This window comes from Ochotona curzoniae, unplaced genomic scaffold (assembly GCF_017591425.1).
Source record: "Ochotona curzoniae isolate NIBS_2020 unplaced genomic scaffold, NIBS_Ocur_1.0 contig_2861, whole genome shotgun sequence".
Classification (NCBI taxonomy): Eukaryota; Metazoa; Chordata; class Mammalia; order Lagomorpha; family Ochotonidae; genus Ochotona; species Ochotona curzoniae.
Window position 1 is genome coordinate 3,298,417 of NW_024465620.1, and position 63,456 is coordinate 3,361,872.

Sequence of the window (63,456 nt, forward strand, 5' to 3'; positions counted from 1 at the left end):
GGCCGGGCGGGAGGGCGTCCTCGGGACCCTTGGGCTGCTGGCTGAGGCGGCGGGAGGGCGCATGCGCAGCCTGACCCTCTGCTCGCGGGCGCGGGCTAAGCCACTGCGCATGCGTACAACAAGCTGGTCGGTCAGGCCAGCGTGGTCGGACTGCGCATGTGCAGGGCCGCAGGCTAGGCCGCCTCTAGGGGGAGCCGTGGTCCACCATCTGGCCAGTGGGGGAAGCAGGGGACGAGGCCCGGTTAGGGGGACCCCAATGCTGCCCCCATCAACTTGACCCCCATGCCTACTGTGTGCACACTGCATGGTTCTCACTTCTGCCTCTCCCATCCACCCCTCACAGCTGGAGCAGATTCAGAAACATCCTTGGTACCTGTGAGTATGTGGGGGACCAGCGCCCGGGTGCCTTGGGGAGGAAGGGGGGGATCAAAGCAGGAGGGCAGACTGGGGGTATGGCCTGGGGTCTCCATGGTGAGTGAGAGAACTTGTACTTGACTGAAGGAATGTGGGGGTCAGAGGGAGGTGGGGCTTGGGCTTGGACGGCTGGTCTGAGGGTGGAGGGCCTGAGGTCTGGACTCCTGGATTCCTAAGACTGGAGCATGGTGTGGCCCTGGAACTCTGACACATGAATAAGCATACTTGTTATACTTTCCTATTTCTCTTCTCCCCACGTCCTAGGGGCGGGAAACATGAGCCGGACCCATGCCTGGAGCCGGCCCCAGGCCGCCGGGTAGCCATGCGGAGTCTGCCTTCCAACGGAGAACTGGACCCTGATGTGCTGGAGAGCATGGCTTCCCTGGGATGCTTTAGGGACCGCGAGCGGCTGCACCGCGAGCTGCGCAGCGAAGAGTAAGACCCCAAGCTGCCCGCACCTGCCCTGTGCCTGCAGTGGGCGAGCCGGCAGGGGTGCACTGTTGGGGGCTTCACTGCAGCTGGGACCCGCCGGGAAGAGGCTGACACACGGCGAAAAGCACGAATAAATGCAGAGACAAAGCCAGACAGCGCCTTATGTAGTGTTTACAAACGGGACGCGCTCTCATGCCAAGTGGTAGCATGGCGCACGCTGATCTGGAAGAACTCAGCCACACACATAGCTCAGGATCATGTCACAGCAGACAACCCAGCTAGGAGGGGCTCGGGCGCCTCTTGGCGCTGACCTCTGACCTCCACCCCCTCCACGTACCCCAAACCCCTCCTTCAGGGAGAACCAGGAAAAGATGATCTACTATCTGCTTCTGGATCGGAAGGAGCGGTATCCCAGCTGTGAGGACCAGGACCTGCCTCCCCGGAATGACATTGGTGAGAAGGCGGGGCCGGGAAGGCGTGGAGGCTGGCAGGCAGGTGTTCCCGGAGAGAAGGGGCTGGGAGTCCAGACCCCAGGACTCCCAAGGGAGGAAAGGGGCTGTTCTGTGACCCTCGTCAAAGCCCCCTACGCTCGGGGCTGGCTCCCCATCTATGTGATTGTAAGGCTGTTCTGTGAATACCTGGGACCACCGGGCTCACTTGCCTGTTGCTCACACGGACCCTCTTGTTCCTCAGACCCACCCCGGAAGCGTGTGGACTCTCCCATGCTGAGCCGGCATGGGAAACGACGGCCAGAACGCAAGTCCATGGAGGTCCTGAGCATCACGGACGCCGGGGGCGGTGGCTCCCCAGTGCCCACCCGGCGGGCCTTGGAGATGGCCCAGCACAGCCAGAGGTGGGCCCCCAGGAGGATGTACCGTTCCCTGCTTCTCCAGCCGCGGGTCCAGCCCCGGCTCCGCCATGTCTGCATGTGGATGGGCCGTGCGGCCACTGTGAGGTCTGCTGAGTCCTTTGAGTCCCTCCCTCCTGACTTGCTCTGCCCCTGGAAACAGATCCCGGAGCGTCAGCGGTGCGTCCACTGGCCTGTCCTCCAGCCCTCTCAGCAGCCCAAGGGTAAGGCCCCTTGTGCAATCGCGGGGGGTCAGGGGTGAAGTCTGCCCTACAAAGTGAGCCACTCAGAGTGCAGCTCCCATAATGCCATTTTGTTTGTGGATGGCCAAAAGCCCAGGGCTTGAACTGTTCCAACCCATTGACCAATGCGTCCCTCTGAAAGCGGGTTCATGCATCCGTTTAGTTAATCGAGCACTTACCACCTCTGAGCTTGGCCAGAGGTGTACCTATGTGCACCCCCAGTAGCTGCTGGGCTCTGAGCATGGTATTAGAGTTTGAGACTGGCACCAGTTGTAATACTACGGCTAGCATGCCTCAGGAGCAGGCACGGTGGGGGTCTCCCAGGACCACCTGGGAGAGGTAGTCCTCACCTGTCTGCATTTGTTCACAGAGTCCTGTCTTTTCCTTCTCGCCGGAGCCTGGGACTGGAGATGAGGCCCGAGGTGGGGGCTCCCCGACTTCCAAAACACAGACGCTACCTTCTCGGGGTCCCAGGGGTGGGGGCGCTGGGGAGCAGCCCCCGCCCCCAAGCGCCCGCTCCACACCCCTGCCCGGCCCTCCAGGCTCCCCGCGCTCCTCAGGGGGCACCCCCTTGCACTCGCCTCTGCACACGCCCCGAGCCAGTCCGACCGGCACACCTGGGACAACCCCGCCGCCCAGCCCAGGCGGCGGCGTCGGGGGAGCCGCCTGGCGGAGTCGTCTCAACTCCATCCGAAACAGCTTCCTGGGCTCCCCTCGCTTTCACCGGCGCAAGATGCAGGGTACGGGGTCCCTGGAGGGTACAGGCTTTCCAGGGTGGCAGGGCCCAGAGGGGTTTCAGAGGCAGGCATTGGGGAGGGAGGAGGAGCTACTGCCAGGACACGCCCTGTCCTGTGAGCTGCCACACGTCCCGGTAGGTCCAAGGGTTTGCGAGCCCCACCTCCGGGGCCATGGCCTAACCAGGTGGCCCTCCCTAGAAGAAGCAGGCAGGAGGTGGTAAAGTGGGTGCCAGCCGCTGGGGGGTGAAGAGCACCCAGGAAGGACCCCCTGCTGGCCACCAGGAGGAGGGCTGACCGCTGGCCGCCTTCTTCCCCTCTCCCCCATCCAGTCCCCACCGCGGAGGAGATGTCCAGCTTGACGCCAGAGTCCTCTCCGGAGTGAGTCTAAGCAAGGGAAGGGCGGGGACGGTGGAGAGGAGGCCACCTCCCCCTCCGTGGCGTCTTCCTGACCCTTTTGCGTCCGACTCCTCGCACTCAGGCTGGCCAAGCGGTCCTGGTTTGGGAACTTCATCTCGCTGGACAAAGAAGAGCAGATCTTCCTCGTGCTCAAGGACAAGCCTCTCAGCAGCATCAAAGCGGACATTGTCCATGCCTTCCTGTCGGTGAGGACTTGCATTGTCTGGCCAGCGCAGAGTGCAGGGCCCGCAGCCCCTGGGGTGCATGACCTCGCCACAGCCTCGTGTCCCCCAGGACTCACAGCACTTGTAGACTTGTAGCCAGCATGTGTGGAGGCAGCAGGAGAACAGGGAAGGTTTATTGTCACATGTGGGATTCATCCCAAAAGCCTGCGTGTAGGGCACAGGATACTACAAATCCCAGCAGGCAGTGGGGCCTGCCCAAGACTTCTTTGTGACACTTCCCTCTAGGTGGTTGGTGGGACTTCTAGTTCCCTGGGCAGGCAGCTTGCCACTCCCTGGTCTTACCCTGTCTGTGTCCCAACCTCCGCTCAGATCCCCAGCCTGAGTCACAGCGTGCTCTCACAGACCAGCTTCAGGGCCGAGTACAAGGCCAGCGGCGGCCCCTCCGTCTTCCAGAAACCCGTCCGCTTCCAGGTGGACATCAGTTCCTCCGAGGGCCCAGAGCCCTCCCCGCGGCGGGACAGCAGCAGTGGTGGAGGTGGCGGCATCTACTCGGTCACATTTACACTCATCTCTGGTGAGTCTGGACTAGGACGGTGGCCCGGGAGGGCCATGAGAAGAAGGCGGGGACAGCTTGGCCCGTGTTGACCCAATGAATGACCCCTCACATGAGAAGAGAGCAGCTCCCATCTTTTCACCCTGTAGAGCGGAAGGGCAGAGCTGTGGCACCCTGCACCCAGGGCAGACAGCCCCTCCTCTGAGCCCAGTGCAGCCTAACTCTAGACAATCAGGAATTTGGCTTAGCACTTCAAAAATGCCCACAGGCTGTCCACGAGTGTCCTGGTTTGGGTCCTGGTTTCAGCTCTCTGCCAACACAAGCCCTTGGGGCAGAGGTGAGGGGTAAAGGGTGGGTTCCTGCTACCCACGTTGGAGACCCGGACTGAGTGTCCCTGCTCCTGGCATCAGCCTAGCGCAGTCCTGGCGTGTACAGCTGTATGGAGTGTGAAGCAGCAGATGGAAGATCTATGCCTTTCAAATTCAAACTCAATTTCAAGTTGCAAATTCAAAGCGAAAAAATGGATAAAAACTGCAGAAGGCCTTGCTTCCAGCTGGTGTGGTCCCAAGTCCTGGCAACCTGGGCTCATCCCTGCACCTCGTCCACCACGCCCAGCAGACGAGCCTGCGTGGAGGGGCTCTGACCCAAGCTGCCCTGGGCCAACCCAGTCCCAGAGCAGATCTGGCTTCCTGTTTTCTCCACCCCAGGACGCAGACCCCCCTGCGGTTTCAGTTTTAGCACACCCTGGGGGGCCGCAGTGATGGCTCAATGCTTGAGTCCCGAGTGGGAGGCCCCGTTGAGGGGCTGGTTGCTGTGGGCCTCTGGGGAGTGAGCCAGATTCTACAAATCAGTCTTCTATATGAGACAGACTGCATGTGGGTGCTGGTCCCCCCCTATGCAGGAAATGGACGAAGGCCTGGGCATCTGGCCCTGCCCAAGCCTGACCCTCTGTCTCTCCAGGCCCCAGCCGCCGGTTCAAGCGTGTGGTGGAGACCATCCAGGCCCAGCTGCTGAGCACGCATGACCAGCCCTCCGTGCAGGCCCTGGCAGGTGGGTGTGGGAAGCCCTGATGTGCACAGCTGGGAGCATGTGCCCCTGGAGCCTGGAACTTACTCCCTAGCCCCCTGCAGGACAGCCAGCCAATCCCCAGAGATCCCCAGGGGGTCAAGTTTGTGTTGGGGGCAGTGGGCTTCCTGCTGACCAGATGGGGAGCCCTAGCCATACCTGGCCTCCCTGAAATTGAGAGGGAGTGCTGGTATGCCCCAGACCACCCTCCCTGCAGGACTCCCACTATATCAGCTTCCAAGCCTCCCCAACTCTATAGTGAGGCCCCATGGTCCTTAGCAACCAGGGCGGGAAGCTTGGTTGTCGGGAAGGACAAGGTCTGTGCTTCCAGGATCCCGCTTCCCTAAAGCTTGGTGCCACTGGTTGCCAAGGAGCGGGATTCCTTTGAAACCAGGACCAGAGCTGAGGTGACACTGCAGCCTGGGTGTGTTGCTGAGGCGTCCCAGCCCATCTGGCATCAGGCAGCGACCACCAACCTCCGTAGGCTGGGCGGCTTACAGATAATGGGGTAACTCGGATTCAGTGCTGGGTCTGGAGCTAATAAGGCCCGTGACAAAGGCCCCAGCAGATCCTGGACTTGGCTAGGGCTTCTGTCCCAGCCCTAAGTGTGTTAGCAACCTGCTCCCTGGAGACTCCTCTGCCTTCCCTGGGGAGGAGGCAGCAGCCAGGGTGGCCTTGAGTCCCAGGGTCAGAGGCCCCTGCCTGGGACCAGTCTGGGCCGTGTTGGTCTCGGACAATGGCCGCTGCTTACCAGTGACATGCCTGGGTGCCAGGACAGTGCCTGGCTCTCATTGAGGGAACATCACTGGGTCCCCAGGGAGGGCTCTTCTCCCATCCACAGCACTTCCTCGGGAGGGGCTGTTTCTCCATCTCTGGCAACAGGTGGAGGTACTGGGGGGAAGGCCCAGGAATGCCACTCATGCCTTGTGTGTGTAGTGGGGGCAGGCTTAGAGGAGCAGTTATCTGGACCCCCTCCATTTCCTCTATGTGGAAAAAGCAGTTTCTCTCCTGGTTGCCCCAGCAACCAGAAGCTGGACCGGTTACCAGGGAAAGCTGACCTTAGCAACCAGGGGCCCAACCACCCCGGCAGGACCATCAAGAGCCCCCAGGCCTCAGCCACCAGTCTGACCAAGAGGGAGGCCCAGCCTCAGAATCAGGTGGGCGTTGCTATGGCGACAAGGTCCCTCTGCATCCCCACCCCCACCTGCAGAAACCTCTCTGCAGCTGATGGTGAAGAAGTGGCTTCATTCTAAGGGCGCCAGACTGACACGAGAGTGGCCCCCAGCTCACACACATGCAGGAAGCCCCTCTCCCTTAGTCTGACCAGAACCAAGTCACAAAGTCAACCACCATGGACAGAGCTCGGCCCAGCTCCCAAAGCCACAAAGGCTACAGGGGGAGCCTGAGGTGCCGCCCCAGCGGCTGCGGATGTTGTGGGGGGGAGAACTCCCGAGAGACCCTGGGATAAGGAGCCTCCACCTCTTCCTCCCTCACAGATGAGAAGAATGGGGCTCAGACTCGGCCTGCCGGCACCCCACCCCGAAGCCTGCAGCCCCCACCCAGCCGCCCAGACCCAGAGCTGAGCAGCTCCCCCCGCCGAGGGCCCCCCAAGGACAAGAAGCTCCTGGCCACCAATGGGACCCCTTTGCCCTGACCCCAGGGGGCTGGGGAAGGAGGGGAGCTCCCTCCACCCCCTTCCCTGCCCCCCAACTGTGAATCTGTAAATAAGGCCCAAGGAGTTAAGACGGGAGGGTGGGGACACACACTGTCCGACCTTGCCCTGCCGGGATGAGCTCCAGGGCGGGGCCGTGCCCAGTGGGGGGAGGCTTGGGGGAACGGGCGGGGGAGTTGTTTCTATTTTATTTATTGATTAATTTATTATTTTATTTATTGATCTCTCAGTGGGGTGGGGTGGGGGAGGGACGGGAGCTGGTTGGGGCGGCTTAGCAGATCCGGACAGGGCCCTCTGTCCCTGTCATCCCCAACTCTCCCCTCCCTGGGCCCCTCGCCTCCCTTCCCCCACCCCGACAACCTTCTGTACGGATTTGCTTTTCCGGAAGGAATTCTGGTTTCGCGTGATCCTGCCTGCGTCCGTGTCTCTGATTCCACCGGCGACAAAAAAACAATAATAATAATAATAAATAGCCTTGATCAGGGACAGCCGCTGGCCTTGGCCTCTCGCTTGCTGGGCGCCTCTGACGGCAGGGGCAGGGCCAGTGGCAGGGCCAGGCGCTGCTGGCTCTGGCTGATCAGCTCAAGTGCCCTCCACACACTGGCTCCGGGCGGAGCAATCAGCAGTCAGTGGTGCCCACTGCCCCCCCCGGCCAGCCAGGTGGCTGACCAGAGGGGGCCCCACAGTTCCTCTCAGAGGGTGCCCACACTGGCCCCTCCTTGCTCCGGCATCACCAGTGAGACCAAGCCTCGGTCAGAGCGCCTGTGACAGCTGGACCTGCAGGGCGGCGGGCGGCGGGCTGAGGCCGGGCCCGGGGTGTAGACACAGGCTGCAGCCCTCCAGGCACGAGAAGTCCACCGCAAAGAGGCCGAACTGCAGGAAGAGCAACATGGCAGCTGCCCACTCGCAGATGGCAGAGGCGGAGCGCAGCGTCCAGGCATGGAGGATGATCACTGCGCGTGGGGGTTAAGGGTCACAGCCAAGGACGGGGGCTTCCCCGCACACTCTGCCCGGCTCACTCCCATCCTCCACCTCGGCCGGCAGGCCACAGCAGCCCTGACCTAGCTGCTGACCCCTGTCTCCCACTGTCCCTCCCCTCCCCCATCCCGCTCGGCCCAGCCAGGCAGCCCTGCCTCCTCCCTGTGTCACCCAGGCCAGCCTCTCACTGCCCCTCTCAGGTCTGCCCACGGCTGTTCAATCCACCCAAGTAGGTGTCAGCTCTCGCCTCCTCCTGCGTAGCCAGCCACCTGAGCTCTGTCCCTGTGGCCTCCCATCAGACCACCAGGCTCAGGCGTGGGCTGCGGGTGGGGCAGCTGGATCTTGCCACTCAATAGGTACCAGCCAAGAACAGAATCAGCTCCCACCTACTCTGAGTACCTGGTCTGGGCATCCATCTCCATGTCGGCGGAGAGGAAGCTGACCCCCCAACAGGGCCAGCTCTCCCGGAACACTGGTGCCCGCTCAGACTCCCATCCCCCCTCCAGGCCACAGTCCGCAGCCCTCCCACCTCTGAACACTCCACAGCACCCATCAGAGCCAATCAATATGACAGGCAACTTCAAAGACCCGGAAACCCAGGCTCACCCACAGGCCACTCTCCATCCAGTGGGTGCAGGTGAATGTTTAACCACAGCCTCTGGTTGGTGGCACTGGCCAGTGAAAGGGGGGTCACGCCCTTCCCTGGTGGCCAGGGCAGAGCTAGGACTCATCCTGTCTGAAGCCAGTGTGGGTGATGCCCCAAGCTAACTGCTGTCCATAGACCACAGCTAGGTGAGGACCTGCCAGTAAAACCCAAGGTGTACCTAGCTGCCTTAGGGGCCCTAAGCCTGCGTGGAGGCCTGTGCCAGGGGAACCGAAGGCACCACGATCTCTCGGACAAAGGATACTGGCCACGATGAGGGCAGTGCAGAGACTGCAAAGGGCCAGGCGCAGCTGCCGGATCCAAGGCGCTCCAGGTTGGGGCAGGCCCTTGACCCACCATGAGAGGAGCAGCTGCAGCCAGAAGTAGACGTTGCCCACGATGAAGGCCAGGAAGGCCCCCGCCAGGTGGGTGGGCAGCTGGTTCTTCTCCTGGGGAGGAGTCAAGTGGGAAACCGTGTGAGGGAGTCACCCCACATCCCCCCCTACCCCGCACCCAGCGCCCCAGGCTCTCCTCACCTAGTAAATGCAGCCTTGCCCCATCCGAAGCCTGGGGCTAAGCCTGTAGCACTAGCATAGCCCATAAAGCCGCCTGTAGCACCCCAACCAGTAAGGGCCCTCTGTCCTCTTTTCTTTTTTGTTTGTTTATTGGAAAGGCAGATAGAGAAAAGGAAATACAGACAGAAAAAGATTTTCCAGCCGTTGGTTCTGTCCCCAAGTGGCCGCAACAACCAGGGCAGAGCTGATCCAAAGCCAAGAGCCACTTCCAGGTCTCCCACATGGGTGCAGAGTCCCAAAGGATGCACAAGTAGGGAGCTGGATGGGAAGTGGAGCAAGTGGGACACAAACCAACAAAAAGAGATCCTGGTGCATAAAATAAATAAATAATAATTTTAAAAAATCCTGGTGTATTCAAAGCAAGGATTTAGCCACTAGGCTACCACGCCGAGCCGTCTGCTCATGTACCAGAGAACAGTCCAAGACCTTGGGCCTCCTGCCCTCCTCCACCTTGGCAGGCTTAGAATCTGCTTCCCAGGAGGCCATGCGGCTGAGCCCCCTCCAAAGACCCCAGGTCCCAGAGCCACCAACAGCTAGCTACCCACCTGGAAATTGGCCACCATGGAGGTGCCCAGGGTGCACAGGAGGCCAGTCCACAGGACGATCTGGTTAAGCCATGTCCGCACACCCCAGTCCCGGAGCTGATGGTAACGCAGGATACAGGTCCAGGCAGCTGGCAGGAGACAGCAGGGGGTGGGGGACCACGGGCTGGGGTCCCAGGGCTCCCCTGGGTGGGCCTGGCACTGGGGTCTGAGGGAGGAGGGACTGCGTTGGCACATACCCATGGCAGCACCCATGTTGAGGAACTGGCTGAAGATGCAGCTCTGAGGAGGGTAGGATCCGCAAAAGCTTGGGGAGGGAAGGCGGAAGGTGTCGCACGTGGGCCGCCCCCTCTGCCCCCAAGCCGATGTCCCCACATCTCTACCCCAGTCCCCGAGCTACCTGATGTAGGGAAAGCCCTCTGAGAGGTCCACTGTCCTATTGATCACAGCAATTCCGAACCTGGGGTTGAGGGACGAGAAGACACGTGCTGTCAGCTCTTTCTTGTCTTCTGGCCACAGCCGGGTTCCTAGACCCTACTGCGGCCCTCCCCCACCGGCCTGGGCAACTCACACGATCCAGATGCCAGCAGTAGCCCACAGGGCCAGGAAGATAGGCAATAGAGACAGATAGCCCCACATGCTGGGTTCTGCACGGACGGAGAAGCTCCGGGAACCTCTCTCGGTGTCTGTCTCTGTCTCTCTTTCTCTCTGTATCTTTTCCCTGTCTCTGCTACTCTGTCTGTGTCTCTTACGCTCTCTGCCCTTTCCCACTTCTGCTCTGACTCCCCACTCAGTAGCTCTCAGGTGCAGGACCAGCCCCGAGGGTGGGCCCAGGTGTAGCCGATCTGAAGCCCCATTGGCTCCGGGCAGCAGTGAAGAGCAGACCTCTGATAGGATCGACCTTGCTAGCTGCGGGCATTTTTCCTGCCTTCCCCACTCCTAATCTCTTCCTCCTTCCCATCCCCACATTTGTCCCTGGGAGCCTGCTCAGCCAACCCAAACTCCTGGGCACGCGTATCTGTCCTAAGTGAGCCAGGACAGGAGAGTGTTTGTGTATATTTGTGTGACAGCTTTAAGGGGAAGAGTTGCGGTTAGGCTGGGGATATGGTGGTGGCGGCCATGACTTACAGAAGCAAAGTCCAGGCTGCGTGACCGGGAGTGGCCTTGGGGCTGACGCCATGGAACTCACCCCTTGCCCTCCTGCAGACTGCCACTTCCTGGCTCCTCCAGCTTGTGGGGGCAATGTCCAGATGCATAGTTGCTGATCCTCCAGGGCTCAGCTTGCTCGCCCACCCTCCCTCCAGCCCCCAGGACCCCGGAAGCCCGAGCTTTTCTATAATACTTGTTTCTGGAGTCAGGTCTCTCCCAACTCTGGTCTACCACGAGACCTAGCACCCAGGCCCTGCCCGTCCCAGGGGTCTTCTGGGTGTGGCTCCTGGCCCTAAGTTGCTATGTGGAGTCCTTGGGACCCGGCCTGCCTTCTCCTTTATTCTCTGCCCTTCAAGACACGTTGATGAAGAAATCTTCCATCTCCTGGCTCACCTCCCACATGACTGTAAAGCCAGGCACCTGGGGCTCCAGCCAGGTGTCCCACAAATGTGTAGGGCTCCTGTGCTGTCTTCAGCTGTCTTCCCAGCGACATTCACAAGGAGCTGGATGGGAAGTCGGGCAGCTGTAACTCAACTGGAGTCGTAAGCAGTGGCTTCCTGCTATGTCACAGTGCCGACCGGCAGTGACATTTATAACACATTCATAATGTCAGGCTGCCATCCGATGTTCTCCCAACCCCAGGAGGCCTTAAGCCCATGACGCAGTCACTCCCAGCCCCTGGCGACCACTGAGGTGCTGTGTCCCTGGCCTTGCCTGGGGTCCTTGTGTAGGTGGATTCCTGTAGGATGCTGCGGTCCTTGCGTCTGGATGATTGTGACATTCTCGGCTCCAGCCCATGATGGTGGTTAGAGGGGCTTGTCCCCTCTGCTGCGTATGGAAACGTCACTGGCATTTTGAGAATTTTTTTTTTTTTGAGAAGATGTATTTATTTGAAATACAGAGTTACAGAGGGCAAAAGAGGAAGAGACAGAGAGAGAGATCTTTTATCTGCTACTTTGCCCCCAAATGGCATCCACAGCAAAGCTGGGCCAGTCTGCAGCCAGGAGCAGGGAGCTCCATCTGGGTCTCCTGGTTTGTTCCCTTGCACCAACAGGGATGGGTCCACCCGGCCAGGGTCAGGCCCAAAAAAGGCCCCCAGCCAATAAGACTTCCTAAAACCGAGAGAACTGGGGATTCCTGGCCACTGTCAGCAACTCTCCTGTTCACACCAACAGTATCATTTTCTGTCACTCTTGCTTGCTCAAAAATCTTCCAGGCCAGGCTGGCCTCCTGGCACCACTGTGATGCTAATTCCTGTCCCGGCTCCCTGTTAATGGACATAGGAAAGCAGTCGAGGACAGTCCAAAGCCTTGGGACCTTGCACCCATGTGGGAGACACAGAAGAGGCTCCTGGTTCCTGACTTTGGATCAGCTCAGCTCAGGTTCAACCGTTGTAGCCACTTGGAGTGTGAACTAGCAGATGGAAGATCTTTCTCTCTTTCTATCTGTAAATCTGACTTTCCAATAAAAATAAATAAATCTAAAAAAGAAAAAAAAAGATGGGCTGATGTGGTAGCAAATGGCTAAAGTCCTCTTTTTTTTTTTTTTTTGAAAGATTTATTTATTTTTATTGGAAAGACAGAAGAGAGAGAAAGATCTTCCGTTAGATGATTAACTCCCCAAGTGGCCACAATGGCTAGAGCTGAGCCAATCCGAAGCCAAAAGCCAGGAGGTTTTTCTGGGTCTCCCACACGGGTGCAGGATCCTAAGGCTTTGGGCTGTCCTCTATTGCTTCCCCAGGCCACAAGCAAGGAGCAGGATGGGAAGCAGGGTTGCCAAGATTAGAGCAGGCACCAGTATGGGATCCTGGCACGTGCAAGGTGAGGACTTTAGCCACTAGCTTACGGTGCCAGGCCCACAAATATATGTTTAAAAACAAACAAACGAAACACAAACAAACCATGCACAAACCAGCTAACTGCTGAAGCAGGTGTGCGGTGCATGGCTAAGGACTTCTCCAAGGATCTTCACAGAGGCACTTACTGTTTTAAAATGGCAGGGCTTCAGCAGCAGGTAGCGCTTCAGCAGTTCGTCCTACCTACTCCAAGAACACCTTTCTTAGCAATGGAGCAATTGCAAGGCCTGCTTGGACCATAAACCCCAGAATGCCCCTCTGAGCGCGGCCAGCACTAGGTCGCCTGTGGCTGCAGCTTGCTACACAGGCACGCCTTGTCCTGGAAGCCCGTGCCTAAGGGGTTTAAAAACGCTAGACATGTCAGGCAATAGGATATGGTAATGCAAGATAAGCCCCAAGCCTTAGCTTTTGCATGGACTGGTGTTCAGTGCTCAGCTTTGTCTCTCCCTGTCAGGCCTGGTGAGGGTGTGCAGGGGGGTGTCTCCTCGTCGGGGGCCGATGCTGTGATGCTGTGGTACCACAGACTGAGAAGCTACTGTAAAGCCAGCATCGCGTATTGGGGTGCTGGTTTAAGACCGGGTTGCTCCACACTTTGGATCTGGCTCCCTGAGAAAGCAACGGAAGGTGGCCCAGGCACTTAGGGTCCTGCCTTCCATGTGCAGACCAGATGGAGCTCCTGGCTCTGGCCGGTCCTGGCCGTTGTGGGCATCTGGGAGGTAAACAGCAGATGGCTGGTCTCTATTTCAAAGCACAGTGATAGGAGGAGGAGGGGCACGGATCAACTGGTCACTTGCTTGCAATGGCCAAATCCAGCACCAGGAATTCCAGCCTGGTCTCCCACACAGGTGCAGGGTCATCTTCCACTGCTTTCCCGGGTGCCTCAGCGGGAAGCTGGATGGGAAATGGAGTGGCTGGAACACGAACCATCATCTATACGGGATCCTGGCACGTGCAAGGCGAGAATCTAGCCACTAGGCTATCACGCTGGGTCCCTCTCCCCAAATTTTAATACCATTCTCCACCTGATCATCTCACTCTCCTTTAGCATTTTAAAACCCATAACTGCGGATTTCTTAGGGCTATTTCAAGCCCTATTTCTTCGTATTTTCATTTTGCACTTTTTCTGTATCCCATTTGGAAACAGGTTCGTGTCCCAGCTGCTCTACTTCTTAGCCAGCTTCCTGCTAATGTCCCTGGGAAAGCAGCAGAGCGTGGTCACAGTGCTTGGGCCCCCGTTACACATACGGGAGCCCCGAGGAAGCTCCTGGTTCCTGGCTTCAGCTTGGCGCAGCCCTGGCCATAGCTGCCATCTCTAAGCAGATGGAGCATGTCTGTGTGTGGCTCACACACAGCAGCCCAAAGCTGGTTATCTTGCCTTCAAACGTGGCCTTCTCTTGGTGTCTGGAACCTGGTTGGTCACTGATAAGCGGGGTGGGTTCTGTGTGCCTGCCTGTTCATGCAGACAATGTGGTGGGCCCATTGCTAGGGTTCCAACCCTGTGGTAGGGGCTGGACAGGGAGTGCCTGCACTGTGAGCTCCCCGCAGATGCCCTGGGTGCTAGGTGTCTGACACGCTCCGCTGGCTTATGATCTAAAAGATGAAATGACAGAGAGGGAGAGAGAGGAGGAAAGACAAAGAGAGGAGAGAAAGAAGAGCAGTTTTGAAAGGATTGTTTGGGGGGCAGCATGGTGGCTTAGCGGGAGTGGAATGTTATACCGACATGCGGTCGGAACCCTGATCCCAGTCCCAGCTGCTCCACTTGCACCCCATCCTTGCTAACGCACCTGGGAGAGCAGCGGAAGATGGCGCTCCTACTTATCCTGCCCATGCACGTGAAAGACCCAGAAGAAGCTCCTGGCTTTGGCCTGGCCCACCTCGGCTAGTGTGGCCATTTGGGGAGTGAGCCAGTGGCTAGGAGAACTCACCATCTCATTCTGTAACTCTGCCTTCCAAATAAACAAAAATTTTAAAGTAATTTTATTTTGGGGGCCTGGCACATTAGCCTAGTGGCTGAAGTCCCCACCTTGCATGCGCCAGGATTCTATATGGGTGCCAGTTCTAATCCCGGCAGCCCTGCTTCCCATCCAGCTCCCTGCCTGTGGCCTGGGAAAGCAGTTGAGGACAGCCCAAAGTCTTGTGAGCCTGCACCTCTGTGGGAGACCCGGAAAAGTCTCCTGGCTCTTGGCTTTGGATCAGTGCAGCTCTGGCCATTCTGGCCACTTGGTGAACTAGCAGATAGAAGATCTTTCTGTCTCTCCTGCTCTGTGTATATCTGACTTTCCAATAAACGTCTGCCCATGAGCACCGTTGATCAGGGTGGGGAGGGTTGTAGCATGGAGAGAAAAGGGTGGGACAAACGCTTCCAACATCCCTTTGTCCGCTCTTCTGTGTCTGGGTTGGAGGTGGGGAGAGGGACAGGGCTGCTCCCAGACACCAAACTACACCAGAACCTGGGAATGGGGAATACCCGCTTACCTCACCTTAGAAATCTCGATGTGGAAAAGAATGTTCTGAAGGTACTGCTGCAGTGGCTTTGCTAGTCTGAGTAGCTGTTGGTTTGCTGCTCCAAGGCTGAGCAAATCCAAGGTCCAGTGGCTGACAATCCGGCCCAGTGTGTCCACTTCTCTGAGGTCACTGGCTGCCAAAGCTTCACCAGAAAAGCTGTCCTGTTCTGTGCTGCAGCATTGTTTGTTGTTGTTGAAGATGTATTTATTTTTATTGGAAAGTCAGATAAACAGAAAGGAGGAGAAAAAGTGGATTAGATCTGTTTGGTGATTTACTCCCCAAGCAGCTGCTGCTGCGCCAATCCAAAGCCAGGAGCCAGGAGCTTCATCTCAGGTTTCCCATGTGGTTGCAGGGTCCCAAAGCTTTAGGCCGCCCTCTGCTGCTTTCCCTGGCCACAGGCAGGGAGCTGGACGGGAAGCGGGGCCACCGCGATTAGAATTGGTGCCCATATGGGATTCCGGTGTGTGCTAGGCCAGGACTTCAGCCTCTAGGCTATTACTCCGGGCCCATGTGCTCCATCTTCAGACATGGCACTTGACATCCTCTGTAGGCCTAAATGAACTGGCCATCTTGTTCCACATATGCGTCTGGGCATTCTGTCCATTGTACAGGTATTAGCAGTCGAGGAAGCTAAATAAAAATTTTTAAAGGATTACTCCACTCCTGGATTAAGCTCCACCTGAAAGCCCATCCCAGATTGACTATGAGACTTTCCAGTTACATAAGCCAATCGATCCCCGGTTTTATGATCTGGTCTCCCTCCCAGTCTGAGCCGCAGGGTGACAGCCACCACGCCCACAGTGTCCTCTGCACATGTGCGGTATTTACAAAGAGGTTCACTTCCCAAGTGGCCACAATGACCAAAGCTGAGCCAATCTGAAGCCAGGAGCCTTTCCAGGTCTCCCAGTGCATCCTCCACTGCTTTCCCAGGCCACCGGCAGGGAGCTGGATGGGAAGTGGAGCCGCTGAGACATGAGGTAGCACCCATATGTGATCTTGGCACTTGGAGGGGTAGGATTAGCCTATGGAGCCATTGTGCCAGCCCCTCCCTCAATGTTTCTGACTCAGAGCCCAGGACTCTGCATCCTTACCAAGTTCCATGTGATCCTGATGTGGCCGGCCCAGGAGCCACACTTGATGTTTGTTAAGATAATGTGAATAATTAATCACTCTATCTTTTTTTTTTTAATCATATTATCCTAATAAGGTACAACAAGTGTGGCTCCTGGTGACTCTGTCCTGGAATCTTTCTGTTAACCAAATTCCTTGAGGTCTCTTTTCCAGAGATGTTATTTTTATTTGAAAGTCCAAGTTACAGAGAGATGAGAGAGATTTTCTACCCTCTGGTTCCCTCCCCAAATAGACATAACTAACAAGTGAAGCTGAGCACATCCAAAGCCAGGAGCCACTTTCTGGTCTCCTACGCGGGTGCAGGGTCCCAAGGCTTTGGGCCGTCCTCCGCTGCTTTCCCAGACCACCGACAGGGAGCTGGATGGGAAGTGGAGCAGCTGGGACTTGATCCAGTGCCCATATGGACTGCTGGTGCTGTGGCTGCTGGTTGCTTTTCCAGTAGCTGGTTCTGGCTGGGAGGTTGAGACTGCCAGCTCTCACGTCCCGTGCCTTGGATGTCCACTCCAGGAGCCTCGCTTGGCTTATCCGCACAATGGCCCTATGCCCACCCCTCCCCTGCAGGGTCATCTGCACCAGCTCTCCCTCTGCCAGGAGCAGTGAGAAGGGAGCCCAGCGCTCACATTCACTGGGAGGATTCCTGGTGTTGCAGTTGCCCTGGGTCATTTTCATTTGAATGGAAAGGCAACTGCCAGGGCAGGCCTGGCCAGGAATGGAGAACATCCGTGGTCCCACACAGGTGGCAGGAACCTGGCCTGTGCTCTCCCAGCGTGTGCAGTGGCAGGAAGTTTCAGTGGGTAACCCTCCCCTGGCACCCGGGACCCCATGAACTGCTGGTACTCTCCTGGGCAGCTGATCTTCCTGCCCCTCTCCCAGGCCTAGGGGAAGGCAGCCAGGGACCCTTCTGCGTTTTCATCAGACCGAAGGCTGCAGTGGGAGCAATGCACCAGATTGTGTGCTGTCCCCCGTGCTGGCCAGAGCGATGCCCTGTGGAAGGTGGGGAGCCACCTTCTGCTGCAAGTGCAGGGGACTGGATCTACCTGCGAGATCAGGTGGGATTGTGGGATTTGGGGAGGGGGCGGGGTAGCCCTGGTGGCAGGGAGGTGGTGATGGATCAGCCAGAACAAAGGGTCGTGTGTGTGTGTGTGTGTGTGTGTGTGTGTGTGTGTGTGTATTGCCCGTACACCTGACGCTCAGATCCCCAGCGCCCCGGAGCCAAGCAGTCAGTCCTCTCCTCTTTGGTGGTCTCCGGTCCCCCTCCCACCCTCCTGTGCCATGCATTGTTTGGTGCACAAAGACACAGACAGCCTGGAAGACAAAGACCGCCTCTTCGGAGTGTGGGGCAACCACGGAGCGGTGGTAATTGGGATTGCCCTTAGGATAGGAGCTGGGAGGGGTGTCCTAGGGGACGTCCCGCTGAGTCGGGGCCAGGTCTCCAAAGCCCCAAGCCTGCTCTTCTCAGTCTCCCCTCTTCCCCACCCTCTTCTTGTCTGTTGCGGGAGAGCCCAGGTGGCGCCCTTTGTGGGGCTTCCACAAGGGAAAACCGGGTCGCTGGGCCAAAGCTGGGGAGGAGTTGATTCTTTGTCATGGGGGCAGAACTGTCAATAAAGTTTGGTCGCCGTGGCAACCGCGGGGCTCGCGGGGCGATGGCTGTGCGGGGGCAGACACGCGCGCGCGCTCGCTCACTCTGTCAGCCGCCCCGGCCGGGCTCTCTTCCCCCGGCGGCTGACGGGGTTCGCCCAAGACAGACAACAGGAGGGAGGCCCCGCCTCCCGCGCTGACGGGCGGAGCGCTCCGCCAACCGGTGGACGGGGTGTCGGGACACCGGCCAATCCGATACGAGTTCCTGAACGGGCGGAGCCCGCCCTCTTCCCTGCTGAACCTGAATAACCCGACCCAGTCCGAATTGGGCCCAGAGCGACGGCACTTTCGGCCAATGAGGGCGTCGGCTGCCGGCCGCCGCCGGGGAGGCGGGGACGCGGGTCTCCCGGGCTGCGGCTGAGGGACAGCGGCCTGGGCCACTGGCGGCGGCCGGCGGCGCTCGGCCGGGGCGCGGGCGTGGCGGGGTTCTGTCGGGGCACCGAGGGGGGCCGCGCGGGGGCGGGGAGGACCGAGGCCCGGCCAATGGCAGCGGCGCGGGCTCCATGGCAACGGGCGAGTGACGGCGAGCCTGGCCAGTAGGAGATGGCCGTGGCTGTGGCCGGGCAGCCCCGGCGGGGCCGGCTCGAGGCGCGGTGACCGCGTCTGGCGAGAGCTGGAGGAGGCGGTGGGAGGTGGTGGCGGCTGCAGCGCGGGCGCCTGAGGAGGAGGAGAAGCGGGTGAGGGGCGGCGCGGGGCCCGACCTCCGATCCCCCAGGCCCCCGCCCCGCGCCGCCTGGCCCCCGTCGCCCCCCGCCCCGACTGCCCCCCGCCCCGCCCGGCCCTCCTCGTGTCCCCGGGCTCCCGCGGCGGGGCCGGGGCCTGGGGCGCCCCGCCGGGCCTCTCCCCGACCCCTCTCACCCTGCCCCTCCGTGCAGTCCCCTGCGCCCCGACCCTGGCCTGACGTGACCCTTCACCGCCTCAGGCCCGACTCCCCGGGGCCCCTCACTGTCCTTCCTCTGGACTCTCCGTGCCCAGCCAGCAGCACCTGCCGGCCTCGTGCTGGAAGCCCGGGGCTGTCCCACGCCCCCTTCCTGCCCCTGTCCCTCCAGCTTCCGCCATCTCCGAGCTTGGCCGTCCCTCCCAGACCCCTCTCCGGCTGGGCGGGCAGTGCCGGGGTCCCCTCCCCGCCCCAGGGCCCCCCGAGGCCCGGCTGCGGGGCACGGGGTCGCCTTCCTTGTTGTAGGGTTGCTGTTGGTGGTTTTCCTCGCTCTGCGTTTCCTCTTGACGGGGGGGGGGCCCCTCCACCTGCCCCCTTTTGTCCTTGCTCCGTTCTGCCTGGGGCTTCACCCCGAGGCTCCTGGGGAGGCTCCCCCTTCCCGCTGGTGGTCCTTGGGGATCTCCCGGCTGCCGGTTAATCGGGACGGACGTGCCGCCCCCCGGGACGGACGTGCCGCCCCCCGGGATGGACGTGCCGACCCCCGGGACGGACGTGCCGACCCCCGGGCGGTCGCGGCACCTGTTGCGTCCGGGCACCTGAGCGCCCTTCTCCCTGCCCGCTCCGCAGATGCCGAGTCGCGCCCGGCTCCTGGCTGGCACCGAGCGAGCTGCCGGCCAGGCCCCCGCCCCCGCGCCGCCTGCTCGGTGCCAGGGGCAGCATGGTCGCCGGGCGCCATGGGGCCCGACAGAGTGACCGCCGTGGAGCTGTGCGAGAACGACGACCTGGCCACTAGCCTGGTGCTCGACCCCTACCTGGGCTTCCGCACCCACAAGATGAACGTCAGGTGAGGGGTCCCCGCCGCGCCCCTCGGCTGCGGGGCCGGGGTCGCCGAGCCCCCGGCCCCAACGTGCGCTCTCCCGCAGCCCCGTGCCGCCCCTGCGGCGCCAGCACTACCTGCGCGCGGCGCTCGACACCTTCCTGCGGCAGCGCGACCTGGAGGCGGCCTACCGCGCGCTCACGCTCGGGGGCTGGATGGCCCACTACTTCCAGAGCCGGCGGCCGCGGCAGGAGGCGGCGCTCAAGACCCACGTGAGGGCCGGGGGAGGCCAGGGCGGAGCGTCCCGGACACGAGTGGGGGGCTCCCACGCTGACGGCCGTGCCCGGCCCCCTCCCCCAGATCTACCGCTACCTGCGCGCCTTCCTGCCCGAGAGCGGCTTCACCATCCTGCCCTGCTCGCGCTACTCCATGGAGACCAACGGGGCCAAGATCGTGTCCACGCGAGCCTGGTGAGGGGGCTGCCCGCGCGCGGGGCTCCGGGGCTCCGGGGCTCCGGGGCTCACGGCTCCCGTCCCTGCCTGGCCCCCAGGAAGAAGAACGAGAAGCTGGAGCTGCTGGTGGGCTGCGTGGCCGAGCTGCGGGAGGCGGACGAGGGGCTGCTGAGGGCGGGCGAGAACGACTTCAGTATCATGTACTCCACCCGCAAGCGCTGCACGCAGCTGTGGCTCGGCCCCGCAGCCTTCATCAACCACGGTGAGCGGGGCGGGGGGCGGCGGGGCGGGCGGCGGGGCGGCGGGGGGGGGCGGCGGGGCGGCGGGGCGGCGGGGCGGGGGGCGGCGGGGCGGGGGCGGCGGGCGGGGGGCGGGGGCGGGCGGGCGGGGGGCGGCGGGGCGGCGGGGCGGCGGGGCGGCGGGGCGGCGGGCGGGGGGGCGGGGGGGCGGGCGGGGGGGGCGGCCGGGCCTCCTCCCTGCGGTGGCTGCCAGCGGCTCGCTCACCTGCTCACCTGCCCACCTGCCCACCTGCCTCTTCTCTCCCCCCACGTCTCCCTCCTGGCTGCAGACTGCAGACCCAACTGCAAGGTGAGCACTGGGGCCTGGGGTCGGCCAGCTGGGGTGCAGAGCAGTCTCAGGTCCTCTTGCTGGCTTCCCACCTGCCCAAGAGGCTCCCTGTGTCCACACCTGGACCCCTGGCGTGGGTGGGGAGAGGGGGGCTTCACTGGGCTGTCAAAGCTTGGCACTCTTTGCTGTCTGAGCAGACCAGCAGTTGTGCCTGGCTGCAGCAGGTGTGGCTGACGGGAGAGCAGTGGGGGCAGCGGGGCCCTGGGAGACAGCTGCAGGGGCTGGGGCAGCAGGGAGGTGAGGGAGGCCCGGGTCCTGAGGGGCAGTTGTGAGGGCGTGTGAAGGGCTGGAGATGGGGGGCAGAGCTCTGGGAGGCCTTGGGTGGCACCGGGAGGTTGGTGGAATCCCCTGGGCATGGGATCCAAAGCAGGCTGGAGCTTGGACTTCAGGGCCTGGCCTTCAATGTCTCCAAGGGTCTGTAAGAGTCCTCACCCCAGGGCAGCCAGGAGCGGCAAGGGGTACCTTGAGACCAGACTGGTGCTGCGGAGTGGCCAGCTCAGCTGAGCCTGGGGGGACAGCCCATGGGGGTCTGGGGCGGAGGCTGAGCCTGACCAAAGGCCACATGCTGCCTCTAGGCCGGGCCATGGTGGCAGGAGGGGATGGGTGCTGCAGGAGGGGGACAGCATGTGGCTGGAGGGGATGGGGCACTGCTGGAGGGGATGGGGCACTGCAGGAGGGGACGGGGCACTGCAGGAGGGGACGGGCACTGCAGGAGGGGACGGGCATGGCAGGAGGGGACGGGCACTGCAGGAGGGGACGGGCATGGCAGGAGGGGACGAGCATGGCAGGGCCCTGTGGGTCAGCCCTCAGCAGAGCATGAAGCTGATGAGTGGATGTACGGGGATTACAGACAGAGCCCGTGGGGGAGGCTGGATCTGTGGTCCTGAAGGCATGCTGGGAGGAGTGGGCAGGGGAGGAGCCGAGCTGGCTGGGGCTGGGCAGCACAGGCTGGCAGGGAGGGAGCCATTCTGGCGGCTTGGGTGTATGGGGAGGAGCTTGGCACTGCCATCCAGCCGGGGAAAGCGCAGGAGGGCGTGGCTCACACTGCCACAGCACCCTGCCAGGTCAGGTTAGCTCATCGCCCTGCAGGATGGGGGTGGATGCCCGTGGGCTAGCCCCGTGTGGGTCGGGCACGGGCAGTGGGTGCTGAGCTGTGCCGCCCCCAGTTTGTGCCGGTGGACGGGAACGCGGCCTGTGTGAAGGTGCTCCGGGACATCGAGCCGGGAGACGAGGTGACCTGCTTCTACGGCGAGGGCTTCTTCGGCGACCAGAACGAGCTCTGCGAATGCTACACCTGTGAGAGGTGGGGCCAGGGGTGCTGGGGTCCCTCACCAGGAGCCATGCCACCTCGCTTCGCACCCCAACTGCCTCTGCTCCTTTTCTGGTCCTCCCAGGAAGGGTGAAGGGGCCTTCCGGCTGCAGCCCAGGGAGCCTGAGCTGCCCACCCAGTCCCCAGACAAGTACGAGCTCCGGGAGACCAAGCGGCGGCTACAGCAGGAACCAAGTGGGCCTGGCCCATGGGCATGCAGCCACAGGCCCGCGCAGTGCCAGGACCTCTGCTGTGGTAGGCTGTGGGTGGCGGGGGGTGTGGGGTGGGCTGGTTTCCCCCATGGCAGGGCCACTGACCCGCCTCCTCTCCACCCACACCCCTTCCTGTTGCAGCTGCCTGCCAGCCCCTGCACAGCCCCCAGCGGGACACTTCACCCCTCTGGCTGCAGTGGCTGCCCCAGCTCCAGCATCAAGTGCGCCCCAGGAAGCGCCGCCGGCCCCGGCCCCAGCCCCGGCGCACCCCCATTCTCCCCACCCTCCCTGCCGTCTGCATCCCTGTACACCGGTGGGGGCGCTGCGGCCCCCACTGCCGCCTGCGGGCTGAGGCCGTGGTGGCCCTGGGCCAACCCACCCTTGCACGCTGGGCTCCCCAGCAGGACTGGCACTGGGCCCGGCGCTACGGGCTGCCTTCCGTGGTGCGTGTGGACCTCAGCCGCCTGGCCCCAGCCGTGCCAGCAGCCCCTGTGGCTGCCGCCACCACCACTGCCCCTGAGACCCCAGCTCCCAGCCCCATCCCCAAGCAAGCCCTGGCCTTTGCTCGCTTCTCCCCGCCCAAGCGCCTGCGGCTGGTGGTCAGCCACGGCGCCATCAACCTGGATATCCATAGGGACGAGGCCTGATGGGGCACAGGGGCCTGGACAGGCCTGCCCGATACCCCCAAGTGACTGCTGACCCCTGAGCCACCCTACCCTGCAGGGAACCCTGGCCACTGGCTGCCCTCCCCCCTTCCCCATGCCCACCTCAGGACTGCAGGAGGCCCCCTTTTTCCCCAGGGAGCAAAGCCATAAGGGGGGGGGCACCCCTGGCCTTTCCTGGAAGCCCAGGCCGCAGGAGGAAGTGACCTGTGCTAAGGAACCCCGCATGGGGCAGGCAGCTGCCTAAGGAGGGGGATGGAGTGGGGAGTGGCGTCTGGGGGGCCAGTCCTCTTTGCTGCCCCCGTGGGTCTCAGGGAGGCCGGTGCGACCTTATCTTTCTCATGGTGCTATCCCTGGTGCTACTGGGGGTGGGGCTGCCTCCCCTCCCCCACACCAGAGCGGGGTATGGGGGATTGGAAGCACTTGAACTTTGTATTTTATTAAAGCCTTCTTATAAGCAGTGCCCTCTTTCCTGCCGTGGCCCGGCCCGTCGTGGGGGACAACACGAGGGCCTGGGGTCTGGCAAGCAGAGGCTGGGGTCCCCTCAGTAGGAGGACTGGGGTCCCCTCAGGAAGGACGGACAGGTGGCCTGCCGGGGCTGTTCTCTCCTGACTGACTCCACTTGATGAAGGACATTGGTCAGTCAGGGTCCCAGTGCCCCCCTCTGAGGCTGTGGAGCTGGTCCCAAGCGCAGGGGGCCTGGAGCAGGCAGGTGGGTAGCTGGCTGTGAGCCTCTGCTGCTCCGGAGGACCAGCCTTTGACAAGTGCAGGCTGGTGGAGCCTCACATGTGCATCAGACACACAGCTGGTGGCCAGGAGTACAGGTAACTATGGGGTGTCCTCCTGTCCCAGTAGGTGTGCAGGTTCAAGTCCCAGTTCAGGGAGTTTAAAGGGCACTCACCATGTGGGGGCGCTCCTCCCAGACCTGTCTGCCCATGGCGGTGCTTTCTGACCCTTCCCGCTGTGTGCGCGTCCACCCCATGGCCTCACGCCCGGGCTGCCTGCCCAGCACCTCCCATTGTCCAACAGTTGGACGCTGAGCAATGACTCAAATTGTCTCCCTAGACAGACTGTCCACTCTGAGAACAGCCAGGCCAGGCTGCTTCCTGTGTTCTGAGGGGTGGGGGTCTCCCATGGAGACACAGTGCTGGGCTGGCCAGCCCATCAGCCCAAGCTCTGAGCTGCAGGAGGGAGAGGAGGCTGGGCTGGAGGGCAGGACCCGAGCTGGGCAGCAGGGGCTTGTGGGGAGAGCCAGACCTGGGCTTCTCGGGAGGCTTAGGGTGGGTTGCAGGCGGGCCAGCCCACTGTTCTAGCCAGCAAACACCCTTGGTGGACAGGGAGCACCTGGAGGGCTGCTGAGAGGTGGAGGAGGGGCGTTGGGGTCTCAGGAGGTGGACACAGTGGACAGACTGGGGTGGGGGTGGCTAGGAGCCCTGGAAGAGGTGGGTCAGAGTCTATGGTGCTGACCAGGCTGGAGGTGAGGCAGCGGGCCTTTCTGCTCCATGTTAGGAGCAGAACGTGTTGGGGTGGGGAGACCCAAGAGGGGGAGTAGCAGCTGGCCAGTCCTGGCATGAGGCCTGGCGCCACGTTGGTGCAGCCTGTGGCAGGCACCCTGAAGGTGGGGTCGACTCGGCATGGTGCGTCCAGGGTGTGGGCCATGAAAGGACTTGGCCACGTCTCTCTACGCTGGGGGATCCTGGGCAGACCAGGCTAGGAGAATCGCCCAGCACCTTGCCAGGGTCGCTCTCGGCCACACTTGAACCCTGAGGTTCAGACTCAGCCAGAGTCCCGGCCAGCCTTACAGCCACCCCAGGTCTCCCCCACACTGGGGCAGGGGAGACAGGGCTAGGTTAGGACCCCCTGGGCTGGGCCAAGGGGCACTCCTGACTGTGCCGGCGCAGCCAGGGGAGAGGGGATGGAATGGCCGTGCCGGGTGCCATGGCCAGGTGGGGGGCAGTGTGGGGATGGGGGACTCAGGGGGGGGGGATGGGAGGGTCCAGGGACTCAGGTGGGGGGATGGGAGGGTCCAGGGACTCAGGTGGGGGGATGGGAGGGTCCAGGGACTCAGGTGGGGGGGATGGGAGGGTCCAGGGACTCAGGTGGGGAGACGGGAGGGTCTGGGGACTCAGGAGGGGGCAGTGTGGGGATCCAGGGACTCAGGAGGGGGCAGTGTGGGGATTGCGGGACTCAGGTGGGGAGGACAGGAGGGTCCGGGCGCCCCAACCCCTCATTTAATCGTGCGTTGAGAAGAGGCATCAGCTGCAACAGAACTCTATTTGCAGTTTAGAGACTGGGGACGAAGGTGTGGCCGGTCAGCCAGGCCAGGGCGGTGGGCTGGGGGGGTCAGATTTTGCCAGCGAAGGTTCCCTGCCTGATCTGCTCCTCCCAGCGCTGCACCTGGGGAGGGGCGCACTGGTCAGGCCCCCGCCCGAGCCCCTGCCCCGCCGCCCACCTGCCCCCGGCCCGCTCACCCAGCTGATGGGGCACAGCGAGCGGTACACGCGGTAGTAGTACTCGCACGGCTGCGGGCTTTTGCCGCGGCGGTTCATGTTCTTGAGGCAACGGTGGAACTCTGCGGGCGGGGGGCGTGGCTGCCGCGAAGCACGCCCACTCCGGGGCGGGCCACGCCCCCAGACGGCAGCCCCGCCCACACAGCAAGGTTCCCGCCATCGGTGGCTCCACCTCCAGCACGCCGCCCCGCCCACAGAGGCTCCACCCCCGCTGAGCCGCCGCACCTCGCGGCCCCGCCCCTCAGCGGCTCCATCCGCGGCCCCGCCCACACCCGTGACCACGCCCCTCCCGGCCTGGCCACGCCCCAACGGTCTCCCCCTCGGGGTTTTTCCTGGAGGGGTTCGTCCTTCCCCAACTCCCCACTGCTCCGGCCTCACCCAGAAAGTTCTGGTAGCAGTTACGGGTCTGGTTCTGGTTGGGGAACCGAGGGTCGAAGGGCGGCGTGGTCCATTTCCCCCTGGGGACCTTCTGCATGTCGTCGTTCACCATCCTGCGGGGCGCTGGGGGCGGTGGGGGCGGTGGGATCGATCCCGTGGAGCCCGGAGGGGCCCTGCTCCGACCCCAGCACCCCAAACCCCGGGCGGCCCGCTCTCCCCTCACCGGCTGGAGGTGCTCGGAGCCGGGTCTGCCGCCGAGACGGGCGAGGGCGCGTCCGGGAGGGTCCCACCCAGCTCGGGGACAGCCGGGGCGCGCGCTCCGGGCCACGCGCACTCGCGCCCGCCCCCCGCGCCCCCGCGCGCGCCCACGCAGGCACCGACGCGGGGTTGGGACCGAGTCTCTCGGACTTTTAATCCGTGCGAAGCTGCCAGCTCCGCGGGCTCTCCCGCCCCGCTCCCGCCCCGCCCCCCAATATACAAAACACGAAGATCCACAGCTGTGCGTGTCACAGGGAGGACAGCGCGCCCCCCGGCCCTGCCGGCGCTCGGCGTGCAGTCGGGGTGCACAGCACCCTGGGGACCTGTGCGGAGGACAGGGTGGGGATGAGAGGGGTCGTCGTCGCTCCGGGGACCCCCGCCATGCCCCAGGCTGAGGCCAGCCTCCAGGATGTCAGGGTGGGCACCCACCTGACCAAGCTGGCTCCTGCTGGACAGTTTGCCGGCTGAGGTTGAGCCCCTGCGTTGCTACTCAAAGTGTGGGGAGTGCTTGGTGCTGCCGGAGAAGAAGGCTCTAGTGAGTTGTCCCAGAGGACAGGAGTCCCTGTGTGTGTGCCTGTACCCCCGCAGGAGGCTGGGTGAGCGGTTTGTGGCCTGCACCTGCCTGGACTCCGCAGCCCCTTGCACTGGGCGAGAAGCCCTGTCTGCCCCGCATGTCCCGTATCAGCTCCCTCCCAGTCGGTCATCCCCGCGCAGTGGACAGCCTAGAGAACCAGTCAGCTGCGCCCCACTCCACATCCTTGAACCAGGTCTCTCTTCAGGAGACCCTGGCTAGGACCCGTCACATCCCAGGCTGCACGGGGCAGTTGAGGAACGGGAACGAGGTGCCCAAATCTGTCCTCAGAACGGCACCCCTAGCGGGGATTGGCCATCCATCGCACACCAGAAGTGCTGCTTCAAGTCCCAACCTCGCTGTTTGCTAGGCTCCCTGCTAATGCACCTGGAAAGCAGCAGTAGCTAGCCCAGGTTCCTCCCACTCACAGGGGAGGGACTGGGCGGAGCTCCTGGCTCCTGGTTTCCACCTGGTCCAAATCTGTTATGGCCATTCGGGGAGTGAACCCATAGCTCAAAGGAGTGTGTGTGTGTGTGTGTGTGTGTGCGCACGCTCCTCCATCATTCTGCCTTCCAAACAATTAAACCTATCCAAAAAACAACGAATAAGCCCAATTGGTGTTTCCCCTACCCAGGCCAGTGTTCTCGCAGCCACGCCCACTGTCCAAGCGCCCCAGCCACCTTCCAAAGCACCTGCAGCTTATCCAAGCCTCCCCTTGCCACTAAGCCATCACATTTCCTACCCGCCCCCATGCCCTTGCCTTCTGTCCTCCCGCCAGAGTCCTTGCTCACCCAGTTCAGTTCCCACCCTTCTGCCCCAAGCCCTCCAAGCCACCTGCTCGCTCTGGCTCTGTCAGCCCCCCACGTTCCCTGGTGCTAACTCCTGGCCCAGGCACCTGGCTGCCTCCATAAAGTGCCAGTGACTGCTTGCCTCCCCTCTTTCAGCGGGCTGTTCCTCGACACACCCTCCCCCAGTCCTGAGCATGGCAGCTTGCCAGCAGCAGCACCCCGCTTCCTTGGATCGCCACACCCAGGGGCTGGAGTACCTAGGTGGAAGGTGAAGCTCCTCCTTGGGTACTTGTGCCTTGGTGGTCTCCATGCCCCTCATTCTCTCAATCTCCAGGAGCATGGGTAGGATTTCCGAAGATGAGGCCATCCTAGCCAGTGGGTGTGGCCTGGGTGCCCTGGAGTGATCATAAGGCCTCCGCAGGGGCTGCTGCTGCTGCTGCTGCTCCTGGGGCGACTTGGCCATGCTGGTACCCATCCTGGTGGGGGCATGCGGCTCCGACAAGTCCTCCCACCGTGAGGCGGGCAGGGCAATGGGAACCTGCGAGGAGGCGACCAGCTTGGGGCTGTTGGGGGTGGACCGAGGGTCGTGCAGAGGCCCCTTAAAGGGCCTCCCAGGGTACCAGGATGCCTCGCTGTCCATCCGTCGCTGGGTGGCACATTCCATCCCCCAGGTGTGCAATTCTGGCTGCTCCCGCACCAGCATGGGTGCCGTGGGGGTCTCCTCCAACGGGGACATCTGGTTGGAGCTGAAGGGCAGGGCAGATGGCTGGGAGGTCATGGAGAGCCAGGAGGGCAGCGTGACCACTGTGGGCCGCTGATGCTGGTCCTTGGAGCCAGCCATGATCATGAGCTTGGCTAGGGCCAGCCCCTCCACGGAGAAGGGCCGGCTGTGCTCCGCTGGATGGGGGCCCTCAACAGCCAGCTCTGTGGTTTTGACCCACCTCCTCTGCTGCCCCACCTCCTTGGACCTCATGCCAGGCAGCTCCAGGATTCTCTTCTCCTTGACCTTGTGGGCCCTGTCCTCGCACTTGCCCTTACCCTGCAAGCCTTCTATGGCAATTTCCCGAGTCTTGGTCATCAATACTTCCTGGGATTCCTTCTTGGTGGTACTGTACGGCAGTTCCAGCGAGGTCGCCTGGGCCCTCATCTCCACTACATCCGTCAGCTGGACCCCCACCAGCACTGCAGGCTGGTCCGTCGCCAATAGCTCCCTCCCAGGGACCCCTGCTGGTAGCAGGTCCCTGTCCTTGTGGTGGTCATCGCTGTCGGGGGGCTTCCCCCACTGGGGAGGTGCAGCCAGGGCCTTTGGAGCTGGGGGTGCTGGGAATGTAGGGTTGCTTGTTTGGGATGGGGAGGTCACGGCCTTTTGGGAAACAGCAGCTGAGGGTGGGGCTTTGGGGGTGGGGATGGCCAGGAGTTTGGGGACCACGCCACGACGTATAGCAGGGGCCCTGTGAGGTGGAAACCTGTGTGGGCTCCTCCGGTGAGGCAGGGAAGCAGCCGGGGCTTTCTGGTTGGTAGCCGGTCTTACAGAGGTGGAGGTCTTGTGGGACATGCCGGGTGCAGGTGGAACTTTCCATAACGGTGCAGGAGCACGTGGCGGTAATGCTGCCGGAGCCTTGGGGCGGGGAGCAGGGACAGCCGGGACCTTGTGGGACTGGTCAACCAGGAACGGTGCCTTCCAAGGCGTGAGAGGGACAGAGGCGGCCTTCTGGGAGAGTGGTGGACTCTGTCCCTTCCAGGGGCTCCCAGGCCGGGTCCTTTCACTGGGCCTGGTACAGGAGGGCGGGCCGGGAGGCAGGCCTGGGGCTGGGCCCAGGGAGGACGAGGACAGCGTGCTGGACTCGGGGTCCATGAGGTCTTCCAGGTCCTGCTGCCACAGGAGCATGTCCAGGTGATTGTAGGTGCCCGGGAAGGGGAAGGCGGTGCTGGCCCCGACGACACAGCGTGAAGGCGTGTCCAGCAGCCTATGCTGCTCCGAGGCTCCCTCAGAGTCAGCTGCACCAGCCTGCGGGGCGCGTGGGGGCACAGGGGAGACACCTGGTTGGCACCCAGGAGTCCGGTCCCGCCTCGAGCCACCCCACCTGCACCCTGGGGCCCCAGCTGGCCTTCGGCAAGGATGGAGAATGGTTCATCGTGTTGGAAATGATGCTGAAGATGGTACGGATGGTGATGCTGGCCTTTTCTGACAGGGAAGAGAGCAGAGGGAACAGCCTGAGCCCTTGGGGACCCAAATGGCTGCAGCCCCAGCTCGCCTAAGGAAGAGGGAGGGGCTGGCCTCACCGGAAACCTGGGTGTGGGTGTGAGATCTGTCTGCGTGGGCATCCTGAAGGGATCTGCAGGAGCAACACCATGGGGGGCTGAGCGGTGTCTGGCCAGGGCCCTCCCCGCAAGAATCCGCCTCCCGGGCCCCGCCCACCTCCAGACCCTGGCCCACTTCTCTGCAGATTTCTTCTGGAAGTCAGCCCGCTCCAGCTGGGACCAGATGAGGGGCACTGAGTCGCCTACAGCCTGTGACTTGAACCTGCGCTTCAGGGCCTGGCAGGGGCGAACAGGACAGAGAAGGTGGGCCCAGCCCCCAGCCCATCTTCGGTCCCCTGACCCACCCCCTCATCCCATCATGGGCGGGACCTGCCCTGGACCAGCCCACCTTGGCCTTCTTTTGTTTCTGAGATGTCGACATCTTGTAAGGAAACATGGGCCCAGGTACTGCCACTGCCATAAGGGTAGAGAGGCCGTTGGTCAGAGCCCTGCTGGCGTGGGGACGGGACTTTGGGCCATCCCTCCCCCACTAACCCCAAGGAATGCCTGGGGACTCAGCATGGAGCAAGGGTCAGGACAGCCCAGCGGCCTCCTCACCTGCATGTCTCCGGTAGCACTGTTGCTGTGGACAAAGATGCAGGTGGTCATCAGGGAACTGACCTAGAGCCACTGCCTTCTCAACTAGCTGTCTACATCACCCCTGACCCAGGGGTCCAGCCCCTCCTTCAGACCAGGGGTCCAGCCCAGACCCTCCTCCCTCACACCCAGGGCTCCAGCCCCTCCTCCCTCACACCCAGGGGTCCAGCCCCTCCTCCCTCACACCCAAGGGTCCAGCCCCTCCTCCCTCACAGCCAGGGGTCCAGCCCAGCCCCTCCTCCCTCACACCCAGGGGTCCAGCCCAGCCCCTCCTCCCTCACAGCCAGGGGTCCAGCCCCTCCTCCCTCACACCCAGGGGTCCAGCCCCTCCTCCCTCCCTCTCACCCAGGGGGCCAGGCCAGAACCTCCTTCCTTAGACTCTAGTCCCTGCTTCATTTGGGTCTCTAGGCCCTGCTACCTGCCGGGGATTTGGGGAAAGGTTGTGGTGGGTATCACCCCACCTGGAGGTGCCAGGTGGAGGCTGGCGCTGAGCCCAAGGACACGTCCAGGGGGGGCGTGTGCAGGGTCCTAGGGGCCCAGGTGGTGACAGGCTCCCGTAGAAGGTTGATGAGGCGGATCCAGCGGTCAAACAGGAAGTCCACCTCAGAATCAGGCGCATCCAGCTCTAGGTAGTAGTAGCGGCCGGTGATCAGCCGCAGCTTCAGGCGCCAAGTGGACAGGTCGTGAACGTAGAGGTGCACGAGATCTAGGGGTATCATCCTGGCGGAGGCAGGAGACAGGGCGGCTACAGCGGCAGATGGGGCAGGGGCGGCCAGGGCAGACATGCAGGCGGCCAGCTGGGCAGGCACCTGGTCAGCACGAGGTTGACGCAGTCCCTGCCTCGGGGAGGCTGGGCGATCAGCAGGATGTCGGGTAGCACCAGGCCGGGCAGCGAGGCAGCGACGCCCATGGTCAGCCTGTTGGTTCTGTGATGCAGAAACACAGGACTCCCACGATTTGTCACCTGGTGTGGCCGGCGGTGGGGCGGGGGAGTCATTGCTGGGACCCCTCCTTTCTTCAGTACAAGTGTGCCCGATCCGAGACCCCGTCCCCAGCTGTCCTCCAGCCCGAGGCCCCCACCCCAGTCCCTCATCACCCGTCTTTCCCCCCTTCCTCTCTTAGCCCCCCACCCCAGGGGACAGAGGGGACCTGGACAAAGTTACTCTCGAACATGGGCAGCGGGCGGAGGGGCAGGTACTCGCCCCTCTGGAGCGTCTTCTGTAGCTCCCCCAGAACAGGGACCCACTTGAGGGACCCCTGGGGCAGCTCCACGCGCCGGACGTTCCGTAGCCGCTTCATGGTGGTGGCGTGGGGACTGTGTGTGGCAGGGCGTGGGCAGCCCGGATCTCAGGGCCTGAGTGGCAAGGGCTTGCTCCTGCCCAGCCGCCGTCCTACCCCAGCCCACTGGCCTGGGTTTTGGAGGTGCCACAAGCTCTGCGGGCACAGACAGCGGGACTTCCCCAGGCCTGAGGGACTTGGACCGAGGCCATGGCCCTTCAGGGTGGACAGCACTGACCAGGGGGAGGAGCTCTTGGAAAGGGGGGCTTTGTGACCTCATCGGGCACACGTCCTGGGAGGTCTCTGGGGGCTGGGACCGCCTTCTCCTTGGGGATGTGGCTTGTGCTGGCTGGATTTAACCTGGGCCCCCATCATACCGACACAGAGTCCCTGGGAGGGTCTGTGTGGACCTTCTGAAGCAGATGACTGGTTAGCAGGGTCTGTCCAGCAATGCCCCTCCACCGGCCTGTGTCCAGGCCTTGCCCAGGCCTGCACCCTCCCTGAGCCCTGATTTTCCTCGTATCTGACAAGAGTGGGCTGATGTCAGTGGTGCCGGAGGCCACGCGGTGCAGAGGTCACTCTGGCTCAGCTGGCTCCCCGGGGCAGCGGCAGTGCTGTCTGCCCCCCCACCCTGTACGACCTCGGCACAGGGCTTCCCCTGCAGAGCCATCCCCTTCCAGAGGGCTTTGTGGTGCCGGAGCGTGGGCGCAGTATGAGTGAGGCGAGACCAGTACTGTCATTCTAAAAAGTGTTTATTGGGTTTTTTTGCTTAAAAGTGTCACACAGAATACACAGTTGTGATGGAAGAGTCCACAGTGAGAGGGACACCCAGGGGACATCTCACAGCGGTCCGGTCGCCCACCGGGGGTGTCCTGGCAGCCCCCTGATGCACCACACGCTGTCATAATGAGTCTGAGACCACAGCCGTGTGCAGCAGGGGTGGGCACCTGGAAGCCCTCCCTCGGTGTGACTCAAGCGCTGGTCAGCAGCCAGGCGCCCTTCCCCATGCTGGGCACCCAGCCCGAAGAGCTCACCCTCCACAGGTGGAGATGCACAACCACTTTAATTCCCCCTTCTCCATGCTGCAGAGTTCTCAACTTTTTTTTTCTTTTTTTTTTTGGTATAAAAACTCTAGGCTTGGAAAAAGTGATTGTGTAATAAATAACATACGCCCCTCCCCCATTCTTTGCGCCCAGGCCAGGTGCGGGGTGGACGCGGGAGTAGGAGCCAGGAAGACACGTTGGCCAGAAGACCTCTGCAGGTCCAAGATCCTAGGATTCCTGGACTGCTCCTCCCCCGCCCCACCCCGGAGTCCATCTGCCTCCCATCCCCACCATCCCTTCAATAAATAAATATAAATAAGGCACAGAGGGCCCCCTGCCCAGGTCTCCTGCAGGGACTCCCAATGGCAGTGGAGAAGGGGGGCAGACACGAGGGAGAGGGAGCCTCCTGGCCTCTCCCCTTCCTACCCCCAGTACCAAAATAAATAAATAAATAAGATCTGGCTTTGGAAGGACGACGGTGGCCGGGAGTCTGGTCACAGGCGCGTTTTCAGCAGCAGCAGCCCCCTCACGGCCCAGTCCAGGGTCAGGTGCAGGCCCCCGAGGATGGCGTGGGCCGCCCTGATGCCACCCCAGGCTGAGGCCGGTGGGGCCAGGGGTGGCGCCGGGGGGTCGGGCGGGGCCTGGGGCAGGGCCAGGCGGGATGTCTGGTGGGAGAGAGCGAGCGGTTAGCAAAGGGCAGGAGTGTAGGGGAGATGGGGAAGGTGGGAAGGAGGCAGTATTTGGGGCCGATATCCGCACGTGGGATAAGACACTGGAGCCGGTGGGAGGGGTCGGGCAGAAATTGAGGCTGGAATTGAAGATGGGCTATCCAGGGCCAACTGGTTTTTTTTTGGGGGGGGGGTGGAGGATCCTGGGATGCGATCCTGGAGCTGGGGGAGGGCTGCGTATCAATGTCTGGGGTGTGAGGACTCAGCTCCGGGTGGAGGCAGGGGCCCTCGGGGAAGACACTCAAGGATTCCAAGTCTCAGAGCCAGGAGCTGGAATCGGGCCAGGTCTCGGGGGGCCCTCGAGGTGTCAGCGTTGCCGGGCTGGCACATAAAAGGGTTCCATGTCTTGGGGCCAAGCCTGGACTGAAGGTCCTACAGTTTCAGGGAGCCTGGGGTCCTTGAGACAATGCGTTTTGGGGGGCAGGTCTTGGGGTGGAGGCTGGGAGCTCAGGACCACAGGGTCTTGGAGATCCATGTTCAGGGTCTTAGGCACTGGGACCATCCAGCTGGGTGGGGTCTGGGTGTCAGGGTCACTTGTTCTTGGCGGTCTCAGGGTGGGGACCGGCACTGGGGTCTGGGATGTCAGGGAATCCTAGACCAGGCTGGGTCAGGGTCTGGGATGTCAGGGCGTACCAAGAGCTGCAGCCGACGCAGCAGCCGGTCCAGCCGGGCCTGCAGGGCACCCAGCTCGGGCTCCAGGGTCTTCAAGGAAGGACCACCGGCTTTGCGTAACCACTGCACGTGTCGCAGGTAGGAAAGCAGATCGGCTCGGAGTCTGGTCAGCACCCCTGGGAGCTGAGGGAAGAGGGTCAGAGTGTGCACGCCTGGGGCCCCTTCACCCTCCCTGCTCCCGCCCGACTCCCATTTCACCCCTGCCCTCACCTGCAAGGCTCCCAGCGCCCCTGCGCTCATGGCCAAAGTGGGCAAGGAATCGAGGTTGTGGTCCCCTTCGGCTGGGAATTTGTCCCTCTGGTACAGAGGGCGTGGGGAGAGAATCAGTGAGGGAACCTTGTCCACCCTAGAGGCTCCCTTCCCAGATCCCCTGCCACCCTGGGGAGGCCAGAACCTTCCAGAACCCCTCCTGCATCCCTCTCCACCTGCGCCACTCTGAGTGCTGGTCACCCCAGCAGGCTCTCCTACCAGCTGCGCAGCCAGCTGCCGAGTGTCGGCCAGCAGGGAACGGGTCAGGAGGACGGTGCTGTCCAGCTCAGCGCGAGGGTCTGGGGCGGCTCGCGGGGGACCAGGAGGCGGACCCGGGGCAACGATTCTACCCGGCCACAGGCTCAGCACGACGAGGACCAGGCGGCCAACACCTGGGGACAGGAGTGAGCACAGCGCTCGGACACTGGGCAGCGGGTGGGCCGGCAGAGCGGGGCTGGAGCCCCAGGGTGGAGCGCCCGGGGCAGGTCGAGGGCCAGGCGGGCTTCCCTCTCCCTCCCCGTCTCTGGCTGCCCCGCCCGTCGGAGCAGACGCGGCCCGGGGCGGGTAGACGGGGCCGGGCGTCTCCCGTCCGCCCCCGGACGCCGGAATCTGGGCCCCGGGGCGGGGCGTGCAGGGGGGAGGCACAGGCCAGAACCTGCCCCCTCCTCGGGCCCCGGAGCCCGAGCCGGGCAGGGCGCAGGGAAGGAGCCAGGGCCGGGGGCCGCGGCCCGGAGATACCGGGGGGCTCCTGCACCCCCTGCTCCCGGGCAAAGCGTCCTCGCCAGCCGGCCCGGGAGGCCAGGTCCGCGGCGCCCGGCGCACCTGGGCCGAGAGGCACGCGGGACGCGCAGCCCCGGACGCGCAGCCCGGGACGCGAGCTCGGGGCGCGGGGGCTGCGGCCCGCCCCCTGCCCGCCGCCCATCCCCCCCGCCCCGCCCACCCTGGCGGCCGCCAGCCAATCAGCGCCCCCCGGGCCGCCCCGCTCGCCGCACACCCCCAGCCCGCCCCCTGGCCGGCCGTCCGTCGGTCCGTCCGCCCGCCGCCTGTCCGGCCCGCGCACCCCTGCCTCTCTCTCTCCGTCTGTCTCTCTGGCGCGCTCCCTGCCTCAGTTTCCCCCCCGGTGTTTGCACCCAGCTCGGGGCTCCTCTGCCCGTCGACAGCCGTGGTCCTTGGGGTCGCCCGCCAGCATCTGCCCCAGTCCCTGTCCCCTCTCTCGTCCTAGCTTCCCACCTTGCCCTCCTGCCTCCTGGGGTTCCACTGGGTGCTTGGTCCCCACCCTCCGCCTCCCTTCCCGCCCTCTCTGTCCCCCATCCCAAGAACTTGAACCAACTTACAGTTCATGTCCCCACAGGGCCAGGGGTTCCCTAGGGCCGGGAGCCAGGGGGGGCGGCCTTTAACCCTTTCCCTGTCCGAGGCTTGGGGAGGGGAGGCATGAGCTCAGGCAGCAGGGCCACGGCAGTGAGGGAGTGTGTCCGCCTGGGGGGTTATATAGGGGGCCAGGGCGGCGGGCGGGGGGCAGGCGGCCGGGGAGGGCGGCCTGACACATCCTGACTCACCCTCCCTGCCTGCCTTTTCCATTCAGACGGAGCCGGCTCTAGTAGGGCTCAGGCCGCCGCCGCTCCGACGAAAAGTTGGAAAAGTTGAAAAGGGAAAGGGGGGGTGGTCGGAGAGAGAGGCTGGTGAGGTCATTGGCGTCCCCTCCCTCCACCTCCACGGTCGGTCGGGGCAGACACACATACACACAGACACGCACACACACGGCTGCCGGAGTGGGGGGCCTCGTCGTGGGTGGCTGGGGGGTCTGGCTTGGACTAGGGCGGCAGGCAGGCAGATGGGCAGGGAGAGATGGGGAGGCGCCAGGAGCCACCGCGGGGACACTGGGCAGAGCACAGCAGGGGCAGGGGGCCAGGGTCAGCCATGCAGATGGGGAGAGAGGTCCCGGGAGCGAGAATACAGCAGGAGGAACCTGGACCCAGAGGCTAGAGGGGCTCCCGTGGTCAGCAAGGAGCGGACAGGTGACAGGAAAACACCCAGCACAGAGCAGGACACTGGGGCGGGAGACCAGGCTGGACGGTGTGCGAGAGGTCAGGGCCACGGCCAAAGGCAGGTGTACACACGAAGGCAGGAGAGGGGCAGACTCTGATGCCAGGGACCCAGAGGAAGAGGGCCTCGACACTTCCAGCAAGGCAGCACCTCTGTCCTTCCCGTGCCTCAGTTTCCTCATCTGTGGAGTGGGCACAGCAAGGGCACCCCACCCACAACATGCCATGGCAACAGGGCAAAGTGAGCCACTCAATAAACGTTAATCATCGCTGTTGTCACCGTTAAATTTTATTAGCACCTACAAGCAGGCTGAGATGGAGGCCCGGGGGATGCTCCTGAGGAAAGGGTGGGGGTAGGCAGGGTGGGCCCTGGCAAGCCCAGGCAGGGGGATGGGGTGAGAGGGGACCCAGGGGCCGGGGGAAGCAGTGATGCCCACACAGGCATGGCAGGGGAAGATTAGACCTTATGGGGCTGCAGGTAGCCGTCAGTCATGGCCAAGTCCCCAAGTCAGGGAGATGGGCTGGACTAGAAGGTAGCTCTGGGGGTGACAGGAGCCCCATGAAGGCTGCGCCAGGCTTGGGCTGGTTCTTGGGGTGACAGGAGCCCCTGCGAGGGCTGCGCCAGGCTTGGGCTGGCTCTGGGGGTGACAGGAGCCCTATGAAGGCTGCGCCAGGCTTGGACTGGTTCTGGGGGTGACAGGGGCCCCAACAGGGCTGCGGTGGGCTGGGGGTGGCTCTGGGGGTGACAGGAGCCCCTGCGAGGGCTGTGCCAGGCTTGGGGTAGCTCTGGGGGTGACAGGAGCCCCTGCGAGGGCTGCGCCAGGCTTGGGCTGGCTCTGGGGGTGACAGGAGCCCCATGAAGGCTGCGCCAGGCTTGGGCTGGTTCTTGGGGTGACAGGAGCCCCTGCGAGGGCTGCGCCAGGCTTGGACTGGCTCTGGGGGTGACAGGAGCCCCATGAAGGCTGCGCCAGGCTTGGACTGGTTCTGGGGGTGACAGGAGCCCCAACAGGGCTGCGGTGGGCTGGGGGTGGCTCTGGGGGTGACAGGGCCCCTGCGAGGGTTGCTCCAGGTTTGGGGTGGCTCTGGGGTGACAGGAGCCCCTGTGAGGGCTGTGCCAGGCTTGGGCTGGCTCTGGGGGTGACAGGAGCCCCTGCGAGGGCTGCACCAGGCTTGGGGTAGCTCTGGGGGTGACAGGAGCCCCTGCGAGGGCTGCGCCAGGCTTGGGGTGGCTCTGGGGGTGAGGGCTGTTGCAAGCTTCCCCTTTCCATCTGCCACCACAGTGGGGGACCACCACTGCTGTGGGCCCCAAGGAGGTGAGGTCACAGCCCCCCAGGGTGGGACATGAGCTCATTGCCCCAGGTGAGTCTCTCTGCCTCCTCCCTCTCTCACGGCTGCCCCTTCCAGGGCCCCCCAGGGGCCCTCCCGGCTGGTTCCCACAGGGACCCAGGCCACTGACCACTGGGTCTCCGCCCCTCAGGGGGCCTGTTTCCGGCTGAGTCAGCGTGAGGGGCCCAAGGCTGCGTCAGTGAGGGGAGAGCTGACGGAGAGCTGACGTCCCCCTCCCTCCAGACCAGCGAGGCCAGCCAAGGTGACTCAGGCCACCAGCCTGGGGGATGGCCTGGCTCAAGAGGATGGGGATACCAGGCCTGCCACCGAGGGGGTGGCAAGGGCCAGGCCCCCAGCCCCCTTTTCCTCATCTCAGACTGCGAGTTCAGGCCCCTAGCCCCTCCTTCCTCAGACCAGGGGTCCAGCCCAGACCCTCCTCCCTCACACCCAGGGGTCCAGACCCTCCTCCCTCACACCCAGGGGTCCAGCCCCTCCTCCCTCACAGCCAGGGGTCCAGACCCTCCTCCCTCACAGCCAGGGGTCCAGCCCCTCCTCCCTCACAGCCAGGGGTCCAGCCCAGACCCTCCTCCCTCACAGCCAGGGGTCCAGCCCAGCCCCTCCTCCCTCACAGCCAGGGGTCCAGCCCAGCCCCTCCTCCCTCACAGCCAGGGGTCCAGACCCTCCTCCCTCACACCCAGGGGTCCAGCCCAGACCCTCCTCCCTCAGACTTGTGGGTCTAAACCCTAGTTTTGAAAGACTCGAAGGAATCCCTGGTGCCTGAGGGCACATTGAGCCAGGAATAAATCATCTCTAGTCTGGGTTCTCCCTGGGAGGGAGGTGTGGGGTCAGACTTTGTCACTCTTTTCCTGGGGTGACTCTCGAACCCAGACATTGAGCTGGGCTCCTGAGTCTACCCTGGGTAGGATGCTTGGGGCCACTTCCCTGTAAGTCAAAGCAACTCAGCAAGTGAGGGACAGGGCTGGGGAATCCCAAGGAAGGACAGATGACAGAGGGAGACCGAAATAGGGACAGGACCACAAGACAGAGCTGCAAATAACGCTGGGGCCAGGGACCAGCCCCAAGGCTTGGCGACAAGTTGGGGGTCAGGGGGAGGCTGGGAGGCCAGTCCCAGACCCTTGGGGTGCAGCAGCCCCTGGGAGCTGGGTGGGGGTGGCTTTCCGGGGGAGAAGGCCGTCCCTGTTGGGTGAGGTGGGGCTGGCCGGGAGTGAGGTCAGCAGGTCCGAGGCCGGAGGCCGTGTGTGTCCGTCTGTCTGTCCCTGGGGGGTCCCGTCTGGCCTCTCCGGGGTGACGAGGCCGGCCAGCCGCAGAGGCAGCTCAAACCTGTCATTAGTGGTGGAAGCCGTGACGGCTGGGGGCCTCCCCAGTCCGGAGCCGCAGTCCCGGGCCGGCCGCCCCGCCCCCCACCCCCTCCTTGATCCCTGAGGAATCCCGGGAATTGGGAAGTGGGTCCAGCTGATGTTGACACAGGAAACGCGGCAGCTGCCAGGCCTCAGCCCGGGAGCCCCTCTGACCCCCACCCCCGGCCCCCTGCCGAGCCCCCTCGGACCTGTGTCATCTCTGACGGAGGTACCCACCAGGATGTTTATGGACCAGAGCAGGACACCGCAGGAGTCCGACCCCTGCCCACTCAGACCCAGACGTCCAGGGCCCCGTGCTCTCATCTGCTGGACTCGGGGGTCCTGGCCCTTTCTTGCTTTGATGTCTGGGCAGGTAAGCTAAGGTTAATGGTCGCAGCGCAGTCCCCCAACCTGGCTTCCCTCATGGGAGGCAGAGTCCTCCCACCCTGCTCACAGGTGGAAAGACTGAGTCTAAGGAGAGAATGGGGCTTCCACGGGGCCCTACTGGGCAGCCAGCCAGTCTCTGGCAATGAACAGTTAAAGCCCCTCTTGGCCAGGTGGCATGAGGGCGGGTAGTCCTGGCCAGGGGCCAGCCTGGGGCTCTGGCACCATTGTCTCCTCCTCCTCAGGTCCCCCTCGCGGTTGCTGGGGGAGACCCTTCCCTAACAATGGGGCTCAGTGAGGTTAGCTGTCAGGGAAACCCTCCCCTGGTTGCTCTTAGCAACAAGGCCACTGGTGGCCACCTTCAGATCAAGGGGAGGGACTCCCTGGAGGGAGGCACTTCTCCACACCTACTTTCCTGGGAGTCTTGGTGAATTAGAGGGAGCTGCCTGCCCCCCTCAATCCCTTTCTGGGCACCTCCTGGCCCCAGCGCCTGGACAGACTCTCAAAGCCCAAGACCCCCCACACACCTGAGGCTGCCCCCTAGACACTGGTTTAGCCAGACCTGGGGGAGCCCTCCCTGTACCCGCCCCTCCCCTGGCAACAGAACTTGGAGCCCTGGGGCAGGGGACAGGACAGGTGGGCGGGGCCGGGCTGTTGCTGGGCGATGCCCCCCAGAGCTCTCTCCACAGAGGCCCCAGGAGTCTGGGCAGGCGACATGGTGGGCTCTGGGATCCCAGTGCTGGGCCTGCTCCTGCTGCTGCAGGGCACCGTAGGTGAGGGTGCTGAGGAGAGGGCCGGGGTGGGCTGTGGGCGGGCCTGTCTGGGCCCACTCCAGCCCTAACTGCTGCTTTTCCTCCACAGAGGGGAATGGAATCCAGGGATTCTTCTATCCGTGGAGTGAGCAGTGGCCAACCCCTTGGGGCCCACAGGGAGGGAGCCCAGTGGACTCCCAGTTCTGAGGGAGGAGGGCTGGGGCTGAGGGAGGAGGGCTGGGGCTGAGGGAGGAGGGCTGGGGCTGAGGGAGGAGGGCTGAGGGAGGAAGGCCTGGGTCTGAGGGAGGAGTGTTGGGTCTGAGGGAGGAGGGCTGGGTCTGAGGGAGGAGGGCTGGGTCTGAGGGAGGAAGGCCTGGGTCTGAGGGAGGAGGGCTGGGTCTGAGGGAGGAGGGCTGGGGCTGAGGGAGGAGGGCTGGGGCTGAGGGAGGAGGGCTGGGGCTGAGGGAGGAGGGCCTGGGTCTGAGGGAGGAGGGCTGGGGCTGAGGGGGGTGCTGGGGGCTGAGGGAGGAGGGCCTGGGGCTGAGGGAGGAGGGCTGGGGCTGAGGGAGGAGGGCCTGGGTCTGAGGGAGGAGGGCTGGGGCTGAGGGAGGAGGGCTGGGGCTGAGGAGGAGGGCTGGGGCTGAGGGAGGAGGGCTGGGGCTGAGGGAGGAGGGCTGGGTCTGAGGGAGGAGGGCCTGGGTCTGAGGGAGGAGGGCTGGGTCTGAGGGAGGAGGGCCTGGGTCTGAGGGAGGAGGGCTGGGGCTGAGGGAGGAGGGCCTGGGTCTGAGGGAGGAGGGCTGGGGCTGAGGGAGGAGGGCTGGGGCTGAGGGAGGAGGGCTGGGGCTGAGGGGGGGCTGGGGCTGAGGGAGGAGGGCTGGGGCTGAGGAGGAGGGCTGGGGCTGAGGAGGAGGGCTGGGGCTGAGGGAGGTGCTGGGGACCCCCAGGCCTGCATAGGTGAAGCAGGCAGCCCCAGGCCTGACCACTGGAGGCTCCAGGGTGAGAGGTCCCCAAGGCTCAGGGCCAAAGCTATGTGCTGTGACTGGCCCCCAGGCTGTGAGGGGGATGTGTGGGACCGTGAGAGCTGCGGGGGCCAGGCGGCCATCGAGAACCCCAACCTGTGCCTGCGCCTGCGATGCTGCTACCGTGACGGCGTGTGTTACCACCAGCGGCCTGATGGTGAGGGCCCAGCCGGGGCCGGGGCCGGGGCCGGGGCCGGGGCCGGGGCCGGGGCCTGGCGGGCGGGCGGCGGCGGTGGGGAGGGGGCGGCTGTGCAGCTTCACACCGCCTCCTTGTGGTAGAAAATATGCGCAGGAAGCACATGTGGGCGCTGGGCTGGACGTGCGGAGGCCTCCTTTTCTTGATCTGCAGCATCTGCCTGTTCTGGTGAGTGGGACGGCCGGGCTGTGGAGTGTGTGGGGCGTGTGGGGCAGGGGCAGGGGAGGCCATGCCCCTGGGAGTTCTGGCAGAGCTCATGCCATCTCTCGCTCCCTTCCTACAGGTGGGCCAAACGCCGAGACCTGGTGCACCTGCCCATGTTCCTTCAAGGCAAATGCGACCTGTCCAGGACGGTCTCACTGCTGTCCAAGGACCGGGCCAGCGAGAAGAAGACGCCATCGGTCGGCAGCATGCCCGCTGTCCTGCCTGTGGAGGGGGACATGGGCATGGAAGGGGAGGGAACCACGGAAGGCGGCGAGGAAACGGAAGGGGGAGAGGATGAAGATTAGGGGCATCTTTGGGGGTCCCCTCAATAAAGACAGAGTATATGAGCTATGGTTTCTTCTTGGAGAAGCAGGTGCCCCCATGGGGACCTGTGTGGGTTGGCGGGGCAGGGGGCTGCTGTCAGAGCTGAAGGGGCTTGGTCGTGGGTACCTTGAGCTGCAAGCAGTCTGGGCTAAGTTGGTGGGCAGAGTACCTGAGTTGAAGGGGACTTGGGCTGAATGGGGGCCTCAGGTTGTGGTCCCACAAGAGGGGCCCTTAGACTGAAGCAGCTGGGGAATAGTGGGGGCTGAGCTGTAGGGAGGGTCTCACTACAACCCTGGAAATGAGCCCCCAGCCTCCTGCTGCTTGGAAGCTCCAAGGTCTCACATACTCCCTGCCTCTTCACCCGGCCCCTCCTCCAATCCTGGCCACAGCCTGGACTCCCACACTTCCTCACTGCCGGCTGAAAGCTTGCAAGCGTGCCTCATACCTCCTCCCAACGCCACCCCAGCCTGGCAGGAGTCATCTTTGCTCCCGTCACTCCTTCCCTGGAAGTACTTTCCCCAATAAACATTCCACAGATCCAGTGTGTCCCAGCATCTGCTTCTTGGAGGCCCCAAATCCACACAGATTGAGCAGGTGGCTTCTGGGTCCCCTTGAAGAGCATGTGTAATGCCCCCCTCCTGTATCTCCTGGGGGCTCTGGGTTCCCCCAAGGGGGCAGTGGGCAAACCCCCATGGGCCCCAACCTTTGGAGGGAAGCAAGGAACTGGGCCTGGCCACCAAGAGATGAACAGGCAAGAGGCCTTTATTCAGGTGTCGGTGCGAGGTGGCTGAGTGGGTGTCCCGGCAGCAGGTGCACAGCTGGGAGTCTGCTGTAGGGCTGGGGGAGCAGCAGTGGCTGCTCCTGCAGGACTCCTCCCCCAGGCCTGTGTTTCCAGCTCTCCTGCAGGCTTCCCTCATTTCTGCTGCCCCATTGGCTGCAGTGCTCCCAGTGGGTGTGCCTAAGCCTGCGGGAGTGCCAGTGACTGGGTACCATGTCCTGGAACAAGGGAGGCAAGGAAAGGCAGGGAGAGAGAGAGATGGACAGGGAAAGAGGAGGGACAAAGGAAACAAGGTGGGGGAAGCTCTGGCCCTCAGCTGCCTTGGCTTTCCCAGGGAACCGTAGGACTCCCGGGTTGGGGTCTGTTTAGAATCCAGCCCCGAGGCCTTGGTGTGCCGCCCGCACACGGGACAGGCCCTGGGTTGGAATGGGCCCACCAGAGAGGGAGCTGGTGCTGGACTCTCAGCGGGCTAACGGGTTTTCGAGGATGATTAGAGGCTTTGGCTCAGCCTCTGGGAACACTTGTGCAGGTCCTTTCTGAAGCCAGTGTCCTCCTCTGCACTGTGGAATGGGGGTTCTCACAGACTACCACAAGCAGCTGCACACATGTCTTGGCACAGCAGCATTGCGTCCCCTTGTGAAAATAATTCATGTGGAAATCGATTTAGTCACTACTCCAGCCTCTGTTCCTCCAATCACATGTCTGTCATCACACCACCCATCCACCCACCCATCCATCCATCCACCTGTCCACCCATCCATTCACCCACCCATCCATCCATCCATCTACCTGTCCACCCGTCCATTCACCCACCCATCCATCCATCCATCTACCTGTCCACCCGTCCATTCACCCACCCATCCATCCATCCATCCATCCATCTACCTGTCCACCCGTCCATTCACCCACCCATCCATCCATCCATCCATCCATCCATCTACCTGTCCACCCGTCCATTCACCTACCCATCCATCCATCTATCCATCCATCTACCTGTCCACCCGTCCATTCACCCACCCATCCATCCACCAACACACCCATCCACCCACTCATCCACCTACCCACCCATCCATCTACTCACACATCCATTCTCCTCCAACCAATCCAACCATGTCCATTCAGAAACCAATTCATTGACCCATCCACCAGCCACCCACACCTACCTACTAAACAACCCATCTACCACTCTAACCATTGACCAATCCAGTTTTTATGCCTCTACCATCCGCTGACCCATCCTTCCGTCAACTCACCCACCTCTCTATTCACCTAGCTAAGCATCAGCTTTGTGTCACACTGCTCACTGCAAAATGACACCAAACCAGCGTTTACCCTCCAGACATCTGCCTGTGTGGCGGGAGAGACAGAACCAGGACACACACACACACTCAGACCCATAGAAGGACAGAGTAGTTGAGCTGGTTCTTTTTTTCACCCTAAGTATATATAACCACTCTTTAAAAAAAAATATTTATTTTGTTAGAAAGAGTTATATATAGAGAAACAGACACACACACACACAGGGAGATCTATTTTCTGGTTTACTCCCATATGGCTGTCTGGGTGAGGCCAGTGCCAGGAGCCTGGAACTCCGTCTGGGTCTCCCACGTGGGTGCAGGGGTCCATCTTGTACAGTTTTCACCAGAGCATTAGCAGTAAGCTGAATCAGAATCAGAGAAGTTGGAACTCGAACCAGCACTTGTGTGAGACACTGACAGCACAGGTGGCAGCTTGGCAGACTGTGCCGCGGCGTCGGCCACCGTCAGTTCTTAAAGGCCACTGGAGAGATGTTGTCTGGGGAGTGTGGACACAGCAAGGACATCCTGGTGTGAAGAGCATAGAGGACGGTGTGAGCCAGGCCCAGGAAACTCAGCCATTCCTAGGCAGACTGACTCTAAGCTGACAACTTTCATTCACAAATGAGACAAATACCTAAATAACCCTTGACAGAAAACAAACAAAAAGGCTCCCTGCCCCTGACATCAGAGTTTCAACAGCATAACGTGGAAGCTCTTGTTACAGCCTGGCATCCCATATGGGTGCTGCTTGGAGTCCAGGCTGCTCCCTGCAAACGGCCTGGGAAAGCAGCAGCAGGTGACCCAAGTCCACAGGAGCCTGCACTCACGTGTGGGAGGCCTGAGTGGAGTCCCAACTCGGGTCTGGGCCAGCCCTGGCTGTCCTGGTCATGTGGGGAGTGAAGCCCAGGATGCAAGAATGCTCCCTCTCTGGAACCGCCTTTCCATATCCTAAGGATTCAGGCCACGTCTGGAGCCTGGGCTGTCCTCACTGCAGCCACGCGGGGACCAGGGAGTGTGTCGGTGTGGCCGGAGTGCCACAGGCAGCCAGCTACAGCAGGTGCTTGAGGGGAAGCAGGCAGGCTGGAGAGGACAGTTCTCCAGCCTCTGCACAGAGAACCCTGGTCTGGAGGCGCTGGGACAAAGGCGACACCTCTCTGGGCCTGCTTCTTACTCTCATCGGAGGCTTCATAGGCCACAGGAGCGCCAAGGGCCTTGGCTTTTCCCGCACCCGCCCTCGCTTCTTCTCCGGGGTGGGCGTTTGGGCTCCTGCATTCTCCAGGTTGCCCGTGCCCAACTCTGGCTCCCCCTAGCCAAGCGACTCTGGCGCTCGGTCCCGCTCACCTTGGGGGCTCACTCGCTGCCCGCGCCCGTCGCCGCCGCCGGGCCGGCCTCGAGCGTGGCCAGCTGCAGGCGCACGCGGCGGGAGCCGGCGGCGGGTGGCGGGGGCGCACGGGCGGCACGGCGCGCGCCCCGGGAGCCGGATAAGGCGCGAGGGCCTGCGGCAGCGGCGGGCGCCGACCAGCGGCGGGAGAGCTTGCGCGCCAGGCGGGCGAGTGCCGAGGGCCGCAGGCCGTAATCGCGCTCGAGCTCCTGGCGTGAGATCTCAATGTTGCCGGTGTACCAGAGGATCCAGCCCAGCAGGCTCAGGAAGACCAGCAGCGCGCCCGAGTAGATGAGCAGGTCGCCAAAGTCGCGCCCGCGCACCTGCAGCTGCGCGAATACGCCCGTCAGCAGCGCCGCCATGCCCGCCACGTCCAGCGCCACGGCCAGCAGCAGCGCCATCCGGCAGCGCCCCAAGCCGGCCGCGGGCGCGGGAGCGGGCACCGGCGCCGACGGTGCGCCCGGCGGGGGTCCCTGCGACGCGCACACCGCCGCCACCGCCGCCATGGCCCCGCCGCTCCCTCCTTGGCTCGCTGCGCACAAAGAGCTTTCCGGGGTGCGGCCCGGCTCGGGGCGGGGTCTGGGGACGGCGCCAGGTGTGCCCAGCCGCCCTGCCCGGTCACCTGAGCTGGGCTGCCAGCAGCCTGCCCCGCCGGTTAGGGGAGCCCCTCCGCGGGAGCTTCTGCACAGGGCTGGGGTGGCCCAGGACCCCGTGCCCCTCAAGGAGCAAGGCGACTGGTGGTCAGAGCTCCCCGTGCCCCCCTGGACGCATCCTGCGCGCTCCGGGATGCGCCAGGCTCCCTGGGAAGGTGGAGTCGGATCACAGGAGGCTGGGTGGGTCCCCACACCAGGAGCATTTAAAGACCTAAAACTTTTCTTCGTCTTCTTCGTCTTCTTTTTTTAAAATAAAGATCCATCCATTTGGAAGTTTGAGGATGAGAGAAGAGAGCGGTTCTTCCATCTGCTGGTTCACACGCAAATGGCCACAATGCCCAGGGCTTCCAGAGGCTTCCCCGGCCCCAGAGTGGGGGAGTAGGCAAACCAGCTGCCACTAACGGGTGCCCCTGCCCGCACACAATACACTTGCAGGGCGTTGGAGGCGTGCAGGGCACAGGGCGGATGGCCACCATAGACAGGTGTGTGAAGCAGCAGGGCACAGCCAGGGAGGACGCCAGCACCCCTCGAGGTACTGCTTGGGTCTGAGCCGCAGCTCTGCTTCTCATCCTGCTTCCTGTTAAGACGTTCTAGGGGCAGCATTTAGGGCTGTGGCGCCTGGGCTCCTGCCCCAAGTGTGGATGGAGACCCTGCTAGAGTTCCAGCGTTTTCAATTTTTTTTTTTGGGGGGGGGGGAGGAAGAGTAATCAGTGGATGGAGAATTTCTCTACTTTGTCTCCTTTTTTCCTAAAGATGTATTTCTTTTTATTGCAAAAACCAGATATACAGAGAGACATTGAGAAAGATTTTCCATCCTATGATTCACTCCTCAAGCAGCCGCAAAGGCCAGTGCTGCGCTGATCCGAAGCCAGGAACCAGGAGCCTCTTCCAGGTCTCCCACATGGGTGCAGGGTCCCAAGGCTTTTAGCCGTCCTCGACTGTTTTCCCAGGCCACAGAGAGGGAGCTGGATGGGAAGTGGAGCTGCCGGGATTAGAACCGGCACCCATATGGGGCACGCCCGAAGGGGTGTCGCTGAAGAACGCGCCTCTGACCGGCTCTGCTGCACCCCAGCACCACGCCCTCGGCTCTCAGGCCGAAAAGAGCTCCGGAGATTCCCGAGCCCCACCGGACGGGTCGACGGAAATAGCCGAACAGCGCTCACTCACCGCCCTCTCCCGGGAAGAGGAGGGCCTAGCCGTCGCTGGCGCAGGCCTCGAGCGGAAGCGGAAATGCGTGTGCAGTATTAAAGGTTTCGCCCCGCCCCCGGCCGGCCTCTTTCCGTCTCCGGCCTTCCGAGCGAGAGGAGGTGAGCGTGGCCGCCTTGTGCGCCCGGCGTGGCGGCCTGGCGCGGACGCCGCTGCTTCTGCCTGCCGTTCGCGGCCTTCGCCCTCAGCCTCCCCTCGCGTTTCCCACGGGGCAGCCGGGGGCGGGAGGGCACTCCCGGGCGCCTCTTTAACGGCGGCCCCTCTCTTGTCTCCCTAGTCGCCGCCGCCATGTCCGCGCACCTGCAGTGGATGGTCGTGCGTAACTGCTCCAGCTTCCTCATCAAGAGGAACAAGCAGACATACAGCACGGAGCCCAATAACCTCAAGGCCCGGAACTCATTCCGCTACAACGGGCTGATCCACCGCAAGACCGTGGGCGTGGAGCCGGCGGCGGACGGCAAGGGCGTCGTGGTGGTCATGAAGCGCCGGAGCGGTGAGCGCGGGCGGGTGCTGGGCGGGCTGCGCCGACTTGGGCGGGACGTGTAGGGAGTGTGGAGGGAGGGTGGGGTGCCCGGGGCCGAGCTGGAGAGGTGGCAGTGCCCAGGGCCGGGCTGGAGAGGGTGGCAGTGCCCAGGGACGGCTGGAGGGGATGGCTGTGCCCCGGGGCCGGGCTGGAGGGGTGGCAGTGTCCAGGGATGGCTGTGCCCGGGGCCGGGCTGGAGGGGTGGCAGTGCCCAGGGATGGCTGGAGGGGATGGCTGTGCCCAGGGCCGGGCTGGAGAGGTGGCAGTGCCCAGGGACGGGCTGGAGAGGTGGCAGTGCCCAGGGACGAGCTGGAGGGGTGGCAGTGCCCAGGGCCGGGCTGGAGAGGGTGGCAGTGCCCAGGGACGGCTGGAGGGGATGGCTGTGCCCCGAGGCCGGGCTGGAGGGGTGGCAGTGTCCAGGGATGGCTGTGCCCGGGGCCGGGCTGGAGAGGTGGCAGTGCCCAGGGACGGGCTGGAGAGGTGGCAGTGCCCAGGGACGAGCTGGAGGGGTGGCAGTGCCCAGGGCCGGGCTGGAGAGGTGGCTGTGCCCAGGGACATGCATGGAGTAGTGGTGCCCAGGGACGTGCAGGGGGTGGCGGTGCCTAGGACTGGGGTGGAGGGGGTGGCGGTGCCTTGCTGCTGTGCAGGGGCTGCGTGCTTCGTGGGTGTGGCAGCAGCTTCGCTGGGTCCTGCTGGCTGGCTCCTGCGGGCTCTAACCCTACTGGCCTGGGAAGTGCCTTTGGAAAGCTCTGGTCTTCTCTGTAATGCAGTTGAGCCAGGGCTCTGACCCCTGCTTAGCACACGGTTCCTCCAGGAGGCAGTTGGAGTGGGAGAACTGGGTGCTCGGGGTGCCCGTGGGAGGTGGTGACCTGGCACTGCAAGGTGCACTTGGGCGGTGTCTGGACTGAGCCTAGGGCTCTGCCCATCCAGGCCAGCGGAAGCCGGCCACCTCCTACGTGCGGACCACCATCAACAAGAATGCGCGGGCCACGCTCAGCAGCATCCGGCACATGATCCGCAAGAACAAGTACCGCCCCGACCTGCGCATGGTGAGCGGGCACCGGGATGGGCATGGGGGGTGGGTGCCTGGGCAGCTTGGCGCTGTGAGCTGAGCGGGCCTGCTCCTCCCCAGGCTGCCATCCGCAGAGCCAGCGCCATCCTGCGCAGCCAGAAGCCCGTGATGGTGAAGAGGAAGCGTACACGTCCCACCAAGAGCGCCTGAGCCGCCGGCCCCCAGCAATAAAGAGTCTGACCGTTACCTATTGCCTGGCCTGTGTCCCTGCAGGAGAGGGCCGTGCCAGGGCCTGGCCCACGCTGGGGGAGGAGAGATGAGAGCTCCCTCTGGTTCTGTCGCGCGGTTGGTTCATTGGGTCAACAGTGGGCTGCTGCAGGCAGGCAGCCGATGGTGTCCCCTGTGGTAGGTGGACATTCCAGGTGGCTGCTACACTTCCTGCAGGCAACACTGGTCTTGCAAAAAACAGGCAGTGTCAGCTTGTCAGGGCCAAGGTGTCGGCCCTGGACATCTAACCTGATTACCTGGAGCACCAAGGGCGATTTTCTGGTTTCCAGAAGATCGCTCCACGTTTTTTTTTTTATTATTATTATTTAAAGCGTCTGAACGGTCATTCTAGGAGGGAGAACTCATTCTAGGAGGGAGAACACGAGGTTCACATTCCAGTGGCGGCAGTGGACTCCTGGGATGACCCCCTGTGGTGCTGGGGGAGGTCCTAGGAGGAGGCCGAGTCTGCTGCGCTTTGTTCACGCTGTGAATGCTTGGGGGTCTGATGGGGGCAGGTGCAGGCATGCAGCAAGGTGAGTGGTCAGCTCTGCACCCACTCCTGTGGATTGCAAGTAGTCCTGTGCAGTGGTTGCACTGGCAGGTGAAGGGAAAGCCTGTTGAGGTGGCACTCTCCCCTCCCTAGTTACCAGACGTGGAAGGGGGAGTTGGCTGATCTTCGTCCACGGGTCTGTTGCCCCGTTGGCTGCAATGGCTGGCCAAGGCGGGCAATAGGAGCGGCATCTGGGTTTTGCAAGTACAAGGGCCAACTTAAGGCAGCCTTCCTAGGCGACTATGAATCCTGTCCCTGTGTGGGCAGCTGCTGTCTCGGCTCGAGGCTCGCCCTGCTGTGCTGCAGCACCAACCCCAGTGTTTTAGATTCTCGGGACTTTGCTACCCGCTGGGCCTGGCGCTGAACGCAGGTCATTACGGTTCTGGTGGGCCTCTAATGCCTTCAGCACTGGTGCCTCGGGTGGCATAAGGTGTGGCCGGAGTTGTGTCCCAGGTGGGGTGTGGATGTGGGCTCTGACTCCTGCACTATGCTCCAGCGCTTGAAGCTGCTCTCGGTTCTCTCCCATGGACTCTGGTAATGCAGGCAGAGGCACAAACACAGGTTGGCTTCTCATCCACTCCTCCCCAGGTGTCTGCTGCCTGCATGGGAATAGAAATAGGGAGGGAGGGGTTTCCATCCTGTGTGAACTGGCAGGTGTCCAACCCAGCAGATGCTGCCTTGTGCTCAAGCTTCTCTGCGGGGCTTTGCTCCCAGCCCCCCCCCCTCCAGACCTTCACTCGGTGAGCTAGTCGGTGACAGGGCCTATCCAAGTTAGGTCCTGGCTCACCAGTAGGCAGTGCTTTGTGTAGTCTGGTGCAGTCTGCACATACCCTGGTTTGCGTTCACCAGTGGGAGCAGCAGCCTAGCAGGAATCCTCAGCTTTCCCTAACAGGGCCAGCTCCAGGGCTTGAGTTCCTCATCCCATCCTGGCATGGCGGCTGCTCAGTGTCAGGGTTAGTCTAGCAGGTGGTGGTGTCATAGCTTAGGTTGTGGCCTGTATCCCTCCTTCACTGCCGTTTGTACCATGCGAGCAGGTGCTATGGCCTGGCTAGTCTAACAGGAATTCATTATGTACACCTACTTGCTGGGCCCTGGGCCTGGGCCCACCACGGTGGCTAAATCTGCTCGTCCCCTTGTAAGCTCAGAAGTCCTGTATGGCACCTGTGCTCCAGCTCCCAGGTAGTGGCTTGGGCAAGGAGCACATGACCACAAACAGCTGGGCTGGGGAGCCTGCGTGAGTGTGGGAACCCAAGCATTTGGACTATCTGCTGCTGCAGGTGCAATAGCCAGGAGCTCGGTGGGAAGTGGAGCAGCTTGCTGGGATGGCAGCGTGATGGTAATCGTCCAGAGCAGATTTCCCTGATGCAGACGGCTAGGTCAGGCAGGGAGTGCAGGCCAGTGCCGTGAAGGGCAGCTGGCCTCAGCTGCACACCTTGCACATTGTCCCAAACGGGGCTTGTGCAAGACCTTCACGCGGAGTCAGCCCAACCTAAGCAGGGCCAGGCACTGGGCCTCTGCCTGCCCTCCCCTGTCCCCTGACGGCATGCAAGTGGTCCTCCACAGATGACCTGTGGGTCCTGCCATGGGTCAGGGTCTCTGAGGAGGTATGGCCTGGGCATGTCACAGACCAGGAGTTGTAGGTACTCATGGGTCAGCATCAACTCCTTAGGGGTGATGTGTGTGGGGTGGTTGGCTGATGGAGGGCCCTGAGCACGCTGAAGGCAGGGGGCATCTGGAGGGTTCAGGCACTGGGTCCCAAGTCCTGTATGACCATACGGGGTGTGCACCTTGGGTCCCTGGACACACAAAGCTGCCATGTGACAGAGCTCCTGGGCCTTGCCTCAAGGTTCAATGCCTCCATCAGCGGCTTGGCAGCCTGTGTGCTACTAGCCGGGATGTTCCCCTCAACCTGGCCTTTTTATCTGAACCTGGGAAATAGAGTTGCAGTTGTGGACATTTTCATGAAATGCACCTATATGCTTGAGAGCATCTGAGCCTTGAGCTGGCACCATGTGGGATACTGGCATCAGATGCAGTGGATGCTAAACCCATGGTGACAGGCTTTCTTCTAAAGATTCTTTAGTAAACTTGTTTGTTTATGGGCCTGGTGCCAGTAGCCCAGTGGCTAATGTCCTCACATTGCATGCACTGGTTCGTGGCCCAGCTGTTCCACATCCCATCCAGCTCCCTGCTTGTGGCCTGGGAACGCAGTCCGGGACGGCCCAATGTCTTGGAACTCTTCACCGGTATGGGAGACTCGGAGGAGGCTCCTGCTTTTAGATTGGCTCATCTTCGGCTGTTGTGGCCACTTGGGCAGTGAACCAGTGGATGAAGATCTGTGTAAATCTGACCTTCCAATAAAAATAAATCTTAAAAAAAAAATACTGAAAATTCATGCACCAGTTGCTCTACCCGTGCAGCCCCTGGCTCCTCTGGATCGGCTCAGCTCTGGTCTTTGAGGCCACTTGGGAAGTATGTCAGCGGATGGAGGAGCTTTCTGTATGTCTATGTCTGCCTTTTCCAGATTTAAAAAAAAAAAAAATTAATGCAGACATACAGAAAAGGAGAGAAAGATTTGCATCTGCTGGTTGATTCCCCAAATGGCTGCAATGGCCCGAGGCAAGCCGATTTGAAACCAGGAGCCAGGTGCTTCCTCCAGGTCTCCCACACAGGTGTGGGATCCCAAGACTTTGAGCCACCCTAACTTTCCCAGGCCATAAGCAGGACGCTGGATGGGAAGTGGAGCGGTCAGGATATGAACCAGTGCCAATACGGCACACCAGCACTTACAAGGGGAGGGTTAGCCAGTTGAGCCATTGCATTAGGCCCAATTTTTAAAAAAGATTCACTCTTACTTGACAGGCAGCGTGAGCGGGAAGAACAGACTGGAGCAGACTACCGGCTCCTCGACAGCTGCCATGGCCAGAGCTGGGCTGAGGAGCCAGGAGTTTCTTCCAGGCCTCCCTTATGGTGCAGGCACCCAAAGACTGGGCCATCCGCTTTTCCAGAACAGAAGTGAAACAGCCGGCCCTGGGGTTGGCAGCTGGAATTCTGCTGCTTGCAGGTTTGGCACACTGTACCGCGGTGCTGGGCAGCCAGGCTGCAACTCAGTCCAGGTCTCCCGTGCCGGTGGCAGGGACCTCATTTCTGGAGCCATCCTGCTGCCTGGAATGTCACGTATGTGCCGGGGGGTACATGCCAGGTGTACCCCTAGAAGTTTCCAGGGCTGCAGGCTGAGCAGATGTCTCTTGGGCTGGGTGTCCTGTTGGAAGCAGGGCTTTCTTGGCAGTGCAGGGGTCGTGTCCCAGGTCCAGGGCTGTGCACTGGGCTGGCCTTGGGGACAACCGTGTTTGTCTCATCCTCATACAGGAAGTCCACGAGAGGGAGTGCTGTCAAGTTCTTGGGACAGGAATTTGGCACTGCTTGGGGTGCCAACAGCCCATCTCAAGCCCTGGCTGTACTTGCTGCTGGTGCCCTCCAGGGAGGCAGCAGGTGGTGGCTCTGGCAGTTGAGCCCTTGTCACCCAAGGGGGAAAGAGCTGGGTTGCTGACTCTTCCCTTCCCTGTCTCATCGTGGGCTCATGGGAAAGGATCCAGCAGCTGGAGATGGCACTTGCTTTTTGTTCTGTTAAATTAACATGTATGTTTATACAATGGAAAGGCAGCCAGATGGAGAGAACCCCAAATCCCAGGGTGTTCCCCACAGCAAACACAAGGCAGGAGGGACAGGGACCCCAGCACCAAGTCACCGCCTGCTGCTTCCTGGCTGGGTGGCAGCGAGCAGCTAGCAGAGGACATTCATACTTTGCAAGAACCTGGGCCATCCTCTGCTGCCTACCGAGTTGGCCGAAGCAGAGCGGCCAGGACACGAACCAGCACTCAAATGGCATGCTGGTGCGTGTGGTGGACTAGCGTGTTGACCAGTGCCAGCCCCTGTAGGTGTCTTGTGCCTCATGTGACCTGAAAGCAGTAATGTGATGTCCACGGCCTCCATCTTACCTGGAAGGCTTCAGCATCCCAGGTATGCTAGTCTCGGCTGCTCCACTTCCCTATGGCTCCTTGCTAAACGTGCCTGGGTAAGGAGCCCAGTGCTGGGGCCCCTGCAGCCTGGAAGTCCTGCAGGCGCTCCTGCTCCGGCCTGGCTCAGCACTGGCCCCAAGCAGGGAGCGAGCCAGCAGGGGTGGGAGGCGCTGGTGGCAGTGCCAAGCACAGGTGCCTTTATATCCCGAGGGTGTCGTAACTGCATAGCCACCAGTCTTAAGCTGTGCCGCCCCCCGGCCACAAAGTCATCAGTTATCATTTGTTAATTTTGTCAAAGTGTCTCAAATAAGTGAAACCAAACTTTAAAAATAAATGTATTTGAGGCCTGGCACCATAGCCTAACACCTGAAGTCCTCACCTGACCAGATGTACCAGGATGCCATGTAGTCGCTAGGATTAGAACCTGCTTCCCATCCAGCTCCCCGCCTGTGGCCTGGGAAAGCAGCAGAGGACAGCCTGAAGCCTTGGGACCCTGTGCCCGAAGAGGCTCCTGGATTCAGATCAGCTCAGCTCTGACCATTGTGGCCACTTGGGGAGTGAATTAACAGATGGAAAATCTTCCTTTTTGTCTCTCCTCCTGTGTATCTGACTTTCCAATAAAAACAAATTAAAAAAAAATTATTTGAAAAGAAAAGCAGAGAATCTTCTGTCCACGAGTTCACTCTCCAGCCAGCGCAGCTGGTCTAGGCTGAAGCCAGAAGCCCAGAACCCCAGCTCTTACGTCTCCTAGCAGGGTTCAAACTGGCACCCACGTGGGATCCCAGCTCTGCAGACAGCAGCCAAGGCAGTGATCCCTCTTCCATCCCATTTCACTTCCCAAGTGGCCAAAGGCAAGGAGGGTCAGGCAGAAGCTTCGGGGTCTCCCGCAGGGAGCTGGGCAGGGAGTGGCAGCCAGGGTGGCCATGCTGCCAGCCTGTCACACCCATCTCTGAACCAGAAGCAGCTTCTCTGCCCGGGGCCGTGGCCTGACAGACAGGAAAGCTGCTTTTCCAACTTTATTTAGAAAAACAAGTCCAGGTCCCAGTGCCCCCCACGCCCTCCCCCACCCAGCCATAATTTAAATAACTTAGAGACAGTTGGAGGGAGGGGACAGGGACGGGGAGGGGGAGGAGAGACTCTACAGCCGCCGCAGGGCCCGCTTCTTGTCTGTCTTCTTCTTGGCCGCCAGCTTCTTCTCGCGCTCACCCGCGTGCTTCTTGGCCATGGGGCCCTCAGCCCCTCCCGGGGCCCCAGGGTCGGAGGAGGCGGCTGCAGCCCCACTCACCAGGGCCCGGCCACCCTCGGCCCTCGCGCCGCCATGGATCTCGGTGAGCAGGCGGGCGCGGGCGGCGTACTCCTCGTAGTTCTCCAAGAGCAGGCGGCCGGCCTCCTCGTTGAGCGCAGACTCGGGGTTGGGGTGGATCAGCAGGCACTTGATGGTCTGAGGGGAGAGCACAGGTGTCAGGGACGGCCACGCCACCCAGCAGGTCAGGACAGTGTCCGTCCGGAAGCAAGCCTGGCCCCAAGCGCGTGGTCCTCCACAGGCCCGCCAGGAACTCGGGTCTGGGCACTGCAGATTCTAAAGGGGACTGGCCACGGAGCGAGGGCTTCCATTACAAGTCTAATGTGTGCAGAGACAAAGGGAGAGCTCACTGGTTTGCGATCCAAATGTCCACAAGAGCCAGAGCTGGCCAGGTCAAAGCCAGCAGCCCAGGACTCCCACCGTTTGCCGCGTCCAAGGGGCACAGCAGAATAGCTGGTAATTGAACCAGGCACTCCAGTCAGGTTCTGGGTGTCCCAGGCAGTGACTCGAAAGTGATCTAGTCAGGAGTCAGGCCACCCAAACTGTGAGAGCTGGGACCTGCGTCAGGCCTCCGATGGCTCCAGGCCATGGTCCTCCTGGAACACTTCCGGGAAGAGGAAGGGGAGCCTGACGTGGAGCGGCCTGTGGCCCCATCACGGAGCTTGGGCTCGCTCCTGATTCCACCTTTCTGCTGGATGCCATTGGGGTGGCTCAGCAACTGGGTTCCTGCCACGCAGGTGGGCTGCTCCTGGCGGTGGCACCTGCTGGGCCCCAGTGGGCAGCGACTGTAATAGCGGATGAGGCTCTCGGAGCCTCCCAAACGAGGTGGGAACCCAGGATACAGTGACGTGCAGGCACCTGCTCAGCAGACATCACAGCCAACAGGGAGCACCCAGGAGCCCACCCTCCAAACTGGAGGCCTGGCTGCCCATCCCATAGCTCCACACTGCGGGCCACCCTTCCTGCCTGGAACTCGCCCCACAAGCTACAGCACAGTGTCCGTCCTGCGCCCAGCCCAGCTGACCCACATGCTCTGGGTGGCTTGTGCAGGCACTGCAGTGTGGAGTGGCAGCCCTGCACCTCCCAGGCTACAGCAACTATCTCCTGACACTGCACAACGTCCCTGTGCGGACCAGCCTTTGCAGGAAACACCAAGTTTATAACATTCTAGAATCAACACAGGGGTGATGGCCGGACAAACAACCCCGTGGCTTAGTGGGCCCCACCCGCGGGAAGGAAGCGGGCTGCTGTACCTCTGGCCCTGGGCCCTGGGTGCAGCACGGAATTCCTGGCTTCCCGCGGGAGGAGAACCTCAACTCCCATGACCAGGCTAGCGCAAGCCAACCAGGCACAGTAACCCCGGCCAGCCCGGACTCACCAGCAGCACGTGTCGGATGCCCAGCTCCGCTGTCCAGTCCCTCTTGAGCACATTAACACAGATCTCGCCATTGGGGCCCACGTTAGGGTGGAAGATCTTGGTCAGGAAGTAGCCCTTTGGGGGAGAGGCGGGGAAGTCCTTTCCCAGCAGGAGTTTCATGCGGAACAAGCCTCCGGCATACGGGGTTCCCTCTAGGGGCGAAGATGGGAGTCAGAGGGTTCAGGACTTCAGCCCCTGGAAGCCCCCTCTCCAGGTAACCTCTTACCCACCCGGCTGGGGTCTTGGGGGACACTGCACCTCAGGTTTGCCACTGCTCTGACAGCCCACCTGTGATGGCACCAAGCCCCGTGGCTACCGGGGGTGGTCCCCAAGTCAGGTGCCCCTCCCAGGAAGCAGACTCCAGCAGCTTGTCTTCTGGACACGTCCGTGTGGGGGCTTCCCAGGTGCTCACCCACTGAAGCCCTCACCCCGCAAAAGGAGCGGGCTCTCCTGATCCAGCCGTATCCTACCAACCTCTGTCCTACCAGGGCCAGGTCGGCCTGCCGGGGACATCACGTTCCAGATCTCCATCCAGGAAGTCCTCACGGCCACTATGTCAGGCAGGCTGTGCCCCCACACCAGGACTATCTCCCTCCCCATGGCTGCAGTCAGGGGACAGGAAGCTGCACCTGTGTGCTCACAGGACAGGGGACGGGGTTCTGGGCCCTGTGGCTGCCCTCCACAGCTCCCCAGGAAGTCCCATCTGACCCGGCCTGCACCTGGGACACCTCCCACACTCCCCCAGCCAGCCAAGACTTCTGGGACACTTCTGGACAAGAGCGCACTTGGCCACGGTGTCCTGTGCTGTCCACAGGCCTGACGGGCAGCGAGGAAAGCGGCTCTTCACAGGCCCCACTCCCCGGACTCACCAGGGCCCTCGATGGTGACCTGCAGGTCAGTGAGGTCCTCCTCGTTGGGGAACACCTTGATGCCATCAGGCGGGTCAGCGGTCAGCGTCTTCACCTCCTTGTACACCAGGCGGATGATGTGGGGAGGGAGGTTCTCCACGTTGGAGTTCTGGGCGGACGAGAGAGCAGCGTCAGCCGCCAGCAGGGCCGTCGGGAGGATGCTGGCCGCCCCGGCCTTGACCCTGCAGCTCTGGGACCCTGCGATCTCCCCGGGGAGGCTCCCGCTCGCTCCGAGGCGCTGCCAGCCTCGCACGGCTCCTCCAGTGGCTCACGCAGGCCCGAGGCCTGCCCTCGCCGACCCTAGCAAAGCTCGGCAAAGCCGCCAAACCTCGGCTCAGGCCTGGAAATGGCGGCGGGCGGAAAGCCGCGGGCGGCCCACCGGGCTCCCGCACCCTCCCCGCGGCTCGGCCGGGCCTTCCCCGCCAGGACACCTGCGCGCGTCCAGCCTGCTGCCCCCCTGCCTGCGGGGAGGCAGGCCGGAGCCCCTCCAGGGCCGCGGCGGGACGTCCACATCCCCGAGGCCGCCCGCCAGAGGCCCCCGCTCCCCCTCCGCCGCTCCCCCTCCGCCGCTCCCCCTCCGCTCCTCCGCCGCTCGCCTGTCCAGCTCCGGTCCCCCGCGCTCACCATGACTGCGGCCGGCCGGGGGCGGGTCCCCCCCGGCCTCCTTCCCGTGCTGTCCGCGAAGCCAACCGGGGCGGGAGGGCGAGCCCGAGCGCTGCCGCTGCAGCCCCGCCGAGGACGCGCAGCCCGGGTCCGGTGCCCGCCGCGCCCGACGACGCCCGCCGCGCAACCAGCGAGGACCTCCCGGTCGCGGGTGCCCGGCCGCACTGCCGCCGTGCGCGCACCACCCGCCCTTTATAGGCGGCCGCAGGCCCCGCCCCCCGGCGGCCTCACGGCGCCGCGGCGCGGCCGTGACGTCAGCACGCGCGCCCCTCCGCCAAGCGCAGGGAGACGCGGGGCGGGCGGGAGGGGCGCGGTCCCGGGAGGGCGTCGGGAGGGCGGGGGGAGGAGGACGGCGCGACGACGCCGCTGATTGGGCCGTTTGAATAAGACGCCGCCACGGCCCGGATGCTGCGCGCGCGTGCCCTGACGCTGAGGCTGACGCGCACGCGACTAACGGTCGGCCCTAGGCGAAGGGAAGAGCGAGAGAGGGCGGGGCTCGAGGGATTTAAACGGACGATGACAGGGGCTCGAGCCAATAGGGACGCGCCATCACGACCCGGGTCTCGCACGAACCAATCGCTGGCGGAGGAGGTGGTGCCGAGGCCGGGGCCAGCGTGAAGAAGGGCCAATGGACACCCAGTCTAGTGCGGACCCGAGTGCTTCTAGCTAACGACCTTCCTTGATTTTTTTTGGTATGTGCAAATAGAACGTGCCTGGTCCTGCTGCGCGAACCCCCGGGGGCTGCGGACGGCGTGCCAGTCCCGCTAGGGTTTTCTGGGAGGTGCCATTTTCTGCCGGAAGTGCCCTGGTACCCGTGTGTGGCCTGACTGGAACCTTCTGGCAAGCGGCCACTGACTCCTGTGTGGCCTCGGCGAACACCCGGGCCTAGGACGAGGCCTGTGGGCCAGGGCGTGACCGACGGCGCATGGCTGCGGTGGTGCGGGAAGCTCTGCGTTCCTGGAACTCGGGGTGCATGAGCCAGCCATGCAGGTCCCCCAGTGCAGTGGGCAGTTTCTGGCAGGCCTGGCGGCGCTGCCCGGCAAGGAGGAGGACTCGAGGCCCAGGCTGGCCCCTGCCCCCTCGAGGGTGCCGTGGACACGTCCCCGGAGCCTCAGTTCCTGGCTGTGGCAGGATGCAGGGCTGGCTGGTCGTGGGTGCCCATGCCTCCTGCGTGGCTGAGGATTTTGACCCAGTTGAGCGGTGACCAAGGCAAGGGAGCAGGAGGTCCACTTCAGAAGCCGCGCTGAGCAGTGATCCTGCTGGCAGCTCCCATCAAGCGTTCCATTTTGTTTGCTAGGATCGACAGTGTCAGGCAAGGTGCTGGGGGCCTCTGGCCAGCACACATGCGTCAAGGAGTCCACACCCTAGGGGTGCCATGGCCACAGTAAGCCTGAGGTGCAGACCAGAGAGCAAGCCAGGGCCCTGGAAGGGATGGTTAGGGGTGTGGGAGAGTTGCTGTTCTGAGGGCCTGCTGAGGGTTTACCAGTAGTGTGTCCTCAGGAGGTGCCTGAGGTCCAGAGATTGGAAGGTGAGGGTGTGGTGAGGCATTGGGCGCCCCAGGGCCAGAGAGGAGCCACCTGGGGGAGGGAAAAGTGGAGGACCTTCTACCAACTCAGCTCTGTGCCTGAGGTGGCAAATCTCATAGACCCCAACTGCTAAAAAGCCTCTCACACACTGTCCCCAAGGCCCAGGGGCCTCCCACACACTGTCCCCAAGGCCCGGGAGCCTCCAGGGACCTCCCACGCACTGTCGCCAAGGCCCAGGAACTGGGCACCTGCCTGAGATTGTCCCCTGTCTCCCCCTCTCCCCCCAAGGACATGGGGACATGGGCTCCCCTGAGCCTGGTTGAATTTGGCCCGTTGGGAACCAGCCGCAAAGCCGCTTCCCTCACCTGCGTACCCATAGCCTCTCCTCTTTGATCTTTGCCTCCCCATCTAGAAGGCAGGTGGGGCGGGAGTGTGCCCCCAGTCCCTCACAGGGTGCTCACCCAATTGGGGTTGTTCATTCACTCAGCAAGTGTCTGCTGAATACCCGTGATGGCACTAATCTGGTGCTCGGGATTTGCCAGCGACCAGGTGGAGACTGTAAGGCTGACGGGTTGGGAGAACCGACTCAGAGCCAAAATAGAACGAGGAAAAGGGCTGCTGTGAGGAAGGAGTGTGCTGTGGCCTGGGAGATACCTGGAGCAGGGGAGGGACCCAGGTGCCAGGTTGGGGGCTGACTGAGCAGGTGTTTCACAGGAGTGAGGAGGAGGGTGGGACCAGGGGCCTCACGGTGCCACCCAGGCTGTGGGAGAGGATGCAGGGACCTCACAGTGCCACCCAGGCTGTGGGAGAGGATGCAGGGACCTCACAGTGCCACCCAGGCTGTGGGGAGAGGATGCAGGGCTTTCGGGCTGCTAGGGTTTGGCTCTGGGTTTTCGCTGTCCCTGCTGGCTGAGAGGAAGTGGGCAGGCCAGGGAGGCAGCTGCTCTGAGGAGGCTCCATCTGCCCTGGGGTCCGGTCTGTAGTAAAAGAAGGAAGTGAAGGAACAAGAAGACTGACCGCAGCAGAGCACAGTGTGCCTCACTGTGGGCACTGTGGGCACTGTTGGGCACCAAGGTCTCCTTCTCAACTTGCCTGGAGCCACTCTCCAGCCACAGTAAGCAGGTCAGCTGGGGGAGACACCCTGCAGTGCGGTCAAGGACGCCGCTTCACAGGCCCAACCACTGCTCCCCAATTTGTGAACCTGGGTCTCTTGCACTGTTCTGCCTGGAGCAGAGAAAGCAATGACTCCCATCTGCTGGTTCGTTCTGCAAGTGCCTGTAACAGCTGAGGCTGGGCCAGGCTGGGGCCAGGAGCCAGGAGCCCCATCCACGTCTCCCACATGGTGGGCAGGGACCGAGGCACTCGGCCCAGCATGTGCAGTGGTAGGGAGCTGGATGAGAGGCAGAGCAGCCAGGCGCTGGTGTGGGTTATGGACGTCCCACGTAGGGCGCCAAGTGCTGAAACACATGCCGTCCGACTCTGTTATTTAAGGAGCAAAAGAGGGAGAGATCTTCCATCTGCTGGTTCACTCCCCAAGTGGCTGCAATGGCTGGAGCTGAAGCAGACCGAAGCCAGGAGCCAGAAGCCTTTCCCAATCTCCCACTTGGGCGATGGTGCCCAAATATTTGGGCCATCTTATGGACATTAGCAGGGAGCTCGGTCCAAGATGGACTAGCCGGGCCTTGAACTGGTGCTCTCAGCTGGGAGCAAGAAGCTGCCCCAGCCCATCTCTCGGAGGGGGCGTACTGTTCCTCTTTACCTTGGAGTCTCAGAGTCCTGAGAATGTGGGGTAGTCACACCCTGACCAGTTGACAGGAAGCAAGAAGAGGTCAGCCATGGAGCCTCACCATGGGGAGGCTGTGGGGCTGGAGGTGGGGGTTCCCCCTGGGTTTGGACTAGTAGTTTGCAGAATGTTGCCCCCCCCTCATCCACAGCCATGAAGAAAGCGTGTGTGCGCGTGGCTGTTGCGGCAGGGGGCTTTGGTGACAGGCCAAGCAGGCCGCAGAGGTCAAAGGCAAGCAGCCGGTCAGGGGGTCACTCAGTGATACAAAGCCAACCTGTGCTGTGACTTGTGCTGTGGCCTGAGGGACAGTGTGGGTGGCAGGCTGCAAGCCAGGCGGCAGCCGAGGAAAGTGCTCAGCTCTGCCCTGCTTGTGGCCTGCCCCGGGGAGGATGTTGGGGCTGTGCAGCTGTGTCAGGGCCGTGACAGCGGGAGTAGCTGACTTCTACACTTGAGCTGCCAGCACAGGGATTCTCGCCAGGTTCAGCTGCTTCAGGGCCTGCTGCTGCGCCTTGCTCCAGGACCCCAGCAGACCCCAGCAGACCCCAGCACCCAGACAGCAGCAGGAGAGCAGGCTCATGGCCGGTGGGGGGGGGGGGTCACCTGACAGGCGTTCAGTTTATCTTGATTTGTGACAGATTTGAAAGCAGAGGGCCACAGAGGTCTCCCATCTGCTGGGGACTGAGATTCCATCCAGACTCCCACGCAGGTGCAGGGGTCAGGGCGCTCAGCTGTTGTTGGGGTCCGTGCAGTGGATGTGGGGGACACGAAGGGGTGAAGAGTATTGTTCCATTGCAGGCAGGGCCGCAAGGAACTTCCCGCTGTATGGCAGGGCCCAGCGGATATCTCTACAACCATCTGAATGCAGCTCCACCTTCCTTGGCATGGACACTGGACCACCCTGAGGAGCCGGGAGCTGCTTCTGGGTCTCCCACCTGGGTGGAGGGGCCTGTAGCCTTGGCCGCTGCCCACTGTTCTCCCAGGCACATTAGTAGAACGCTTGATTAGAAGTAGAGGGTCCGGCATGGTAGCCTGTCGGCTAAAGTCCTTGCCTTGCACGCACCAGGGCTCCACGGTGGCCCCACTTCCTATACAGCTCCCTGCCTGGAAAAGCTGTGGAGGACGGCCCAAAACCTTGGGACTTGAACCTATATGAAAGACCTGGAAGAAGCTCCAGGCCCCTGGCTGGTTTTTTTTTTTTTTAAGATTTATTTTATTTTTATTGCAAAGTCGCATATACAGAGAGAAGAAGAGACAGAGAGGAACATCTTCTGTCCAGTGATTCACTCCACAAGTGACCACTATGTCCGGTGCTGAGCGGATCTGAAGCCAGGAGCCAGGAACTTCCTCCAGGTCTCCCACACTGGTGCAGGGTCCCAAGGCTTTGGGCCGTCCTCGACTGCTTTCCCAGCCCACAAGCAGGGAGCTGGATGGGAAGTGGAGCTGCCGGGATTAGAACCGGCGCCCACATGGGATCCTGGCACATTCAAGGCAAGGACTTTAGCCACTAGGCCACTATGCTGGGTCCCAGGCTCCTGCCTTTGGATCAGCTCAGCTCCCAGCATTGCAGTCACTTGGGGACTGAATCATCAGACAGAAGATCTTCCTCTCTGTCTCTCCTCCTCTCTCTGTATCTGACTTTCCAATAACACTACTAAAAATAAATCTTGAAAACACAGCCCAGAGCCACTCAGGTCCTGCGTTCCCACAGCATCATGAGGTCCTGCCCAGCTTCCATGTCAGTCATGTGTGACCCCTGACCTGTAGATGTGGCGCAGGTCCTGTGTGGCCTCTTGGTCTGGCATATCATTTACAATGTCTAATTTTGGGGGTCCAGCACAATAGCCTAGTGGCTAATGTCCTCACTTTGCAACCTCTGGGATCCCACATAAGTGCCGGTTCTAACCCTGGCAGCTCCCCTTCGCATCCAGCTCTCTGCTTGTGGCCTGGGAAAGCAGTCAAGGATGGGACCCTGCACCCATGTGGGAGACCTGGAGGAAGCTCCAGGCTCCTGGCTTCGGATTGGCTCAGCTCCAGGAGTTGTGGCCACTTGGGGAGTGAATTAGTAGAGAGATGTTCCTCTCTGTCTCTCCTCCTCTCCGTATATCTGACTTTGCAATAAAAATAAATCTTTTAATAAACTAAAATATCTAATTTTTTATTTGAAAGGCAGAGAAAAATCGTCCATCTGCTGGCTCGCCGGATGCCGGCAACAGCTGGGTTTCCTGCATGGCTGGCAGGGAGTCAAGCGCTTAGGCCATCACACTCTGCTTCCCAGGGGCCTTAGCAGGGAGCTGGCCTGGGAGCCGGCACTCTGCTGCGCATGCTGGCGTTCCAGCAGTGACTTGAGCCGCTGCACCGCCGCACCAGGCCCTGCTGCCGTCTGGGGTGCCAGCCACACTCAGGCTGGCCGCGTGCTCGCAGGTTAGAGTTGTCCTTCTGTCCCGGTTGACTGTGAGCACGTTCTCATGTGCCAGTGTGCGATTCCCCTCACAGCAGGTGCGGCCCCGCCAGCTGGCGTGCGGGTCCCCTGTCTGCTGCGCGCACACAGCACGGTCACGTGTCTGCGGAGAGGAGCCCAGCGGTGCGGGCCACCACAGCTGCATGGCGGAGCCAGACACACCGGCATCGCCTTCAGGGCCGGTCCTAGCGCGGCCGTCACCGCAGGCCTGGGTGGCT

The 63,456-nt window shown here is 62.6% G+C and overlaps 10 protein-coding genes and 1 long non-coding RNA gene across 12 annotated transcripts in view; 4 read left to right on the forward strand and 7 right to left on the reverse strand.

Annotated features, from left to right (window-relative positions):
* Positions 1-6,985, forward strand: part of BRSK1 (BR serine/threonine kinase 1) — a 17,737-nt gene extending 10,752 nt beyond the window's left edge. Inside the window, exons 9-19 of one of the 2 annotated variants that reach the window (XM_040978073.1) lie at positions 344-375; positions 679-849; positions 1,202-1,299; positions 1,540-1,699; positions 1,857-1,917; positions 2,306-2,675; positions 3,002-3,050; positions 3,151-3,274; positions 3,623-3,827; positions 4,767-4,856; positions 6,368-6,985. In XM_040978073.1, coding sequence (XP_040834007.1) covers positions 344-375; positions 679-849; positions 1,202-1,299; positions 1,540-1,699; positions 1,857-1,917; positions 2,306-2,675; positions 3,002-3,050; positions 3,151-3,274; positions 3,623-3,827; positions 4,767-4,856; positions 6,368-6,525 — 1,518 coding nt within the window. In that variant the 3' untranslated portion in view covers positions 6,526-6,985. The remainder of the gene's footprint in view (positions 1-343; positions 376-678; positions 850-1,201; positions 1,300-1,539; positions 1,700-1,856; positions 1,918-2,305; positions 2,676-3,001; positions 3,051-3,150; positions 3,275-3,622; positions 3,828-4,766; positions 4,857-6,367) is intronic. The other variant, XM_040978074.1, reaches the window with a different exon arrangement.
* Positions 6,986-7,296: 311 nt separating this feature from the next.
* Positions 7,297-10,063, reverse strand: TMEM150B (transmembrane protein 150B). The gene is made up of 6 exons (XM_040978241.1): positions 9,853-10,063; positions 9,682-9,741; positions 9,521-9,588; positions 9,285-9,412; positions 8,430-8,613; positions 7,297-7,496 (listed from the first exon to the last, which is right to left on the reverse strand). The coding sequence occupies exons 1-6, from the start codon at positions 9,918-9,920 to the stop codon at positions 7,297-7,299; spliced, it is 708 nt and encodes a 235-aa protein (XP_040834175.1). The 5' UTR covers positions 9,921-10,063.
* A 7,957-nt stretch (positions 10,064-18,020) lies between these two features.
* KMT5C (lysine methyltransferase 5C) lies at positions 18,021-22,969 on the forward strand. Its single transcript, XM_040978091.1, has 9 exons — positions 18,021-18,236; positions 19,064-19,280; positions 19,360-19,525; positions 19,614-19,723; positions 19,804-19,967; positions 20,274-20,293; positions 21,499-21,635; positions 21,727-21,896; positions 21,995-22,969. The coding sequence occupies exons 2-9, from the start codon at positions 19,171-19,173 to the stop codon at positions 22,498-22,500; spliced, it is 1,383 nt and encodes a 460-aa protein (XP_040834025.1). The 5' UTR covers positions 18,021-18,236; positions 19,064-19,170; the 3' UTR covers positions 22,501-22,969.
* Positions 22,970-24,858: 1,889 nt separating this feature from the next.
* Positions 24,859-25,515, reverse strand: LOC121154959 (cytochrome c oxidase subunit 6B2). The gene is made up of 3 exons (XM_040978129.1): positions 25,404-25,515; positions 24,987-25,087; positions 24,859-24,912 (listed from the first exon to the last, which is right to left on the reverse strand). Exons 1-3 carry the CDS (start codon positions 25,513-25,515, stop codon positions 24,859-24,861), a joined length of 267 nt encoding a protein of 88 aa, XP_040834063.1.
* Positions 25,516-25,909: 394 nt separating this feature from the next.
* Positions 25,910-31,217, reverse strand: FAM71E2 (family with sequence similarity 71 member E2). Its single transcript, XM_040978242.1, has 11 exons — positions 31,068-31,217; positions 30,728-30,882; positions 30,380-30,638; positions 29,880-29,904; positions 29,671-29,735; positions 29,440-29,558; positions 29,304-29,356; positions 29,129-29,205; positions 28,800-29,028; positions 27,310-28,340; positions 25,910-25,984 (listed from the first exon to the last, which is right to left on the reverse strand). Exons 1-11 carry the CDS (start codon positions 31,215-31,217, stop codon positions 25,910-25,912), a joined length of 2,238 nt encoding a protein of 745 aa, XP_040834176.1.
* A 1,447-nt stretch (positions 31,218-32,664) lies between these two features.
* Positions 32,665-35,229, reverse strand: IL11 (interleukin 11). Its single transcript, XM_040978124.1, has 5 exons — positions 35,223-35,229; positions 34,108-34,280; positions 33,850-33,936; positions 33,601-33,762; positions 32,665-32,904 (listed from the first exon to the last, which is right to left on the reverse strand). The coding sequence occupies exons 1-5, from the start codon at positions 35,227-35,229 to the stop codon at positions 32,734-32,736; spliced, it is 600 nt and encodes a 199-aa protein (XP_040834058.1). The 3' UTR covers positions 32,665-32,733.
* Positions 35,230-39,713: 4,484 nt separating this feature from the next.
* TMEM190 (transmembrane protein 190) lies at positions 39,714-41,474 on the forward strand. Its single transcript, XM_040978355.1, has 5 exons — positions 39,714-39,771; positions 39,860-39,895; positions 40,801-40,926; positions 41,049-41,133; positions 41,249-41,474. The coding sequence occupies exons 1-5, from the start codon at positions 39,714-39,716 to the stop codon at positions 41,472-41,474; spliced, it is 531 nt and encodes a 176-aa protein (XP_040834289.1).
* A 2,347-nt stretch (positions 41,475-43,821) lies between these two features.
* On the reverse strand, positions 43,822-45,467 carry TMEM238 (transmembrane protein 238). Its single transcript, XM_040978356.1, has 2 exons — positions 44,911-45,467; positions 43,822-44,094 (listed from the first exon to the last, which is right to left on the reverse strand). Exon 1 carries the CDS (start codon positions 45,454-45,456, stop codon positions 44,920-44,922), a length of 537 nt encoding a protein of 178 aa, XP_040834290.1. The 5' UTR covers positions 45,457-45,467; the 3' UTR covers positions 43,822-44,094; positions 44,911-44,919.
* A 1,338-nt stretch (positions 45,468-46,805) lies between these two features.
* RPL28 (ribosomal protein L28) lies at positions 46,806-48,590 on the forward strand. Its single transcript, XM_040978357.1, has 4 exons — positions 46,806-46,910; positions 47,087-47,302; positions 48,263-48,381; positions 48,465-48,590. The coding sequence occupies exons 2-4, from the start codon at positions 47,098-47,100 to the stop codon at positions 48,552-48,554; spliced, it is 414 nt and encodes a 137-aa protein (XP_040834291.1). The 5' UTR covers positions 46,806-46,910; positions 47,087-47,097; the 3' UTR covers positions 48,555-48,590.
* A 4,713-nt stretch (positions 48,591-53,303) lies between these two features.
* LOC121154963 lies at positions 53,304-60,059 on the reverse strand. Its single transcript, XR_005883622.1, has 3 exons — positions 60,049-60,059; positions 58,181-58,190; positions 53,304-53,400 (listed from the first exon to the last, which is right to left on the reverse strand). It is a non-coding gene; the product is annotated as an uncharacterized LOC121154963 (long non-coding RNA).
* On the reverse strand, positions 54,184-57,613 carry UBE2S (ubiquitin conjugating enzyme E2 S). Its single transcript, XM_040978130.1, has 4 exons — positions 57,433-57,613; positions 56,770-56,917; positions 55,862-56,052; positions 54,184-54,621 (listed from the first exon to the last, which is right to left on the reverse strand). The coding sequence occupies exons 1-4, from the start codon at positions 57,433-57,435 to the stop codon at positions 54,319-54,321; spliced, it is 645 nt and encodes a 214-aa protein (XP_040834064.1). The 5' UTR covers positions 57,436-57,613; the 3' UTR covers positions 54,184-54,318.
* Positions 60,060-63,456: the final 3,397 nt, after the last annotated feature.

Coding starts and splice junctions, on each gene's coding strand:
- TMEM150B (XM_040978241.1), bottom strand. CDS start 9,920: ATGTGGGGCTATCTGTCTCTATTGCCTATCTTCCTGGCCCTGTGGGCT. Junction 9,413..9,520: donor CAACATGGGTGCTGCCATGG/GTATGTGCCAAC, acceptor GTCTCCTGCCAG/CTGCCTGGACCTGTATCCTG. Junction 8,614..9,284: donor CCATGGTGGCCAATTTCCAG/GTGGGTAGCTAG, acceptor ACTCCTCCCCAG/GAGAAGAACCAGCTGCCCAC.
- KMT5C (XM_040978091.1), top strand. CDS start 19,171: ATGGGGCCCGACAGAGTGACCGCCGTGGAGCTGTGCGAGAACGACGAC. Junction 19,281..19,359: donor ACCCACAAGATGAACGTCAG/GTGAGGGGTCCC, acceptor GCTCTCCCGCAG/CCCCGTGCCGCCCCTGCGGC. Junction 21,897..21,994: donor GTGCCAGGACCTCTGCTGTG/GTAGGCTGTGGG, acceptor TTCCTGTTGCAG/CTGCCTGCCAGCCCCTGCAC.
- LOC121154959 (XM_040978129.1), bottom strand. CDS start 25,515: ATGGTGAACGACGACATGCAGAAGGTCCCCAGGGGGAAATGGACCACG. Junction 25,088..25,403: donor CTGCTACCAGAACTTTCTGG/GTGAGGCCGGAG, acceptor CCCCGCCCGCAG/AGTTCCACCGTTGCCTCAAG. Junction 24,913..24,986: donor CGCTGTGCCCCATCAGCTGG/GTGAGCGGGCCG, acceptor GCCCCTCCCCAG/GTGCAGCGCTGGGAGGAGCA.
- FAM71E2 (XM_040978242.1), bottom strand. CDS start 31,217: ATGAAGCGGCTACGGAACGTCCGGCGCGTGGAGCTGCCCCAGGGGTCC. Junction 29,206..29,303: donor CACCCACACCCAGGTTTCCG/GTGAGGCCAGCC, acceptor CTTCCCTGTCAG/AAAAGGCCAGCATCACCATC. Junction 25,985..27,309: donor TGGAGACCACCAAGGCACAA/GTACCCAAGGAG, acceptor TCCTCCGCACAG/GTCCCCAGGGTGCTGTGCAC.
- IL11 (XM_040978124.1), bottom strand. Junction 33,937..34,107: donor GGCAGCTGGCTGCGCAGCTG/GTAGGAGAGCCT, acceptor CCTCTGTACCAG/AGGGACAAATTCCCAGCCGA. Junction 32,905..33,600: donor TGCGTCGGCTGCAGCTCTTG/GTACGCCCTGAC, acceptor CTCTCCCACCAG/ACATCCCGCCTGGCCCTGCC.
- TMEM190 (XM_040978355.1), top strand. CDS start 39,714: ATGGTGGGCTCTGGGATCCCAGTGCTGGGCCTGCTCCTGCTGCTGCAG. Junction 39,896..40,800: donor GGGATTCTTCTATCCGTGGA/GTGAGCAGTGGC, acceptor ACTGGCCCCCAG/GCTGTGAGGGGGATGTGTGG. Junction 40,927..41,048: donor TTACCACCAGCGGCCTGATG/GTGAGGGCCCAG, acceptor TCCTTGTGGTAG/AAAATATGCGCAGGAAGCAC.
- TMEM238 (XM_040978356.1), bottom strand. CDS start 45,456: ATGGCGGCGGTGGCGGCGGTGTGCGCGTCGCAGGGACCCCCGCCGGGC.
- RPL28 (XM_040978357.1), top strand. CDS start 47,098: ATGTCCGCGCACCTGCAGTGGATGGTCGTGCGTAACTGCTCCAGCTTC. Junction 47,303..48,262: donor GGTCATGAAGCGCCGGAGCG/GTGAGCGCGGGC, acceptor CTGCCCATCCAG/GCCAGCGGAAGCCGGCCACC. Junction 48,382..48,464: donor ACCGCCCCGACCTGCGCATG/GTGAGCGGGCAC, acceptor GCTCCTCCCCAG/GCTGCCATCCGCAGAGCCAG.
- UBE2S (XM_040978130.1), bottom strand. Junction 56,053..56,769: donor GGTCACCATCGAGGGCCCTG/GTGAGTCCGGGG, acceptor CTTCGCCCCTAG/AGGGAACCCCGTATGCCGGA. Junction 54,622..55,861: donor GCATCCGACACGTGCTGCTG/GTGAGTCCGGGC, acceptor CTCTCCCCTCAG/ACCATCAAGTGCCTGCTGAT.